This window comes from Salvia splendens, chromosome 17 (genome assembly GCF_004379255.2).
Source record: "Salvia splendens isolate huo1 chromosome 17, SspV2, whole genome shotgun sequence".
NCBI classification, from domain to species: domain Eukaryota; kingdom Viridiplantae; phylum Streptophyta; class Magnoliopsida; order Lamiales; family Lamiaceae; genus Salvia; species Salvia splendens.
Genome location: NC_056048.1, coordinates 15,738,076 through 15,810,164, shown reverse-complemented (window position 1 = coordinate 15,810,164; position 72,089 = coordinate 15,738,076). Strand labels below are relative to the sequence as shown.

The window sequence follows — 72,089 nt, the reverse complement described above, 5'->3', positions numbered from 1 at the left end:
GCCTACAATCTTCCGTTGCCTCCGCAAAATCTACCATCTCGGCTTGCCGGTTGGTATCACTTCCGACTCTGTCTTGGTGAGATAGCATGGTGTTGAAATCGCCACCGATGATCCAAGGTGTTCCCTCAAGAGGCCCGGCAATCTCTCTCATCTTGTCCCATAAGTGATGTCTTTCAGCCCTTGTACATTTGGCGTACACGGCTGAGATGGCCACCGGCCTAGCAAGGCGGTGGGATTTGAGGTACCCGTGGAGAATTTGTTCCGAGTCAACCTCAATATCAAAAGTGGACCCCTCTTCCGCAAACATCCAAATCTTCTCGTTCGTGTTCGAACCAATGAAGGACAGCCCCAAGGCCTTAGAGAAACGGTCCGGGTCCGGTTGTGTGAGCGGTTCCATTATTGCAAGAAATAAAACATTATGACAACCAATTAGTCTTTTCAGAACGTTTTGAGTGGGCGCATTCGCGATCCCCCTCACGTTCCAAAACATGAGATTGTACGACATTATTAACAAGAAGGGTGCGTACCCAAAGAGGTTGAAGGCCCTCCTTGATAGTCAGTACGGTGTTGCTCTTTGTTCGGAGCGACCTCCTCGGCGTCCTCGGCCGAACTGTTGCCTCCTAACTTCTCGGCCCCCACGTGCAATTCCATAAGGTCTTCGTCCGCATCCCCACAATTCTCAACATCAAATTCTCCGTTCTCCATGAGAGTATAATATTGGTTAGTGCTCATGTGGTTCTTTGCCGAGAAGAACCCACGCCCCCTTGTCAAAGCATGGCGCGCGCCTCCTCTCGGATTCCCTCGCCGAACTGGTGAGACCAAGCTCCTCGCATTGGGGGAGCCCCACTCCACGTCCATGTTCCCACGTGGTGTTGGTGGTTCGGTGGTGGGATGCAATGGATTCCCCCGGTTCGGTGGGGACTTCCCAATCTCGATCCCGGCAATGAGCCCGGCATTCTGAGTTCCGGAGCTCGGTCCGCTCCCCAAAGTAGAGTCACCCTTGGAGTTCGGTCCCTCCCAGGAAGTATCACCGGAGTCCTCCCCATTTGTTTTGTTATTGTTTGGTCGATCACCGGCCTTGCCTTGCTTCTTCCCCTGATGTTTCCATTCGTTGGAGCTGGAGGCATTCTTCCCCATATCTTGCTTCCCCTTCTCGGTCTGTCTCTCGGGTTGTGGCTGTTTTGGCGGGCCGTTGTGGTAGTTTCTCTTTGGCGGCCGTTCCTTCTTGCCCGTCGCATAGCACACCTCACTTGCATGGCCGACATGTTTGCATTCTCGGCAATATGATGGTATCTTGTCCCATCGGACTCGCTGCACCGTTTCTCGCCCACCAAGATCGAGGATTATCTCTTCGGTAGGTGGTTTTGTGATGTCTATCTCGACGCAAATTCGGGCAAATGAAAGCCGAGTCTTGTTTGCCGTGGCTCGATCAATTTGTATTGGATTGCCGAGAAGCTTGCCGATGGCGAATAAGGCGGATTGGTCGAAAAGATGAATGGGGAGGCCAATTAGGTTGCACCAAATTGCCGCAATGGGGGACTCGCAGTAAGCATCAAAGTCCGGGGACCATTTGAAGACCCTCATCGGGTGTCGGTCAATGAGCCAAACGGGCGTACCCCTTGGGCCTCCAAGGATTCGGGCATAGTCCGCCAAGTCCTCGCATTGAATGAGAATATGTTTAGCATTAATGTACTTCCAACTAAATCCACACCGAAGTTTAATATTATCGAGGGTCTTTTGGATTTGCAGTCCCGTGGGGATAGAGTGAGAGAACTTACCCACAATGGCGTGTCCCATGCTCTCAGCAAGCTTTTGAGTTTCCGCTCCGGAGAAGTAAATGGCCGGGATGCCGTCGGACACTGAAGCAAATCCAATGTTCTGGAGCTTATCCGGTTCAAAGGCTTGGGGGCCGGTAGGGTCAGTCGAGCCTTTGAGCATGTCCGCCATCGTTTTCGGCCGACCGGGGTGGCTTGCGGCGCCTTCACCCCGGCCTTGTAGAGTGTTACTCGCCGAGCCCGACGGGGTACCCCTAAGCAAGTCCACCATCGATTTCGGCCACGACGAGGTCCCCGGTGTAGCTTCTGCCCCCCCCAAGTTGATTAACTACATTCGGCCCTTGTGTTGCGGCATCCGTCGCGGACTTAGGTGTGTTTCCATTTCTCTTCGGATTGTTGAGTTCGGCTTCTCCATTCTCGGTGTGGATCTTCTCGGCACCTACGTTGCCGTTGTGTGCCCTTCTCGGCTTTTCCATTCTCGGCTTTTCGGCTTTTTCTTTCTCGGTGTGGATCTTCTCGACTTTTTCCTTCTCGGTGAGGATCTGTTCGGCATCATCCATAGGCGTATCGTTGGGTGTTGGTGTGTCTCTTATCACTGCAACCATCTCGGCACTAGGCGTGGCCTTGTTCGTCGTCTCGATAAAAGGCTTTTCTCGGTAGACGTTAGGGTTCGACTTCGGTCGCGGCTGGCCGAGCTCCGCACTGTAATGTTCCGAACTAGCCTCAAACGTAGCTTGGAGCTTGCTAGTTCGTCCTCGTTCGAGAGGGGGAAAGTCCTCAAGAGAGGGTCCATTCCCATCCCGAGGTGTGTGTGTGACACTTTGCATGCATCCCGAAGAGTTTAGGGGGAACTCCAGTGGTTTGTGACCGGCCGTAATGAGAGGTTGCGCAACCAATGTGTCTAGCATCTCCGCCGAGTCCAAGGCGGCTAAGTGGATGATTTCGGCCTTTGTTGGTTGCGTTGGGGCCTCCACGACAATCGTCTCACGTGAGCTCTTGGGACGGAAAGGAGTTAGCCCACTTTCGGAAGGAGGTTTTGGTCTCCAAGCCAATTCGGGAAAGTTGGGTTGCTGCAAAAAGGAGCTAGATTTTTGTTGTTTTGGGGGCTCAACGGATGCATTGGGGCCAGCATCACGTGGTGTTCCGAAGTGGCAAGGCGCCAAGGAACTTTCGGAAAGTGATTTTGTTGTTGTGCCCATTTCGGGCAAGTTGACTAGCGCGTCCACCAAGGCCTTTTGACCCATGCTAGAGCCATCTCTCTCCGAGCAGCCATCATGTGGGGGGTTGTGCTCTCCTCCGTCACCGGTCCCCGCGTTTGCGCCGGCCGCAAGGTCATCGGCCGGAGCGTTGTCAACAGTTCTGGCGCCGGCAAGTTCTTCATTAATCTTAGCTTCATCTTCACCGTTGGGATTAGGGGAGGGCTCCATCGACGTCGGAAAGATGGGGCCTTTGCATTTTGGACTTCCGACCGGCGAGCTCCCTTCGGTCCCGAAATCAATCTTCTTCCTAAGTTGCTTGTCCTCCGGCATCGGTGAGGGTACGAACCTTTTCCGACCAGTGCCTTTGGTGGGAGGGGCTGGTGTACTTTTCCGTGCCTTCACCTTCATTTTTAAAGTTTTCCTCGCCACTTTCTTGCAGGGAAAAATTATGGAGGGAGACTCCTCCGACGTGAAAGTCATTGGCTGGTCCGAGAGAGGGTCCTCGGCCGACCGGAGGACCATTAGCTGGTCCGAGATGGTGCGCGGTTCTTCGGACTCCGGGGGGGGGTCCGGCAGGAGCTCCGGCATGATCGAGAGAGTGAGTCGAGTCACCAGCCGCTCCGGAGCTTTGTTCGTGCCTTTGCCAAAGGAGTGGGTTGGTTGGTGAGAATCCGAGGTCGGGAGGGTGGTGGGTGGCTGGTGGAGCGGGGGCGTGAGGGGGACCGTCGACAGTGGTGAGCCGAGCGAGAATGGGGTGGGCGGCGATGTGGGAACTCAAAACGTGGTGGGGGATTCTAGAGAGAAGGGAGAGCGTCTCTCTCTAACTTACAATTCTCGATGACCTCTTACGTTCCCAATCGACCAACACACTTGATAGAACGTGGCCAAGAATCCATCCGGTCCAGGTGCACTATCCCCGGATATCTCAAAAACTGCTCTCTTCACCTCGTCCAGATCCAGGGCCTTATGAAGGTTCGCAAGGTCGTCTGAAGGCGGTATTTGATGGTTCAAGTCTAGGTCCGACTCCTCGAGCGCTGGAATGTCCGGAGCAAGAAGACCCTGGAAAAACTCAACTGCCGAATTGCGAATCTCAGTTTCATCCGTAATCTCCTGGCCATTTGTCCGAATGGAGTGGATTCGCAACCTGACCCTCTTCTGTTTCACCCAGCTTTGATAAAATCTGGAATTCCTGTCTCCCTCCGCAAGCCACCTTAAGGCCGCCTTTTGTCGCCAGAAATCCTCCTCCATTTTAAGTAAGAGGATGTATTCGGCAAAGTTCTTGTTTATCTAGGTCCTGTTCCGGGGCGTGGGGTCAGCTTCGACGTTGGCTTGGGCCTTTGCTATCTCTTCTTCCATCCTCTTGAGATTAGCATGTATATTCCCAAAGACTTCTTTGTTCCATGCCTTTAAGGTTTTTTTGCTTCGTATCAACTTGATTTGGAGATTTAGGAGCCCGGCCGCCCCGGTGGGTTGCTCCCAACTGTCTTGGACAATCTTCATAAAGCTTTCATGTCGGATCCACATGTTTTGGAAGCGGAATCCACTTCCCCCGGTGTTAGGTCTCGCCATCTTGCACCGTGCGAGGATCGGGCCATGATCCGATGATACTCTTGGCAGGTTGGTCACCCTCGAACAATTTTCTTTCTTTAGCAAACACAAGACAAGTGAAATTGTAATCTGATACAGCTGCACCGATGTAGGAAGAAACCCTCGAAGCCTCAAAAATCTTGGTCCATGCCTCGCTCACAAACATCATGCCCAGCCTTTCGAATAGCCCGTTTTTGGCCTATGTGTGCTCCGCTCCATCGTAGCCCGGGTCAAGGAGGCGGCAATCTTCAATAGTTTCCGCAAAATCAATCATCTCGCCCTGCCGATTAGTATCACTCCCAACCCGATCAACACGTGAGAGAATCGTGTTGAAGTCCCCTCCAATTAACCATGGCATTCCATCCACTAGGTTCGAAATGTCCCTCATTTTGTCCCATAGTGGGTATCGTTCCGATCTTGAACACTTTGCATAGACGGCCGAGACAAAGATGGGGCTAGCCATGCGGTGGGAAGTTAACTTTCCATGTAAAATCTGATCCTCGTCTTCTTCAATATCAAAATGAGCCCCTTCTTCGGTGAAGATCCAAACCTTGCCGTTTGTGTTAGCGCCTTTGAACTTTAGCCCGAGCGCCATAGAGTATCGGTCCGGATTGGGGGTTGTGAGTGGCTCCAATATTGCAAGAAACATAACATTGTGACATTTAATTAGTCTCTTTAAAACGTTTTGGGTTGACGCATTAGCGACTCCCCTAGAGTTCCAAAACATTAGATTGTAAGACATATTAACAAGTTAGGTTCGTACCCGGAAGGTATGAAAGCCCTCCTTGAAACAAGACAATCCGTCGATCTTCCTCCCTTGTGTGTTCTCCGACGTCAATTTTGAAAGGGGAATCCTCGGCATGTTCCAAATGTGGTTGGATATCCATCGCCGCCACATCCTCCTCGCCACACCCCTCAACATCGTACTCTCCATTGTCCATGAGAGTGTAGTATTTATTCGTACTCATGACATTTCTAGACATCTCGTCCCCATTCCTTCCGTTCTCAAATTAGAATGGCCGAAATCCCCCACTCGAGCCTCCTCGTGAACCCTCGCGGGACTTCAAGGGCATCCGTCGATGTGAGCCATCTCGATCCCATGTCCCGTCCCTAGGTCCATTATCCACCTTAGAAACTCAATACAGGCCACTTGCATGCTTGGTTGCCGATCTCTCCAATTGACCTCCTTTAGTGTTTTGCGGTTTATTATCCAATTCGCCCACTTCTCGATCTTCTCCCACTATGTCCGGACCCTCCCACACCGTGTCAAACCTTATCTCCCCATCCGGTTTATTCCTTAGCGCTGCCCCTTTCCCCTTGTATTTCTTTTGCCATTTCCACTCGCTGTTGTCATTGGATGTAGCATTTGTGTTTGCTTGCTTTTCGACCGATCCATTTGCTCCGTGGGTTGCCTTTTGAAGAGAACTGTATTGTTGTTGTAGTTCCTCTTGCTCGGCCTCTCGGTGTTGCCCACCGCATAGCACATGCTACTTGAATGCCCAACATGCTTACATTCCCGGCAATAGGCGGGTATCTTATCCCATCTGACTTGTTGCATCACTTCTCTCCCACAAATGTCTAAAATAATTTCCTCGGGGGGCGGCTTTGTGATGTCAATCTAGACACAAATTCGCGCGAAGGAGAGCCTTGTTTTGTTGGCGGTGGCTCGATCTACTTGAATCGGGGTGCCAAGGAGTTTGCCGATTGCAAAGAGGGCCGAATGGTCGAACAAATGGATTGGGAGCCGATGAGGTTGCACCAAATGGCTGCTATCGGTGACTCACAGTAGGCATCAAAGTCCGGGGACCATTTGAAGACTCTCATTGGGTGACGATCAATGAACCACACCGGGGTTCCCTTCGGGCCGCTTAATAGCCTTGCATAATCCGCCAAATACTCTTTTTTTTTTTTTTTTTTTTTTTTTTTTTTTTTTTTTTTCAAACACCTCTACGGTGGAGGGTTCGTGGGTCCCTCATCCCTATATTTCCAAAAGTGATAATTACAAGGCGTGGCCACACCCAAAAGTGGTGTGCCGTAACAAATTCAAGAGTAGTATGCGGTCCGATCCCACAAAGTTCGGACCTCATCATACTCCTTTCCAAAATACAATTAACCAAAAAGCTAGTCACTAGTGTCTCCCATCGTCTCATGATCAACTTTGATGCCCGTCCCCGTCTAGGTTTCGGATGTGCGACACTCCCATCTCGTCCAATCTAACCAAGTCCAACAGTTCTCTCGGTGCTGAGTTGTAGTGCATTCGTAGGCCACTGTCTTGGACTAGCCCCATTTTCGCAAGGAAGTCCGCCGCTTTGTTCCCCTCCCTGTGTATGAAGGTGGCTCGGAAATTGAGATGGCGTTTGAGAATGGTTAGTTGCGCCACCGCTTGCCGAGCTAGTGCCGGGCCCCATCCTGTCCCATTGACCAATTTGATTGCTTGCTCTGCATCTGACTCAATCCAGATTGGTAGGCCGAATTCCTTGGCTATATTTAGCCCGTGAATCATGGCCAACAGCTCCGCTTCTAAAGCCGAGTGGGCTTCAAGGGGTGTGCTGACGGCGGCGAGCATCTTACCCGAGTGGTCTCGAATAATCCCTCCAGCCCCTGTTCTGCCGTTCGCTTCATTGTAGGAGCCATCCGTGTTGAGCTTTATCCACGGCTGATCCGGGGGGTTCCATTTGATTGCCATGGCTAGGGGTAGCGCCCTGATTGCCGCCGCTTGTTGGGGAATATTGATTCCAAGTTTAACTCCCTTCCAATGTTTCGGCTTCAAGCTTCCATTAGACATAGCATTTCGAATGAACATGTGGACCTGCCATACCACGTTTTGTGGTTTAAACTGTGTGCCTTGGTGGCGGCTCCTGTTTCTCTCCGACCAGATAAACCAAAGGATGAGGTATGGAGTGGCTCGGCTAAGATGTTTCTTGTTCGGCTGTTGGCACCTTCGCGCCCACACTTCGATTCTCGTAGGGATTGTGTCATTGATATGGATGCGGGGGAACGGCCCTGTGAACCAGCCGTCGAACTCACTCCATACTCTGCGAGCTCCATATCCCTGGATGAAGAGGTGTTGGAGTGACTCAGTGTTCGGTCTGTGGGGGGCAGCATTGGCACTTAGAAGCTAGCTCAATCTCCCGCCACTGAAGTTTCGTGTCAACCGGCACCCGATTGGAGAGAAGCCTCCAGATAAAGATGGCTATTGAGTTGGTGAGGCCTACCTTCCAAACATCCCCCAAACCATGGATGATCGGGTTTCGTCCTCGAAGTGTGTCCCATGTCGAAGCCACCGTGAATTCCCCATGCTTAGAGAGGTTCCACCTCAGGATATCCTGTTCGTCATGGAGGATCGGTGTATTAATGATGCCATCGATAACATGCTGAGGAAGGCCGGCCTGATTGTGAAGGAGTTGAAGCTTGGGCACATCCCAACCACCATTTGTAATGAACTCCGAGACCCGGGTGGTTGGTCTTCCCCTATCATCAAGACTAAGTTCCCTCAGAGGGCTATCGCCAAGCCAAATGTCATCCCAGAAGTAGATGTCCCCTTGTCCCACAAGCCATCTTATGTGCGGTTGCGCGAGGGGCCATGCTCTTGAGAGCCTTCTCCACGTAGGGCTACTCCTGCTCGGCAATCTCAAGGTGAGCGGTGTGGAGTTGGAGCAATATTTTGCCATCATGTATCTTGCCCAAAGGGAGTTTTGCTCCCGAAAGCGCCACCAAAGTTTGATATTGAAGGCGCGGAGGACCTCCATAGTTTTTCGGATCCCAAGGCCTCCTTCATCAGTGGGCCGGCACATTTGTTCCCATCCAATCCAATGGGTCCGCTTCTTTTCATTCGTAGACCCCCAAAAGAATCGGGCCATTTGTTGATCAAGTTGCTTGAGGGTACCGGCCGTGGGCTCGACGGCTTGAAAGATGTGCAAGGGGATCGCTTCAAGAGTGCTCTTAATCAACGTAAGCCTTCCTCCAAAGGATAGGTGACGGTGTGCCCATCCTGAGATCCTTCTTGCAATCTTTTCCCGTAGAAATAGGAACATGTCCGTGCGTTTGGCACCACGATAGATAGGGACTCCGAGATAGAGAAAAGGAAAGGCCCCTCTAGAGAAGCCTCCTTCCGCCTGGATCGAGTTTGCCCAATGCTCATGGGCCTCGGCAATATAGAAATTACTCTTGGCGAGGCTGACTTGTTGGCCGGAGACTCTTTCATATTTTTCGAGACAGGCTCTTAGCCGGCGCATAGGATTTGCCGCCGCTTGAGTGAAGATGATAATGTCGTCCGCATAGGCTAGATGGCTGATCTCCATGCATCTCCGGGAGGCTTTGAACGTCATGTCCTTTTGGCCGAGGATGAGCTTATCTAATGCTCGGGACAGGTAGTCCGCAGCGATTACGAACAGAGCGGGGGAGATCGGGTCTCCTTGCCGAAGTCCTCGAGTTGATCTAAAGAAGCCCGAGGGTGCCCCGTTAACAAGGACCGAGAACCAGCAATACCCAATACACCTCTCCATAAGTGAAATCCATGAATCCGGGAAACCCATACGGCGTAAAACTTTGAAGAGGAATGGCCATTGGACCCTATCATAGGCTTTAGCCATGTCAATCTTTACTGCCACATTAGGCGCTGGGGAGCATCTAGCAAGCTCATGGAACATCTCTTGAGCCAGAAGTGCGTTGTCGTTAAGGAGCCGACCTTTGACAAATCCACTTTGGTTTGGGGAGATGACCTGTGGGAGGAAAGGAGAGAGTCGAGAGGTGAGTACCTTGGTAATGATCTTGTTTAGAACATTGCAGAGACTAATGGGTCGGTAGTCGGTCCATGACTCCGGCGATGCCTTCTTTGGGATAAGGACTATGCTTGTGGCCGTGATGCTCCTTGGCAGGAAGGCCCCTCTGAAGAACTGTCTGATTGCTTCCACTACCTCCGGCCCCACAATGGGCCAGCAGGCTTGAATGGAGGAATCTTGAATGGTAAGTTAGAGAGAGACGCTCTCCCTTCTCTCTAGAATCCCCCACCACGTTTTGAGTTCCCACATCGCCGCCTACCCCCATTCTCAGTCGGCTCACCACCGTCGACGGTCCCCCTCACGCCCCCGCTCCACCAGCCACCCACCACCCTCCCGACCTCGGATTCTCACCAACCAACCCACTCCATTGGCTAAGGCACGAACAAAGCTCCGGAGCGGCTGGTGACTCGACTCGCTCTCTCGATCATGCCGGAGCTCCCGCCGGATCCCCCCCCGGAGTCCGAAGAACCGCGCACCATCTCGGACCAGCTAATGGTCCTCCGGTCGGCCGAGGACCCTCTCTCGGACCAGCCAATGACTTTCACGTCGGAGGAGTCTTCCGCCATAATTTCTCCCTGCAAGAAAATGGCGAGGAAAACTTTGAAAATGAAGGTGAAGGCACGGAAAAGTACACCAGCCCCTCCCACCAAAGGCACTGGTCGGAAAAGGTTCGTACCCTCACCGATGCCGGAGGACAAGCAACTTAGGAAGAAGATTGATTTCGGGGCCGAAGGGAGCTCGCCGGTCGGAAGTCCAAAATGCAAAGGCCCCATCTTCCCGACGTCGATGGAGCCCTCCCCTAATCCCAACGGTGAAGATGAAGCTAAGATTAATGAAGAACTTGCCGGCGCCGGAACTGTTGGCAACGCTTCGGCCGATGACCTTGCGGCCGGCGCAAACGCGGGGACCGGTGACGGAGGAGAGCACAACCCCCCACATGATGGCTGCTTGGAGAGAGATGGCTCTAGCATGGGTCAAAAGGCCTTGGTGGACGCGCTAGTCAACTTGCCCGAAATGGGCACAACAACAAAATCACTTTCCGAAAGTTCCTTGACGCCTTGCCACTTCGGAACACCACGTGATGCTGGCCCCAATGCATCCGTTGAGCCCCCAAAACAACAAAAATCTAGCTCCTTTCTGCAGCAACCCAACCTTCCCGAATTGGCTTGGAGACCAAAACCTCCTTCCGAAAGTGCGCTAACTCCTTTCCGTTCCAAGAGCTCACGTGAGATGATTGTCGTGGAGGCCCCAACGCAACCAAAAAAGGCCGAAATCATCCACTTAGCCGCCTTGGACTCGGCGGAGATGCTAGACACATTGGTTGCGCAACCTCTCATTACGGCCGGTCACAAACCACCAGAGTTCCCCCTAAACTCTTCGGGATGCATGCAAAGTGTCACACACACACCTCGGGATGGGAATGGACCCTCTCTTGAGGACTTCCCCCCTCTCGAACGAGGACGAACTAGCAAGCTCCGAGCTACGTTTGAGGCTAGTTCGGAACATTACAGTGCGGAGCTCGGCCAGCCGCGACCGAAGTCGAACCCTAACGACTACCGGGAAAAGCCTTTTATCGAGACGATGAACAAGGCCACGCCTAGTACCGAGATGGTTGCAGTGACAAGAGACACACCAACATCCAACGATACGCCTATGGATGATGCCGAACAGATCCTCACCGAGAAGGAAAAAGTCGAGAAGATCCACACCGAGAAAGAAAAAGCCGAAAAGCCGAGAATGGAAAAGCCGAGAAGGGCACACAACGGCAACGTAGGTGCCGAGAAGATCCACACCGAGAACGGAGAAGCCGAACTCAACAATCCGAAGAGAAATGGAAATACACCTAAGTCCACGGCGGATGCCGCAACACGAGGGCCGAATGTAGTTAATCAACTTGGGGGGGTAGAAGCTACCCCGGGGTCCTCGCCGTGGCCGAAATCGATGGCGGACTTGCTTATGGGTACCCCGTCGGGCTCGGCGAGTAACACTCTACAAGGCCGGGGTGAAGGCGCCTCATGCCACCCCGGTCGGCCGAAAACGATGGCGGACATGCTTAAAGGCTCGACTGACCCTACCGGCCCTCAAGCCTTTGAGCCGGATAAGCTCCAGAACATTGGATTTGCTTCAGTGTCCGACGGCATCCCGGCCATCTACTTCTCCGGAGCGGAAACTCAAAAGCTTGCTGAGAGCATGGGACACGCCATTGTGGGTAAGTTCTCTCACTCTATCCCTACGGGACTGCAAATCCAAAAGACCCTCGATAATAATCCGCCAAATACTCGCATTGAATAAGAATGTGTTTGGCGTTAATGTATCTCCAAGTGAAACCACGATGAAATTTAATATTAGAAAGGGCCTTTTGGATTTGAGCAGCCGTTGATATAGAGTGGGAAAACTTACCTACAATGGCATGCCCAACGTTCTCGGCGAGCTTCCGTATCTCCATCACCGAGAAGTATATTGCCGGTACACCATTGGAAACCGATGCAAGCCCTATGTTTTGGATCTCGTCGGCCACAAAACGTGCGGACCATCCGGGTCGGGAGCCCCCTTGAGCATATCCGCCATTGAGTTCCATTTGTTGGTTTGCATCGGGACCGTTCCTCCTCCTTCGGCATTTGTATTTCCAATTGGGCTTGTTCCCGTTACGTCCCCTTTGTTTGCTAGATTCTCGTGCATGGGATTTGTTGAGCTTGTTTTGAAGAGGTCAGCCATTGAACTCGACTTGGGGGGTTGGCTCGGGATCTCCGCACATCCCCCACCCTCGGGGTCATCGGCCATGCCCATGGTGACATCTCCTTCCCCGGAACTTGCATTCGTGTTAGTAGGCGTGACTTGTTGCACATTGTCTCTTGGACGCGTCTTTGGTCCGGCCGCGATGCCACCTTTCCTTGACACGCCATTCTCAAAGTTGTACCGGATCTTGAGGATTCGGCCCTTCTCCAAGGGGGGCGGGAGAATTCCACATGGTAGGGGCTGAAAGCGGACGAAGGTGTTGGACTTCGTATTTGTACCTCGATTACCGGGTGGGAGGAGCTGGGTCGTTCGGCCGAGCGCCGTGTGTTCATCTCATGGCCACCGGCGAGAAGTGGTTCCGCGGCCAATGTGTCGAGCATGTCCGCCGAATCCAAGGAAGCAAGATGGAGTAGGTTGCTTGATTTTGGCTGCACATGCTCTCTAACGGCTAGTGTTGCATGTGACTTTTCAGCATGGCAAGGCTCCAAAGAGCTTTCAAAAAGTGCTCTCGTGTCAATTACCATTTCCGGAAGTTTGACTCTCTCTACACCCAAGACACTATTTGCTTTTGTAGCGCCAAGTACACTTGTTTTGTCATGGCTCGGCTGGTTGTATGCCATCTCGGTGCCGGTTGGCCCCTCTCCGGCGGTCTGGTCAGAGTTATGGCCGGAAAAAGGCACAATGTCGAGAGATGCTTCTTTTTCCGCGCGTGGGCTCACCATTTCTAGCTCCTTGTCATCTCCATCTTTTTCATGCTCCTCTAGATGAGTGGTGTCCCCCATGGCGTGGTTCGAGACCACCGGAAGGATGGAGCTTTTGCATTTGGGGCTCCCGATCGGGGTACCTTCCTCCTCTCCAAAATCGATTCTCTTCCTTAGTTGTTTGTCTTCGGGGAGTGGAGATGGGACAAATCTCTTCCGTCCATTCCCTTTGGTGGACGGAGCCAGGGTACTCCTCCGTGTCTTGAGTTTTGCTTTTGCAACCTTCATCGCCAATTTCTTGGAAGGTTGCTTCGGAGATGTGGGATCCTTTGAGCTAAACGTCATAAGCTTGTCCGAGAGGGTTCGCGCCTCCTCGGGGGGTGGTGTGTCGCTAAGCGGGTCGTCCGGCATGGCCGGGAAGCGCGCCGTGAACGATGGTCGAAGGGTTGTCACGGCCGGAGGGGTTGGGATGAACACCGGGAGGACCGTGGGGGGAGGGCCGACGGAGGGTGGCAAAGTGATTTCATTCTATTGTTTTTCCGAATTTTATTTTCATTTCCGTGATTTCGGTTTCAGATGCTAGGGTATGATAGTTTGAATTGCCCCACTCAATTTCGGAATTTTGGTGTGGTTCGATCATCTTTGCAAGTCTATTGACATCAAAATATTTGTTTAATCTTGGTTGTAGTTTGTTAAGCAAGGCTTCTGTGATGAATAAAATAGCTCCAATTTTATGTGTTATGTTACACAATAAAAAAAAGACTACCCCCAACCCGGAGAGATTCTCGAAGGCACTAGGGCTGGTATACAAAGGCTCGACCATTAATGGGAAGATATGGATTTTTGTGGAAGAAGGAGCTAGTTTTGAGATCGAGAGTGATGAGGAGCAGATCCTTCATGGGTTATTCACCTCTCCTCGCTTGGCTAGCCATATAGCTATCTCGGCTGTCTACGCAAAATGCACAAGAGCAGAAAGGTACCCCCTATGGGATAAAATGAGGGAACTTGCACATACTACCGGGGGGACTCCATGGTTAGTTGGTGGTGACTTTAATACCATTGTCTCACTGGGGGACAAAGTTGGGAGCAACACCAATAGGCAAGGCGAGATGATCGACTTTGCCGAAATCATTGAGGATTGCTGATTACTCAACCCGGGGTTTGATGGTGCGGAGTTCACGTGGGCCAAGAATGGGTTGTTTGAAAGGCTTGACAGAATCCTAGTGAGTGAACAGTGGCCACGGATGCTTGAAGCCACACGAGTGACTAACATCCCTTGGGTCTCCTCGGACCATGGCCCGATTCTTGTGAGGTCGTACATGAAGGAAAGAGCATTTCGGTGGATTTGCCGAACTCGTACATGAAAATTGCCGAACTCGTACATGAAAATTGGATCTTACCAACGGAGGCCGAGGGCCTCCTCAATCTCTAGATCAAGCTTGCAAGGATCAAAAAAGCCTTAAAACGGTGGAATAAAGAGGTTTTTGGTAACATCCATAGTAATCTCCGGGATTTGGAAGGAAAGGTTGCCGTGGCTCAAGATGATTTCGAAGCAAGGCCGTCGGCTGAAAACAGGACTAGGATCAACAAATGTATTGCGGAGTGAGTACATTCTCCCCCTCAAAATGGAGGAGGATTTCTGCAGTCAGAAAGCAACACTCCGATGGCTCGCGGAGGGAGACAAGAACACAAGGTTTTATCAGAGTTGGGTCAAGCATAAAAGAATACGGATGCGAATCCACAAAATCAGTGTGAATGGCCGCGAACTCACGGGTGAAGAAGAGATTAAACAATCGGCGGTTGAGTTCTTTAAAAATCTTCTCGCGCCCGAACCCGTCTCTCTCTTGGAACCGAACCTCAGCTTGATACAACAACTCCCAATCTCGGCCGAAATGGACGAACTCTCTACACCACCGGAAGTGGATGAAATTAAACGAGCGGTTTTTGATATCTCGGGGGACAGTTTTTTTTTTTTTTTTTTTTTTTTTTTTTTTTTTTTGTCCAAACACCGTCATGGTGGAGGGTTCGTGGGTCCCTCATCCCTATATTTCAACAAGGCAATTAAACAGAACTTGGCCACACCCGAAAGTGGTGTGCCACCAACATTACAAGAGTAGTATGCGGTCCGATCCAACATGGTTCGGACCCCATCATACTCCCTCAAACACCACGAGCAGTTACACAGAGCTACAGAGTAGGGAAACAGAGCAAGAAGCAAGTGAAAACAATTCTAGTCCCCGTCCCTTCCTAGGGTACGAACATGTGAAAGACCCATTTGATCCATGCGGACGAGGTCCGCAAGCTCTCTCGGCACCGAGTCTTGTTGCATTTGTTGGCCTCTATCTCTCCCTAGTCCCATTCTCGCAAGGAAATCCGCCGCCTTGTTTCCCTCCCGGTGAATGAAGGTGGCACGGAATTTAAGTTGACGCTTAAGAAGGATCAGATGCGCCATGGCTTCCCGGGCTAGCGCCGGTCCCCATCCTGCCCCATTAATCAATTTGATAGCTTGTTCGGCGTCTGATTCGATCCAAATAGGGAGGCCAAATTCCTTGGCGATGTTCAGCCCGTGGATCATTGCCAACAATTCCGCCTCCAGAGCCGATTGTGCTTCAAAAGGTATGCAAAAGGCCACAAGCATTTTACCCGAGAAATCGCGAATGACTCCTCCCCCTCCTGCTTTGTTGATCGCTTCATTGAAGGAACCATCCGTATTCACTTTAATCCAAGGGGGGTCCGGTGGCTCCCATTTGATCGCCATGGCGAGAGGCAACGCCCGAATGGCTTCCGCTTGTTGAGGGATGTTAATTCCAAGTTTAACTCCTCGCCAGTGCTTCGGCTTCAGGCACCCGTTTGCCATAGAATTCCGGATGTACATGTGGACCTGCCATATTACATTGTGGGGTTTAAATCTTGTATCTTGGTGTCGGCTCCTATTCCTCTCCGACCAGATGAACCATAGGATGAGGTAGGGCATGGCTCGGCTAAGGTGCTTCCTATTCGGCTGATTGCATCTTTGCATCCAAACTTCAATTCTCGTTGGGATTGTGTCATTGATTGAGAGGCGGGGGGATGTACCTTCAAACCATTCATCAAATTCTCTCCATACTCTACGGGCTCCGAATCCCTGAATGAAGAGGTGCTGGAGGGACTCAATGTTCGGTCGAATTGGGCAGCATTGGCACTTAGAGGCTAGCTCAATCTCCCGCCATTGAAGTTTTGTGTCAACCGGCACCCGATTGGAGAGTAGCCTCCAGATAAAGATGGCTATTGAGTTGGTGAGTCCCGCCTTCCAAACATCCCCCAAACCTTGGATGATCGGGTTTCGCCCTCGGAGTGTGTCCCATGTCGAAGCCACCGTGAATTCCCCATGCTTAGAGAGGTTCCACCTAAGGATATCCTGTTCGTCATGGAGGATCGGTGTATTAATGATGCCATCGATAACATGTTGAGGAAGGCCGGCCTGATTGTGAAGGAGTTGGAGCTTGGGCACATCCCAAACACCATTTGTAATGAACTCCGAAACCCGGGTGGTTGGTCTTCCCCTATCATCAAGGCTAATTTCCCTCAGAGGACTATTACCAAACCAAATGTCATCCCAGAAGTAGATGTCCCCTTGTCCCACTAGCCATCTCATGTGCGGTTGCGCGAGGGGCCAGGCTCTTGAGAGCCTTCTCCACGTAGGGCTACTCCTGCTCGGCAGTCTCAAGGTGAGCGGTGTGGAGTTGGTGCAATATTTTGCCATCATGTATCTTGCCCAAAGGGAGTTTTGCTCCCGAAAGCGCCACCAAAGTTTGATATTGAAGGCGCGGAGGACCTCCTTAGTTTTTCGGATCCCAAGGCCTCCTTCTTCAGTAGGGCGGCACATTTGTTCCCATCCAATCCAATGGGTCCGCTTCTTCTCATTCGTAGACCCCCAAAAGAATCGGGCCATTTGTTGATCAAGTTGCTTTAGGGTACCGGTCGTGGGCTCGACGGCTTGGAAGATGTGCAAGGGGATCGCTTCAAGAGTGCTCTTAATCAACGTGAGCCTTCCTCCAAAAGAGAGGTGACGGTGTGCCCATCCTGAAATCCTTCTTGCAATCTTTTCCCGTAGGAAGAGGAACATGTCCGTGCGCTTGACACCACGGTAGATAGGGACACCGAGGTAGAGAAAAGGGAAGGCCCCTCTAGAGAAGCCTCCTTCCGCCTGGATCAAGTTTGCCCAATGCTCATGGTTTTCGGCGATATAGAAATTACTCTTGGCAAGGCTGACTTGTTGGCCGGAGACTCTTTCATACTTCTCGAGACAAGCTCTTAGCCGGCGCATAGGACTTGTTGGCCGGAGACTCTTTCATACTTCTCGGGGGACAGTTCACCTGGCCCCGATGGATTCTCCGCCACTTTCTTTCAAGCATGCTGGGGAATTATGGGACAGGACGTGGTCGCAGCTGCCAGACAGTTCTTCCAAGGGGCCTACCTCCCCCGAAGTGTTACGGCAACAAGTATTGTTCTCATTCCCAAGAAACCATCGCCGAGCACATGGGTTGATTACCGCCCCATTAGCCTTTGCAACGTCTTCAACAAAAACATCACAAAGGTCCTCACGAAGAGGCTCACTCCTATCCTCCCACGGGTCATCGCCCCGAATCAAAGCTGGTTTGTGAAGGGTAGGCTTCTTAATGACAATGTCCTACTTGCTCAGATCCAACCGGACCAGGAAAATCGCAAGGCTGCATCAACTTTAGAGAGAGACGCTCCTCTTTCTCTCTAACAATCCCCCCACCCTAACTTCCGCGGCCTTTCAACCCTTCATTCTCACGATCCTCCGTGAGTTACACCACGCCGGCCACCACCCTACCACCCCTCCCATCTATTCGCTCCAAGATTTATTACTCTGCCGGCCGCCGAACCACCCGTCCACAATCTCACCGTGAGCCATTCTTTTCCGTGCCTTGTCTCCTCCATCTTCCATCCCTAAACTTGGCCCCATCTCACGCCCCGAAACTTCCACCTTGTTTGGGGAAGGTGCTCTCGGCTCGGCCATGACGGATCCTCCGCCGGACCCCGCATCAAGCTCCGAGGAGGCGAGGACCATCCCGGACCAGCTCATGGTTTTCCGGTCCATTGATACTACCTCTCCCAAACAATCAGCCAAGGGCTTGAAATTGAAGGCCGTAAAATCCCGGCTCAACCGGCACCCGATTGGAGAGTAGCCTCCAGATAAAGATGGCTATTGAGTTGGTGAGTCCCGCCTTCCAAACATCCCCCAAACCTTGGATGATCGGGTTTCGCCCTCGGAGTGTGTCCCATGTCGAAGCCACCGTGAATTCCCCATGCTTAGAGAGGTTCCACCTAAGGATATCCTGTTCGTCATGGAGGATCGGTGTATTAATGATGCCATCGATAACATGCTGAGGAAGGCCGGCCTGATTGTGAAGGAGTTGGAGCTTGGGCACATCCCAAACACCATTTGTAATGAACTCCGAAACCCGGGTGGTTGGTCTTCCCCTATCATCAAGGCTAATTTCCCTCAGAGGACTATTACCAAACCAAATGTCATCCCAGAAGTAGATGTCCCCTTGTCCCACTAGCCATCTCATGTGCGGTTGCGCGAGGGGCCAGGCTCTTGAGAGCCTTCTCCACGTAGGGCTACTCCTGCTCGGCAGTCTCAAGGTGAGCGGTGTGGAGTTGGTGCAATATTTTGCCATCATGTATCTTGCCCAAAGGGAGTTTTGCTCCCGAAAGCGCCACCAAAGTTTGATATTGAAGGCGCGGAGGACCTCCTTAGTTTTTCGGATCCCAAGGCCTCCTTCTTCAGTAGGGCGGCACATTTGTTCCCATCCAATCCAATGGGTCCGCTTCTTCTCATTCGTAGACCCCCAAAAGAATCGGGCCATTTGTTGATCAAGTTGCTTTAGGGTACCGGTCGTGGGCTCGACGGCTTGGAAGATGTGCAAGGGGATCGCTTCAAGAGTGCTCTTAATCAACGTGAGCCTTCCTCCAAAAGAGAGGTGACGGTGTGCCCATCCTGAAATCCTTCTTGCAATCTTTTCCCGTAGGAAGAGGAACATGTCCGTGCGCTTGACACCACGGTAGATAGGGACACCGAGGTAGAGAAAAGGGAAGGCCCCTCTAGAGAAGCCTCCTTCCGCCTGGATCAAGTTTGCCCAATGCTCATGGTTTTCGGCGATATAGAAATTACTCTTGGCAAGGCTGACTTGTTGGCCGGAGACTCTTTCATACTTCTCGAGACAAGCTCTTAGCCGGCGCATAGGACTTGTTGGCCGGAGACTCTTTCATACTTCTCGGGGGACAGTTCACCTGGCCCCGATGGATTCTCCGCCACTTTCTTTCAAGCATGCTGGGGAATTATGGGACAGGACGTGGTCGCAGCTGCCAGACAGTTCTTCCAAGGGGCCTACCTCCCCCGAAGTGTTACGGCAACAAGTATTGTTCTCATTCCCAAGAAACCATCGCCGAGCACATGGGTTGATTACCGCCCCATTAGCCTTTGCAACGTCTTCAACAAAAACATCACAAAGGTCCTCACGAAGAGGCTCACTCCTATCCTCCCACGGGTCATCGCCCCGAATCAAAGCTGGTTTGTGAAGGGTAGGCTTCTTAATGACAATGTCCTACTTGCTCAGATCCAACCGGACCAGGAAAATCGCAAGGCTGCATCAACTTTAGAGAGAGACGCTCCTCTTTCTCTCTAACAATCCCCCCACCCTAACTTCCGCGGCCTTTCAACCCTTCATTCTCACGATCCTCCGTGAGTTACACCACGCCGGCCACCACCCTACCACCCCTCCCATCTATTCGCTCCAAGATTTATTACTCTGCCGGCCGCCGAACCACCCGTCCACAATCTCACCGTGAGCCATTCTTTTCCGTGCCTTGTCTCCTCCATCTTCCATCCCTAAACTTGGCCCCATCTCACGCCCCGAAACTTCCACCTTGTTTGGGGAAGGTGCTCTCGGCTCGGCCATGACGGATCCTCCGCCGGACCCCGCATCAAGCTCCGAGGAGGCGAGGACCATCCCGGACCAGCTCATGGTTTTCCGGTCCATTGATACTACCTCTCCCAAACAATCAGCCAAGGGCTTGAAATTGAAGGCCGTAAAATCCCGGCTCAAAATCCGAAAGAGCACTTCGACTCCTTCCTCCAAGGGTAATGGGCGGAAGCGATTTGTCCCTTCACCACTCCCGGAGGACAAGCAGCGGCGTAAGAAGCTTGTGTTTGGTACTGAAGTTAGCTCCCCCTCCGGGTCACCAAAATGTAAGGTTGACATCTTTCCGGCGACCCCCCACATGGTCGAAGTGGGGATCTCTACCTCGAAGGAACCCGTGCTCACAAAGATTGACTAGGAAGACTCCTTGTTCGACAGAATCTCCACCGGCTATGAGCAGCTACGGCGGCGCCGGACCCCGTGTATGACCCCCGACGGTGACGAAGTGATTACCGGCGACGACATGGTCTTGCCCCCTCCCGTCCCAAGGTGCATGGTGGATAGTACAATTGAGGTACATTTGTCCTTGGGGGATGTGGAAGTCAAACTTCCTGAAATGGATACAACAACAAAACCACTTTCTGAAAGTAGTTTGGTGACTTTCCAAACCAAGCCATCACGTGAAGAATTAGCCGTTGCAGCCAAAAACCGACTCCATCTTGCACCTTGTGTCCCTTGAAAAGCCGGAGATGCTAGACTCAATGTCGGTGCAGCCCCTCCTCGCTGACACCCAGCAAGCGGATCTAACCGTGTATGCCGGGCCGTGCCTCCCACTTCCATGGGTGACCAGATCTTCCCCGGAACCCACCTTGGCGGCTAATGGCCTTTCTTTGGAGGATTTCCCCCCTCTTGAACGTGGCCGGACCCGAAAAATTTGAGATGTTTTTGAAAGTGGAAGGCCGCTCCCGAGTCCGCAACCAAAGTTGGACGCTCAGCCTCTCCGAGTCGTGGCGAGCACCTCGGCTCATAACAAGGCATCCTCGGCAGCCTATAACCAACCCTCGGATGTGGGTGTGAGGACGCCTAATGTTGACACGCCAATGACTGATCTGGCCGAGCCCCGTTGGCCCCAAGTAGGGGTCGGCTCTGGAAAAATCGACAATGCATGGGTGGCACGGAACAATACCCCATTGGAGAACTCCCGGCCCGAAGGAAATGTGAGGCCGTGAGACACACGAGCGCACCGAAGACTATGGCGGATACGGTTCGAGAGTCTCCAAACCCCGAATGGCCGAAAGTGTTTGAACCGGAGAATATACCAAATATTGGCTTTGCGACTACTTCAAATGGTATCCCGGCAATCTACTTCTCCGGAGCGGAAATCCAAAAGCTAGCCACGAGCCTTGGGCACACCATTGTTGGTAAGTTCTCCCACTCTATCCCCGCATCACATCAAATACAAAAGGCCTTAGATAATATCAAATTCACCCAAGCTTTTACATGGAAATATATTAATGCCAAGCATATTCTTGTTCAATTTGAGGATATGGCGGATTATGCCCGATTGCTTAGCGGACCAAAAGGCACTCCGGTGTGGTTTATTGATCGCCATCCTATGAGGGTTTTTAAATGGTCCCCGGATTTTGATGCGTTTTGTGAGTCCCCGATCGCGGCAATTTGGTGCAATCTCATTGGCCTCCCAATTCACCTATTCGATCAGGCCGCTCTTTTTGCCATTGGTAAACTTCTTGGGACCGCGATACAAGTGGACCGAGCTACGGCCAACAAGTCGAGACTCTCGTTTGCCCGTATTTGTATTGAGATTGACATCACGAGGCCACCCCCAAGGAAATTATTCTAGACATTTGTGGACGTGAGACGGTGCAACAAGTGAAATGGGATAAGATCCCCGCCTATTGCATGGAATGTAGAGGCATGTTGGCCATAAAAGTGAGCTTTGCTATGCGGCGGGAAGGGTTGAGCGACCCCCGAAGAGGAACAACAATAATGTTAAACCGAGACAACAACATCATGGGGCTCATGGACCGCAAGGGGGAACCGAACTACCAATTCACAAGGAATTGGAAACATGGGAAAGCTAAGGAAACGGAGGCACAACCAAGTAGAAGCCCGAATATAAGTGATACCATGGTCCGATATTGGACGGGTCCGGATATCATGGGTGATTGGCAAGAAGGGAGTAGTGTGTCGCTTGGCCCCCGAGCCGGAGACGGGGATCGAGGCTGCCGGGGGGGGTTTCAACCCTAGTAGGGGCTCGACATTCAGGTCCTATCCACGCGGAGGGGGTGGTGGGGGTATGCCGAGAGGACAAGTAGATGGACGCCCGGTAGGGAAGCCATCCGATACCGAGGGTGCGAAGAAGGGCCAACTATCTACGGCTAAGGATGATGGCGAACAAGGGTTCCAAAAAATCATGTCCGCCAACTGATTTTTCTCACTCATGGAAAATGAATGTTTTGAGGAGGACGAGTTCGTGATGGGCGAGGATGTGGACCATGAGATGCATCCCAACCTCGAAGCCATAGGCGCCAACTCCCCCCTCAAGGAGACCGACACAGGCGGAGATGAGAATACCCTACAAGTTATTGAATTTCGAGGGGGACTTCAAACCCACCGGGTAAGGACCTCTCCTGTTAATCATGTCAATTAATTTCTTGTTTTGGAACGTTAGGGGGATCGCTAATGCGCCAACCCAAAACGTCCTTAAAAGAATAATCAACACTTACCATATCAATTTTCTTGCGATTTTGGAGCCGCTCACTACTCCAAACCCGGAGAGGTTCTCGAGAGCTCTAGGACTGACATTCAAATGCTCGAATACCAATGGGAAGATCTGGATCTTTGTGGAGGAGGGTGCTAATTATGAGACCGAAGTGGATATGGATCAAATTCTCCATGGGAAGTTTTCGTGCCCTCGGTTCCCAAATCCTATTTTGATCTCGGCCGTTTATGCGAAGTGCACACGAGGGGAGAGACATGATCTCTGGGACCAAATGAGAGAGATAGCGCGCTCGGTGTTTAGAGTATTTAGATGACCACTCTAGCTGATAGGGAGACCCTCGTTGTACTCTAATAGGTCTTTGCGAGTCGTCACTTTTGGGCGGCTCGGTGTTTTGTTTGTTCGTTTCAATGGTCTTGGCAATGCATAGGTGTGGGTCTGCCTTAACCCTCCACCCTTGTGCTGTTTTAAAAAAAATGATCTCTGGGACCAAATGAGAGAGATAGCGCGCATTGATGATGGGACGCCTTGGATGATCGGGGGGGGGGGGGGGGTGGAAACTTCAACACCATCCTCTCCCACCGGGAAAGAGTTGGAAGTGACACAAACCGTCAAGCGGAAATGATCGATTTTGCCGAGGCCATTGAGGAGTGCAGACTCCTCGACCAGGCTATGATGGCTCGGACTTTACTTGGGCTAAGAATGGGCTGTTTGAAAGGTTAGATAGGGGGATGGTGAGTGAATCGTGGGCCCAAGTTTTTGATGCAGCAAGAGCGACCAATCTTCCCCGGGTCTCCTCTGACCATGGGCCGGTCCTCGCTGGATGTAAGGTGATGAACACCCCCACGGGGGGGAAGGCCTTCCGGTTCCAAAACATGTGGATCCGGCATGAGGGGTTCGCTGACTTTGTGCGAGAAAATTGGACGCTTCCCACCGAGGCGGAAGGACTACTCAATCTGCAAATCAAACTCTTGAGGCTTAAAAAGGCCCTCAAAGTGTGGAACAAGGAGGTGTTTGGGAACGTTCACATTAACCTCAGAAATCTTGTAGAAGGCATTGCCGTTGCCCAAGCCAATTTTGAAGAGGACCCTTCGCCAGGTAATAGAACAGAGATCAACAAGCCCATTGCTAACTACATCCTATCCCTTAAGATGGAGGAAGATTTCTGGCGACAGAAAGCAGCCCTGAAATGGCTCGTGGAAGGAGACAACAACACTAGGTTCTACCAAAGCTGGGTCAAGCAAAAGAGGACCATGTTGAGAATTCATAGGATTGAGGTGAATGGCCAAGAGATTTCGGACGAAACGGAGATTAGAAACTCGGCGGTCAACTTTTTCCAAGATCTTCTTGCGCCCGACTCTCCGGAACTAGCCGACCCGGACCTTGATCTCCTGCACCACCTGCCCCCTTCGGAGCAACTGGAGGATCTCCCCAAGGCCCCGGGTTCGGAAGAAATTAAACGGGCCGTCTTTGATATCTCGGGAAACAGATCGCCAGGGCCGGATGGCTTCACGGCCACATTCTTTCAAACGTGCTGGGATACCGTAGGGCTGGACGTGGAGGTGGCAATCAAACAATTCTTCCTCGGGGCGTACCTCCCCCGAACCATCACGGCCATGAGTATCGTACTCATCCCCAAAAAGCCAGCCCCTAACACATGGGGGGACTACCGGCCCATCAGCCTGTGTAACGTCCTTAACAAGGTGATCACAAAAATTCTTGTTAAAAGGTTAACGCCGTTTCTGCCGCAACTTCGGGCTTACCTTGGCCAAAGAATACGAGCAGGGCATATGGCTTGAGTCCGATGCCGAACAAGCCACTATGCTTGTCAATGGACCTTCATGGGGGCCGGCCCACACTCGCCGAATCATGGCACGATTGGCCATCATCAAGCAACAACAGACTGTCAGAACTACATTCCTTCATCGAGAAGGGAACAAGGCCGCGGACTTGCTAGCCAAAATGGGCTTGGAAAAACCCTCCTACCTTCGATTGACTCCCCAATCTGCCCCAAGAATACTAAAGGCCATTGTCCGTTTGGATGAGATGGGCACCCCCAACATCTGCATTAGAGATGATGACCAAGAGTAGAGCTCGGCTCGTGTGAGGCACCACCAACCCTGATCTTATCGGACGCTTGAGAGTTCGCAGGGGTCGAGCCTTCCTTAGCATGTCCCCCACCTACTCTCGTAGTGTAATTGCTCTAGTGTTTTTTGTAAATTATTTTGTGTACCTAGATATTGGTTGATAGGGCCTCTTGTAACCCCGATTGTAACTCTATTGTTTTGCAATATAGGGATGAGGGACCCACGAACCTTCCACCGTGATGATGTTTAGATTAAAAAAAACATCGTTTCTGCCGCAGGTTATTTCCCCGAACCAAAGCGGTTTTGTGAAAGGGAGACTCCTCAACGACAATGTGCTCCTCGCGCAAGAAATGTTCCATGAGTTAGCTAGATGCTCCCCAGCCCCAAATGTTGCGATTAAGATAGAGATGGGGTTCTTATTAGGATGGGGTTTCCGAATGCTTGGGTTTCGTTGGTTGAGAGATACATTAGTTCATGCTGGTTTTCAGTGCTAGTTAATGGTGCCCCGGCGGGCTTTTTGAAATCCTCACGGGGACTGCGACAGGGAGACCCCATCTCCCTGGCTCTGTTTGTGATTGCTGCGGACTACCTCTCGAGAGCCCTTGATAAAATTATATTGGGGCAGAAGGAAATGACCTTCAAGGCTACTCGTCGATGTATGGAGATCAGCCACCTCGCGTATGCCGACGATATCATCATTTTTACGCAAGCGGCTGCGAATCCTCTGAGGAGGCTAAGAGTCTGACTTGATAGCTGCGCGGAAGTGTCGGGGCAGAAAATTAATCTTGCCAAGAGCAATTTCTATATTGCCGAAAAACATGAAGGATGGGCGAATGCAATACAGAGGGAAGGAGGCTTTTCCCGAGGTACTTTCCCTTTCCTTTACTTGGGAGACCCTCTCTATCTTGGTGTAAAACGTACAGATATGTTTATGTTCTCGGGATGGGCCCACAGACACCTATCATTAGGGGGGCGCCTAACTCTCATTAAAAGCACCCTCGAGGCAGTACCGATCCATATCTTTCAGGCCATTGAACCAACGGCTGGTGCTCTTAAGCAATTTGATCAACAAATAGCTCGATTCTTTTGGGGCTCTACCGCCGAGAAGAAAATGGCACACTGGATCGGATGGGACCAGGTGTGCCGAGCTACTGATGAGAGAGGCCTTGGTGTTCGGAAGTTTAAGGAAGTGCTACGTGCCTTTAACCACAAATTGTGGTGGAGATTTCGAGAGCAAAATTCTCTGTGGGCCAAGTTTATGATGGCCAAATATTGTGATAAGGTTTCCCCCCTCGCCGCACGACCCTCGAGCAGGAATAGCACCGCATGGAAGAGACTTCTGAAGGTCCGGGCCCAGGCACAACCACACATCCGGTGGCTGGTGGGGCTCGGAAGGATCTACTTCTGGGATGACATCTGGTTTAATAATACGGCCATCAGGGATGCTTGTCTTGATGACAGGGGAGACCCCTTACTCTCTTGTAGCTGATTTTATCAAGGACGGGGCTTGGGATGAGGCGAGACTCCAGGTCCTACATGAGCAAGGCGGACTGCCACTTTGGACTATCTCAAAAATCCTTGCCATGCCGATTATCCCTAGGAGACCGGACATACCGAGATGGAAACTATCTCGCTCGGGAGACTTCTCACTAGCGACAACGTATGAGACTATCCGGAGCCGAGGGCCGATTATCCAGGGTCTAGCTGGTGTGTGGAAGGCGGGCCTAACCTCATCCATATCTGTTTTCACCTGGAGACTCCTCTCCAATCGTATCCCGGTGGATACCAAACTCCAATGGCGGAAATTGGAGTTGGCATCCAAATGCCAATGCTGCCCTCATAGGCCAGGCGTCGAGTCCTTACAACACCTATTCATCCAAGGCGAGGGAGCTACAAAATTTTGGAGGGAATTCGACTCTTGGTTCGCGAGTTCGTTCCCCCTCTCCGAATCAATGATACTATCCTAGAGAGGATCGGAGTATGGGCACGATGAGCCCAACAGCCGGGGAAGAGGCACCTGTCCCGAGCCATGCCATACCTTGTCCTATGGTTCCTCTAGGCGGAACAGAATAGGAGTCGACACCAGTCGGTGCAATTGAAGGCTTATAACATGGTTTGGCAGGTGCAGATGTTTGTCCAGAATAGTTTGGCCAATGGTAGAATGAAGCCAAAACACCGGAAGGGAGTACAGATGCGTATCGCTTTCCCGAGCCATGCGGGTATCAGGAGGTCTCGGCCACTCGTGATGCCGATTAAGTGGATTCCCCCGGATGAGCCTTGGGTCAAACTCAACACGAATGGGGCTTTCTTTGAAGAGACAAGTAAAGCGGGTGGAGGGAGGATTGTCCAAGACCATGCGGGTAAGGTACTTGCAGCCTTCGCCACCCCACTCGAAGCTCACTCGGCCTTTGAAGCGGAGCACTTGGTTATCCACCATGGCCTAGTTATTGCCTCGGAATTTAGACTCACAATTTGGGTTGAATCGGATGCAGCTCAAACCGTCAGGCTACTCAATGGGCCAGACTGGGGTCCGGCCCATCTTTGTCGGATTATGGCACTTCTGGCCAATCATAAGTGTAATTTCACCATCCGTGCCTCGTTCATCCACCGGGAGGGGAACAAACCAACGTACCTCGCAAAAATGGGCCTAAATGGAGTTGACTTCCAACGCATGAATGGCTGCTCTCTACCGAGACATCTTAAAGCCATGGCCCGGCTGGATGAGATGGGAGTTCCCAACCTCCGCATTCAAGAAGAAGACTAGGAACCGCCCCAACAGTCCTCTTTATATGATCCACCATAAATTGGTGTATGAAGCTAGAGATACAAGGAAGTGGAATGGCATGCCCCATTTTGTAGTGTTAGCTCAATTGTATTTTGAAGGGAGTATGGTGAGGTCCGGACCGTATGTGATCGGACCGCATACTTCTCCCTTGTTTCGTCTAGGCACACCACTCTTGGGTGTTGCCTTGCTTTGTAATTTGATCAGTTTGATATATAGGGATGAGGGACCCACGAACCCTCCACCGTGAAGGTGTTTGACAAAGAGTAGTGGTTCTGCTGATCGCGGTGCTTACTGGTTAAAGAAATTCTCCAGATACAAGCCTCTCCAAATTGAGATGTTCTGGGATGACCATCAACGCAATGCACAAGCCGTTCTTAGATTTGATCATGATTGGTTCGGATTCAAGAACGCAATGGAATTTGAGAAGTCCTTTGAAGCTAATGGTCGAAGCAAGAAAGGATGGGATGATCGAAGAACTTCTCCAGGTAATAATCTGTATGGCTGGTTTGCGCGGGAAGAAGATTATAATTCAGGAGGTCCTGTTGGAGACTATCTTCGAAAGAAAGGGGAACTGAAAACGATCGCTGACCTAGTGCAAGAAGCTACTAAGGATAGGGACCAAATTGTTGGCAATCTGGTCAATGAAATTGATTTAAAGAATGAAAATTTGGATCAGTTGCAAACCAAGTACAATGATAAGACATTGTCATTGAGTAGGATGCTTGAAGAAAAAGATGAGCTTCACCGATCCTTCTATGAAGAAACTAGAAAACTTCAACGCATTGCTCGTGAACACATAAAGAGGGTTTTGGATGAACAAGAAATGTTGAACATAGAATTGGAGAGTAAAAAGAAGAGGCTTGATTCCTGGAGCAAAGAGCTGAATAGCCGCGAGGCATTAACTGAGCGTGAGAGACAAAAACTTGAAGAAGAGAAGAAAAAGAATGACATGAGAAACAGTGCGCTTCAATTGCTTCTGAGGAGCAAAGGAAAACTGACGAGAATATGCTGAGGCTGGTTGAAGAACAAAAAAGAGAGAAGGAAGAGGCGCTGAAAAAATTTCTTGAGTTAGAAAGAAATTTAGATGAGAAACAAAAGCTTGAAATGGAAATTGAAGAACTTAAAGGGAAGTTAGAGGTAATGAAACACATGGGAGGTGATGATGATGCAGCTGTTCAGCAGAAGATAAATCAGATGAATGAGCTGCTGCACGAGAAGAAAGAGAATTTGGATGGTCTAGAAGATCTAAACCAGCAATTACTTGCGAAAGAGCGCCAAAGCAATGACGAGCTGCAAGAGGCTCGCAAGGAATTAATTGCGGGTTTAACTGATATGCTGAGCAGCAACCGTGTTAATATAGGGATAAAAAGAGTGGGTGAACTTGATGAGAAAGGCTTCAAAAATGCATGCAAGCAAAGATACCCACCGGAAGAAGCAGATATCAAGGCTGTCGAACTTTGCTCCTTGTTGCAAGAAAAGCTAAAAAATCCTGAATGGCACCCTTTCCGAGTTGTTGAAGATAGCAAGGGGAATGCTCAGCATGTGCTGAAAGAAGACGACGAATTGCTAGTAGAACTTCAAGAAGAATGGGGCGAAGAAATCTATAATGCAGTTGCTACAGCCTTGAAGGAAATCCAAGAATACAACCCGAGTGGGTGCTGTGGTTCCAGAGTTGTGGATCTTCAAAGAAAACAGGAAGGCGACCCTAAAGGAAGTCATTGCGTACATTCTGAATCAACTGAAGTCGCTCAAGCGGAAGAGATGATTTAAAAACCTCATCTGAAACTGGGAAATAAATTTAGATGTCACTTGCGGGTGTGCAGTAAAAATGGTTATTAGAATCTTAAATCTAACTGCATTGTTTCCTATGCTGAAAGACCATGAAGCTGTTTCAGTGTTGGCACTATTGGGCATTCATTGTCTAATCTCTTAACATCGCAGGTAGAATTATTAATACAATTCGTTTGAGGTTAAAAAAAATGTTTCATGAACTCTCGAGATGTTCCTCAGCCCCGAATGTGGCGGTCAAGATTGACATGGCTAAGGCCTACGACCGCGTTCAATGGTCTTTTCTTCTTAAGGTCCTACGCCGCATGGGCTTCTCGGAGTCCTGGATCGCTATGGTTGAAAGATGCATGGGATCCTGTTGGTTCTCGGTCCTCGTTAATGGGGCCCTTCGGGATTCTTCAAGTCGACGAGGGGATTAAGGCAAGGTGACCCCATCTCCCCAGCCCTGTTTATGATTGCTGCGGACAACCTTTCAAGATCGCTTGTTAAGCTCAACCTGGGGCAAAAAGAAATGACATATAGGGCTACCCGACGATGCATGGAGATCAGCCACCTGGCCTATGCCGACGATATCTTCATATTTACTCAAGCGGGCACGTCTCCCCTTCGTAGGCTCAGAGCATGCCTTGATGAATATGCGGAGATTTCGGGGCAGCAAATCAACCTTGCCAAGAGCAATTTCTACATTGCTGAAAGACATGAAGGATGTGCAACCTTAATCCAGGCTGAAGGAGGCTTCTCGCGAGGTAATTTCGCTTTCCTATACTTGGGGGTTCCCATCTACCGTGGAATCAAGCGCACAGATATGTTTATGTTTCTCCGGGAAAAGATCGCTGCAAGGATCTCAGGGTGGGCACACCGTCATCTCTCGTTTGGAGGAAGGCTTACCCTTATTAAAAGTACTCTTGAAGCGATGCCACTCCACATCTTCCAAGACATTGAACCAACAGCCGATGCCCTCAAACAACTGGATCAACAATTGGCTCGTTTCTTCTGGGGTGCAACGAATGAGAAGAGAAGGAAACACTGGATCGGATGGGACCAGATATGTCTCCCGACCGAGAAAGGGGGACTTGGCGTCCGCAAATCCACGGAGGTGCTCCGAGCCTTTAATATTAAACTGTGGTGGAGTTTTTGTGAATAAAGCTCCCTTTAGGCAAAGTACATGAAGGCCAAATACTGCACTAATGCCTCCCCCCTTCCGGCTAAACCCTCGGGAAGGAACAGCCCAACGTGGAAGAGGCTCTTGAAAGTGCGGGCTCAAGCACACCCACATATTAGATGGGTGGTGGGACAAGGTGAGATCTTCTTCTGAGACGACATTTGGCTGGGGGATGATGCCCTCAGGGAATTATGCATTGATGATAGGGGAGCCCCAGTTACCTTGGTCTCGGATTTCATTCGGGGAAGGGCATGGGACGAGGCCAAACTACAACTGCTCCACGACCAATCCGGTCTCCCGTACCAGGCAATCACACAAATACTTGATACCCCAATTGTTCCGGGGGGAGCCAGAGACGCCGAGGTGGAATCTCTCTCGGCTAGGCGATTTCTCGCTTGCCACGACATGGGAAACTATTCGATCTCAAAGGCCGATCATCCCTGGTCGACATGGGAAACTCACCAATTCTATTGCTATTTTCAATTGGAGGCTTTTGTCGAACAGGATCCCGGTCGACACTAAGCTCTAATGGAGAAGGATCGAGATGGCATCCAAATGCCAATGCTGCCCCCAAAGACCTAATATCGAATCTCTCCAACACCTTTTCATTCAAGGCCGAGGAGCAACCAGCATTTGGAGGGAGTTTGATGGATGGTTCGATTCCTCCCCACCCCTCCGAATTAATGATACAATCCCAGAAAGGCTAGCAGTGTGGTCGAAAAGAATCCATCAACATGATAAGAAAGGGAGTATGATGAGGTCCAGGCCCGGGCTTGTGGAACCGGACCGCATACTACTCCGAATTTGTCTATCTCGGTACATCACTTTTGGGTGTAGCCTTGCATTGTACAATATTTCTGATGAAATATAGGGATGAGGGACCCACGAACCCTCCACCGTAATGGTATTCAATAAAAAAAAAAAAAAAAAAAAAAAAAAATGATAAGAAACACATCTGTTGAGCCATGTCGTACCTCATCTTCTGGTTTATTTGGGTGGAGCGAAATCGAAGCCGTCATGAGCAGGTAACTTTCAAACCTTTTAATGTGGTCTGGCAAGTACAATTGCACATCCTATGACGATTTCTATGATGTTATATCAACCAAAATGATCGCTTCTTCTCCCTAACAATCCCTCCCATACCGCCTCACGTTTGTGTCATCTCCATCCATCTTCCATCACCTCCCCACGACCTCGTGCATCCGTCCTCCGCCGGCACCTCCTTTTCCACTCGAATCACACCCGCCCCACCCATCTCTCCGGCGTGTACGCCGTCATACCCGTTCCACCCACCTCCCCAACGCTCTTGCTGCTAGTGGGCCTCCCGCCACTAGCTCCGACCGATTTTCCACGCCATGGTGGGTCGCTAGCAAGAAAAACCCACCGGATCCCGAGTTACCGGTCACCCTCTCGGACCAACAAATGACGTTTAAGTCGGAGGAAGAGTCCTCTACAAGGCTTTCCTCCAAGAAATCAATGAGATAAACAATAAGATTGAAGGTGAAGGCGAGGAAAAGTACCCCAGCACCTCCCACGAAAGGCAACGGTCGGAAAAGGTTTGTACCTTCACCCATGCCGGAAGATAAACAACTTCGAAAAAAGATTAATTTTGGGGCCGAATGTAGCTCGCCGGTCGTTAGTCCAAAATGCAAAGGCCCCATCTTCTCGGCGACATCCCACCACGACACGGAAGAGGCGAAGTGCTCTGAAGGCGCATTACCACCACCCCAAGCCGAAGATAAGGCCCACAAGGTTTATAAACCCAATCCAAAAAAACACAAAATTCCGACCAGATCTCCGGTCAAGTGGCCAGTGGCGGGCCGGACGACGGCGAGGTACAAGGCAAGCTCCCCCACCACGGCTGACAACAAGTACTCGCGGCAGCCAATGCTTTTGGAGTCTTGGGAGAAGGAGCGGTCAACTTACCCGAAATGGTGTTAGGGACAAAACCACTTTTACAAAGTGCTTTGGTGCCTTACCGCAAGGAGGGCTCACGTGTTCCCCTAGCCGTTGAGGCCCTAATACATCCAAAAACGAGTGAAATCATCCACCTTGAAGCCTTGGACTCGGCGGAGAATCTCGACACACTAGCCGCTCAACCCCTACTTCCTGCCGGACCACCGGCGACCGAGCACATGCTCATCGAGATGTGCACCAACCAGAAGCCGTGGACCGAGCCAGCAAGGTCTTTGCCCCCAACAACCCCCATCGTCTCACTTGAGGAATTCCCCCCGCTTGAGAGAGGACGAACAAATTCGGGACTCCTTTGAGAGTGGAATGCCGAGCCGAGAGGGGGGCCTGGCCGGGACGAGGCCGAAGTGGGGTAGCTCGGTGCACCATGGAGCGAACCTAAAGGGAAGCCAACCTCTAGTCTTCAGAGAATCGATCGGCGAGGTGGCCATCCCGAGGGTTACGGAGTCGGGCCCAACTATCCTTCCCAAGCCGCTGCACACGGAGTGGTCGCACTGAAACCAACACAATTCAGGGAAGGGGACCAGCTCGGACCCGGCCGACACGAACAAGGCCACAGACGATTCGATGCCTTCGGGACATGGTGGTAAGCCGATAACGATGGCGGACATGCTAAAACTCACTCCTGATCCTAGCCGTCTGCAAGTCTTTGAGCCGGAAAAGATTCAAAATATTGGATTCGTGTCCCAATCAAACGGCATCCAGACCATCTACTTCTCCGGGGCGGAGAAACAAAAGTTGGCGGCAAGCATCGGCCACGCCATAGAGGGTAAGTTCTCTCATTCCATTCCACGGGGCGTCAAATTCAAAAGACTCTTGATAGCATTAAGTTTCGTTGTGGATATAATTGGAAGTATATTAACGCAAAACATATTCTCATCCAATGCGAGGACATTGCGGACTATGCCCGTCTCCTCGGTGGGCCAAAGGGAACCCCGTATGGCTCGTCGATCGTCACCCAATGAGAGTGTTTAAATGGTCCCCGGAGTTCGATGCATACTGTGAGTCCCCAATTGCGGCAATTTGGTGCAATCTAATCGGTCTCCCAATTCACTTGTTCGATCATTCGGCCCTATTCGCCATCGGCAAACTACTTGGCACCCCTATTCAAGTCGATCGAGCTACGACCAACAAGACAAGGCTATCCTTCGCTCGACTATGCGTGGAGATAGATATCACAAGGCCGCCTCCCGAGGAGATCATTCTAGACATTTGTGGCCGAGAGACGGTGCAGCAAGTATGATGGGATAAGCTCCCATCTTATTGTCAAGAATGCAAACATGTAGGCCATGCGAGCAACGTGTGTTACGCCACGGGCAAAAGGGAACGGCCGGCTTAGAGAAACTACAACACCGTCCCACCAAAACAGCCACATCCCGAGGACCAAGGGACACATGACACGAAGACAAACGACCCCAACCCCAATGAATGGAGACGTCAAGGGAAGAAAAAAGGAAAGGTGGGTGATCGCACAAGCAACAACTCATTTGGAGTAGATGCCGCCGACACGAGTTGGGAGGGGCCGGATATTATGGGTGACTCGCAAGAAGGGAGGGGAGTGCGCCCCGGAACACAAAATATGGGGCTTGAGCTCGGGGATGGGGAAAGAAGAAAATCATCACACCCAACCACCGAGCCACCATCCCCAACGTACGAAGATATGGATGCGAAGGGGGAAGGCCCCACAGTGCGATGATCACCTTCCTCGCATACACTGGGTAGTGCGAGAGGGGGTGCGCGCCACTTGACGATGCCCCCCTCACCATGTCGGCCATGGATTTCTTCTTGTTTGGGTTCCTCACGTTTGGCTCGGTGTCATCTCCCAAAGGGTTGTGTGTCCGGTTGTCTTTAGATTTAGCCCGAAGGTTTGTTTCGGTATGTGGTCCTTTGGTCGAATCCTTCTCGTTCATGGCTTCATCGGGAGGCCGGGGCGTTCCCATCTCCATCTCGGTCCTCGCCGGGTCCTTCGCATGCATGCCCGAGGCCGAGGGTGTGGTCAAGTCTCGGAGGGAGTTTTGGGTTGGCTTGGTCGTTGGCCAACCCGGCTTCGTTAGGGTTGCTCCGGATCCGAATGATGCTCGGATTTTCCGGGTCCTACCCTTTTCTAGAGGTGGAAAATCTTCCAAGGATGGGCCAATCTCAGTGCAAGGCATACATGTTTCGGTACCTTTGTCTTTCCCATTTTTAACAAGGTTGACTCTTGGCATATCGACCTTGGCCGGCGAGGATCCGGCGAGGAGGGGTTGCGCCGCCGTCGTATCAAGCACCTCCGCCATGGTCCAGTCAATGATTTGGAGGATCTCCATTCTTTTTGGCTCTACTTGCTGCATTGGTGGGGGTGAGCAAGGCTCCACATGTGACTCCCGTTTTTGGTAAGGGACAAAAGCGCTTTCCAAAAGGCAATTTGTTCCCATTTCGGGTAAGTTGAGTATCTCACTCCCCAATGTACTTTTTGTCACACATGCAACGTCCAAATCCTCATGAGATACGCCTAGGGGCCCATCTTCCTCACTTCCAACGGTCTTCTCACCCATGACAGGTTCAAGGTCGGACGGTGGTGCGGCGTCGGCGGCCGGAGCTTTTCCATATACCACCATCTCCATATGGGTGGGTTCCATCCTCGTCGGTAAGGTCCTTAGGGTGAGATTCCATAGCTTGTGCTTCTTTGTTATCCATGGAGTAAGGCGGGAAAAGTGTTACCTTGCATTTAGGGCTGTCAAGGGCGGAGGATGAGCCGGAGATCTCTAGCTCGGAGGTGCCCTCTCCAAAGTCGAGCTTCTTCATGAGTTGTTTGTCCTAGGGGAGGATACGAATCTTTTCCGGCCATGGCCTTTGGTGAGGGGTGCCGGCGTGCTCTTCCTAGCCGTTATCTTATTCTTCTTGCTTGGCATTTTCATTTCTTTGGCTGAGATCTTCGGTGTTTGGTCCTCACTAGAATGGAAGACCATGAGTTGGTCCGGGATAGATCTAGCCTCCTCGGGGTCCGGAGGTGCCGGGGCGGGGTTTGGAGGTGGGTCCGGAATGGCCGGTCAAGACGCTCACCTCGTGGCTGGGCGTGGGAGCTCAAGGTTGGTTCGGCGGCCAAGGTTGTGTGTTGGGGATGATAAAGTCGAGCAAGGATAACGACTCGTCGGGATTGGGAGGATTGGTGCGGTGGCCGAAGGGTTGTGTGCGACGGGTTGTGAGGGGTTAGAGGAGGGATGTGGAGGGCGGCGTGGAGTGGGTTGCGGCGGCTGGTCGTGTAGGTGTGGGGGCGGCGGGATGAATCAAGGTGGGGGGATTGCTAGAGAGAAGGAAGAGCGTCTCTCTCTAGAAGTCGGCGGTTAAAATAACTCCTCTCATGAATTTTTCATTTGTCCAACCACTCTTGCACTTGCCTTTGAATTTCCTTAGTCTCTTCGGGATTGGCTCTATAGGCTGGTCGGTTTGGTAGAACTGCCCCGGGAACAAGGTCAATTTGGTGTTCAATACCTCTTAATGGAGGTAATCCACTTGATTCTTCCACTGGAAAAATATCTTCGAATTCCTGTAAAAGAGAGACAAAAGTACTTGGCAAAGAAGTGGTTAATTCGTTAGTGGTAAACAAAGATTGTTTGTACACTAAGATGAAAACACTCTCTTTTTCAACTATTGCACTCTTTATTTCTTTTGCTCCCACATAAATTTTTTTTTTTTCATTCGGACTCTTTTCACTTGACTCTTTTTCAATGCCCTCACCTTTTTTTCTCTCATTCTTACTTTTCTCTCGACTCTTTTTCAATGCCCTCACTTTTTTTCTCTCAACCTCACGAGCTCTCCTTGCTTGTGACAATTTCTGTTGGTCCTCTTGAACTTGTTGAGGTGTCAATGAGATGAGCATAATAGACTTGTTGTGCTTGAAGGTGTAGTGGTTGTGAAATCCATCATAAATCACCCTACGATCAAACTGCCATGGCCTCCCCCAAAGAATGTGACTTGCATGCATTGGCACAACATCACAAAGAACATCATCTTTATAATTGCCAATTGAAAACGAAATTAGAACTCGCTTAGTCACTCGAATTTCTCCACATTCATTAAGCCATTGTAGCTTGTATGGATTAGGATGTTTTTCCGTTGTTAAGCTCAACTTTTCCACCATTTCAGAACTTGCAACATTTGTGTGGAAGATGTTCTCCCTTTGTTGATCATCGTTTCTGTTTTGCATGTTTAGAGCCCTTCGAACCACCAAAAGTTCTCCATGTTCTGGTCCAATCTCCTCCAATTGCTTATCCTCCATCATCGTCATCATCTTCACGTTCACTTTCAGATTCTATCTCTCCATTTGGCTTCAAAATCATCACCCTTTTGTTTGGACATTGAGATGCAATGTGTCCAACACCTTGACAACAAAAACATTTGATATCTCTATTTCGAGTAGAAGTAGAAGTAGAAATACCTTTACCCTTCTCAAATTCTATGGACTTGGATGTCGACGTTTCATTTTGGGGTTTAGAAGCTACCCCAAAATTGGATTTGGATGAAGTTCACTCTTTTGTCCTTGAAGAATGAGAACTTGTTGAAAAATTCTTTTTGATTGTTCCCTTCTTCTTCAATTGTCCCTCCACCTTCATGGCCATATGAACCATGTCCTCCAACTCCACATAGTGTTGAAGCTCCACAATGTTTGCAATCTCCCTATTCAGCCCACATAAGAATCGAGTCATGGTTGCTTCTCTATCTTCTTCAACATTTGCCCTAATCATAGCAATCTCCATCTCTTTGTAGTACTCATCAACAGATTTAGTACCTTGTTTCATAGATTGTAATTTTTGATACAATTCACGAAAATAATGAGAAGGTACAAATCTCTTACGCATAATGCCTTTCATTTCTTCCCAAGTCCAAATTGGTCTTCCTCCATATCGCCTTGTACTAGTTGTTAATTGATCCCACCAATCTATAGCATAGTCAGTGAATTCAATAGCAGCAAGCCTAACCTTTTTCTCCTCGGAATAGTTGTGACATTCAAAGATGAGATCCACCTTTCTCTCCCACTCCAAATAAGCTTCGGGGTCACTCCTTCCTTGGAATGTTGGGATCTTCAGTTTGATGCTTCTCAAAATCACCATCAACTTCATTTGTACGCCCTCTTCTACCGTTTCCATGCCTCTCATTTCGATGCCTATGTGAAGCATTATCCTCTCATCCACTCTCTTCTTCCTCGTTATTGTTTGCATTTGCTTGAAGTTCCAGCCTCTCCAAGCGCTCTGAAACACTTTCCAGAACACGTCCAAGCCTTCTAAAATGTTTTTTTTTAATCAAACACCTTCACGGTGGAGGGTTCGTGGGTTCCTCATCCCTATATATCAATAAAAAGCCATTACTTGATTACAAGAGGACCAATCTTTCTAAAGCTAGAGTGACAAAAACAATTTACACCACACCCTATTACAAAAACACCACAAGAGTAAATAGGGGTCAATCCGGGGATGGACCGACACCCACATACTCTACGGCGTCCGGTACAAAGCAAGATCGGTGACCACTTTCCGTGCCTCGTGCTACTCTCGTTCATCATCTCTCACCCGAAGATTGGGGACTCCCATTTCGTCCATCCGGATGATGGCTCTAATACTTCTTGGAACATTTTGTGGGGACATTTGTTGGAAATTATCTTGTTCCACTCCCATTTTGGCGAGCAAATCAGCCGCTTTGTTGCACTCCCTATGAATGAAGGTGGCCCGGAAAATATGTCCACGTTTGAAGCCATGCAAAAGGGCCATGACGCGGCGAACTTGTGACGGGCCCCAAGTCGTGCCATTGAGCAACTTAATAGCTTGTTCCGCATCTGATTCAATCCATATGGGTAGGTTGAACGCCTTCGCTACCTCCAACCCATAGTGTATGGCCATGAGCTCGGCCTCAAGAGCCGATTGAACGACGAGGGGGGTTGCAAATGCTGCAAGTAATTTCCCATTGTGGTCCCGAACAAGACCCCCTCCGCCACCCTTGTTTGTTGCCTCAAAGAACGCCCCATTCGTGATAAGCTTGATCCATGTGCGTTCCGGGGGGTGCCACTTAACCGGCATAACTAACGGTCTCGGCCCCCTTGTCTCGGGGTGATTCGGAGGGCTCATTCCGAGTTTCACTCCCTTCCAATGCTTCGGCTTGATGTGACCATTGGTCATGTTGTTGTGGATGAACATGTGAACCTGCCAAACAACGTTGTACGGTTTGAACTGAATTTGCTCATGTCGACTCCTATTCCTCTCCGCCCAAAGGAACCACAGAATGAGGTAAGGAATGACTCGACTAAGGTGTCTCCTATCATGCTGTTGGGTCCTAGCCGACCACACTTGCAACCTGTCCGGGATGGTGTCATTCACCCTAAGAGATGGGGCCGAGCCTTCGAACGAACCGTCGAACTCCCTCCAGACACATGCTGCTCCCCACCCTCGGATGAAGAGATGTTGAAGGGACTCGGTGTTAGGCCTCCGTGGGCAGCATTGGCACTTCGACGCAAGCCAGCATTGGCACTTCGACGCAAGCTCAATCTTCCTCCATTGGAGCTTGGAGTCAACCGGTATCCTGTTTGACAATAATCGCCAATTGAAGATTGCAATAGATTTTGTAAGGCCAGCCCTCCAAATGTCGTCGAGGCCTTGGATTCTCGGCCTTTGCGTACGAATAGTCTCCCAGGTCGTAGTGAGCGAGAACTCCCCGAGCCGAGAAAGCTTCCATCGAGGGACGTCCGGTTCTCCCGCGACGATTAGGGTATGGAGGATTTGTGTGATAACCTCTTGTGGCATTCCAGCCTGGTTGTGAAGTTGACATAACTTAGCCTCATCCCAAATTCCACCCCCAATGTAGTCCGAGACCTTGGCCGATGAGGCGCCCCTATCGTCAAGGCAGATCTCGCGAAGGGGAGATTCACCAAGCCAAATGTCATCCCAAAAGTAGGCATCGCCCTGACCGATCACCCATCTAATGTGCGGATTTGCTTGATTTCTCACTTTCATTAGCCGCTTCCATGTCGGGCTACTTCTCCCCGAAGGGGAGGTCGCAAAGGGGGAAGTTTTTATGACAATACTTGGCCTTCATGTATCTAGCCCAAAGTGAATTTTGCTCCCGGAACCTCCACCAAAGTTTGATACTGAAGGCCCGGAGGACTTCTTTGGTTTTACGAATGCCGAGACCCCCTTCAGGGGTGGGGAGGCAGATCTGATCCCACCCAATCCAATGTGTCTTTTTTCTCTCTGTTGACGATCCCCAGAAGAATCGGGCCATCTGCTAATCCAATTGCTTAAGGGCCCCGGATGTTGGTTCAATGGCCTGGAAAATGTGCAGCGGCACCGCTTCAAGTGTGCTTTGGAGAAGTGTAAGCCTACCTCCAAAGGAGAGGTGTCCATGAGCCCACCCCGAGATTCGTGCAGCAATCTTTTCCCGAAGGATTATAAACATATCTGTACGTTTGACACCACGATAAATAGGAACTCCAAGGTACAAAAATGGGAAAGTACCTCTTGCGAAGCCTCCTTCATTTTGTATAATGTTGGCGCACCCTTCATGTTGTTCGGCAATGTAGAAGTTGCTTTTTGCCAAGTTAATCTGCTGCCCGGAAACCCCAGCATATGTCTCCAAGCAAGTCCGCAGCCGCCTAAGAGGTCCCTCCGCTGCTTGTGTGAATATCACAATGTCATCGGCGTAGGCGAGGTGGCTTATTTCCATGCAGTGGCGAGTAGCTCTAAAAGTCATCTCTTTCTTTCCCAAAATGAGCTTGTCTAATTTTCTCGAGAGGTACTCAGCTGCAATTACGAAAAGTGTCGGAGATATTGGATCTCCCTGTCTGAGGCCGCGGGTGGACTTAAAGAACCCGGAGGGGGCGCCATTGACCAGCACCGCGAACCAACACGAGCCCACACATCTCTCAATCAAAGAGACCCACGGGGCCGGGAAACCCATCCGGTGTAGCACTTTCAAAAGGAAGGGCCATTGTACTCGGTCGTAGGCCTTAGCCATATCGATTTTTACCGTGACATTAGGGGCCGGCGCACATCTCGAGAGCTCATGGAACATCTCCTGTGCCAAAAGGACATTATCATTGAGGAGCCGTCCCTTCACAAATCCACTCTGGTTTGGTGAGATAACCATAGGGATGAGCGAAGTCATTCTCTTCGACATTATCTTTGTGATAATCTTATTGATGACGTTGCACAGGCTAATGGGGCGGTAGTCGCTCCACGACTCCGGCACAAGCTTTTTTGGGATGAGGACAATGTTTGTGGCCGTGACGCTACGTCGGAGGTAGGCACCCCCGAAGAATTGGCCAATAGCCGCCACCACGTCCGGCCCAACCGTCGCCCAACAGGCCTGGTAAAACAAGGCCATGAAACCATCCGGCCCTGGGGCACTATCCCCGGAGATGTCAAAAACAGCCTTTTTAACTTCCTCTGCGGATGGGGGGTCGGGAAGAGCAGCCACTTCATCCAAGGGTGGGAGTTGATGGATCAAATCAAGGTCTGGCACGGACAAAGTGAGGGGCCCCGGGGCCAGGAGATCTTGGAAGAACTCCACCGCCGAACTTCTAATCTCCATTTCGTCCGAGATCTCCCGACCGCCCACATTGATCTTGTGGATGCACATGCGGATCCTTTTTTGTTTGACCCAACTTTGGTAGAATTTAGTATTCTTGTCGCCCTCCCCTAGCCATCTTAGGGTAGCCTTTTGTCGCCAGAAGTCCTCCTCCATTTTAAGGAGTTGAATGTACTCGGCAATGCATCTATTGATTTCTGTCCTGTTCTCCGGGGTTGACCTTTCTTTGAAATCGCTTTGGGCCAGTGCGATTTTCACCTCCATATCCCTGAGGTTGTTATAGATGTTCCCAAAGGTCTCCTTGTTCCACACCTTTAGGATTCTCTTTAGTCGAGCAAGTTTGATTTGGAAATTGAGGAGGCCTTCGGACTCCGTCGGTTGGCTCCAATCTCCCCGAACAAGGTCCTCAAATCCCTCGTGCCTAACCCACATGTTTTGGAACCTGAATGGCCTACCCCCGCTGTTGTTGCTTGTCACTTTGCATCTTACCAATACAGGCCCGTGGTCCGAGGCAATCCGGGGCAGGTTCGTCACCCGAGTAGATTCCAAAGTTTGTGCCCATCGTTCATTCACAAGGATTCTATCCAATCTTTTAAAAAGGCCATTCTTGGCCCACGTGAACTCCGACCCATCATATCCCGGGTCTAGTATCCTGCAGTCCTCAATGGCCTCCTCAAAGTCCACCATTTCAGCTTGGCGGTTTGTGTCACTCCCTACTCTGTCTCGCGGATGGAGAATGGTATTGAAGTCCCCTCCAATCATCCAGGGTGTACCCTCCAAAAGTATAGAGCACTCCCTCAATTCATCCCATAAATGAAGTCGTTCGGTCCTCGTGCATTTTGCGTAAATCGCTGAGACACACAAGTAGCTAGCAAGGCGAGGAGATCCAAAGCGGCCGGATAGGGCCTGATCCGTATCTCTCTCGGCCGCGAAGCTGGCCCCTTCCTCAACAAACACCCAGATCTTCCCATTTCTATTCGAGCCTTGGAAAGCCAGCCCCAAAGCCTTTGAGAACTTCTCCGGGTTAGGGCTTGTGAGCGGCTCCTTTATTGCAAGAAAGTGAATATTATGAGTCTTAATTAATCTTTTAAGAACATTTTGGGTAGGCTCGTTAGCAACTCCCCTAACGTTCCAAAACATAAAGTTGACAGACATGATTAATGGGGAAGTATCTTACTCGGTGACCATGAGAGGTCCCCCTGAAATTCCACCATTCGTAGTCGGTCCTCTCCTAGGCATTCCTCCTCATGCATGAGCATGGGATCTTCCCCATCGGCAAAAGGGATGGTTCGGGGAATCCCCTCTTTATCTCCCTCCCCCTCCAGTTCATCATCATCTTCTAAGAAGTCTTCATTCTCCATGAGAGAATAGTATTGATTGGAGCTTAGGACGTTTCGGGCTGCTTGAGACCCTCGGCCCCTTGCCGCTCCCCGTGCGCCCCCTCTCCAACAAGTGAACGCTCCTCGTCGTGAGGGTGTGTACCCGTTCGTGGCTCCATGGAATTCACCACCACGATGGGTAGAGCTAGCAAGCACTCCGACGGTTTTAACGAAGGTTTCTCGGCCATAGGAACTCTCACCACCTTCATGGACGCGTACAACCGGAGCCAGGTCAAAGTTTCCATGCACTTCGCCCATGATGTCCGGAACCGACCACTCCCTCGGCTCGGAGCCATTAGCCGAGGATCCGGCCGTTGGCTGCCCCTTCGACCCTTTGTTTTTCTTTTGATGTTTCCACTCGTTAGTGCTAGCCATTTCCTTTGGTTGTTCCGTTTTGTCCCTTCCCCCTTGACTCTCATGGTGTGGCTGTCTCGGTGTTACATTATTGTAGTTCCTCTTCAGGGGACGCTCACCATTGCCCGCTGCGTAACACACCTCACTTTTGTGTCCTACATGCCTACATTCCATGCAATATGCCGGGATCTTGTCCCATTTCACTTTTAGCACCGTCTCACGTCCACAAATATCTAGGATGAACTCCTCGGGAGGTGGCTTCGTGATGTCAATCTCAATGAAAATGCGAGCAAACGAAAGTCTCGACTTGTTGGCCGTAGCACGATCCACTTGTATCGGGGTTCCAAGCAATTTACCGATTGCAAAGAGGGCGGCGTGATCAAAAAGGTGGATTGGGAGGCCAATGATGTTGCACCAAACTGCCGCGATCGGGGACTCACAATACGCATCAAAATCCGGGGACCACTTGAAAACCCTCATGGGATGCCGATCAATAAACCACACCGGCGTCCCTTTCGGACCACTAAGAAATCGGGCATAATCCGCCATATCCTCGAATTGAACAAATATATGCTTAGCATTAATATATTTCCATGTAAAATGTTGTTGCATGGCTTGCAACGTAGGATCAATTTGATTTTCATCAGTAGAATCCATCGTCACAGTTCACTCGTGTATCACACAAAAATAAACCTCACAAAACAATCGTGTATATCACTCGTTGGCTTTTACCTCCCCTCAAATAATCTCACCACTCAAGCCTTTTGCAAAGATAACACAAGTAAAAATCAAATCAAGAACAAACAAGAACTAATAACGACCAACCAAACTTCAGCCCTTGAATGAAAGATGAAAGGAAATGGTCAAGAAAATATGAGGTGAAATATGTATTTCGTATTTTTTTCTTTTTTTCGGTTTTTTTTTCGGTTTTTTTTCAGTTTTTTTTTCAAGGATATGAAAGATAAATAATGTAAGATAAAGCTAAGGATAGATCAATACCAGTTGGCTCGTGATACCAAATGATATAGATTGGGATACGACGGACCCGTTGGATATATTGATCCAAAAACCCCACGTATAAGGTTTGGCAGCGGACTCCCTTGGTTGATAATCTGGTTTGATCCACTTCCAGAGCTTTGAAAACCTCAACCCATTGGCTATATGATCAGCCAAGAACCTCGGTATGATTGAACGCCACAAGAACTTGCTCAAAGTATCTTGATAAGTTCCAAACAAGTGAAAAACTCTACAAAGAGAATTTCAACTCACAAGACAAAGTCTATTTTCGTATTTTGATCAATGGTCTCTCCAAATGACATGCTTACAAGCCTATTTATAGGCTAGAATGGACTCTTGAAAGTCTCACATCATTAGTACAACTTAAGACACTTAAAAAGACTCATAATAAAAGAAAAGTAACTCCTAAACCTTTGGTGTAACTCTAGGATATCTAAAGTCACTTATTTAACATAAAATGTAACTAAAATAGACCCTTCATTTTAGCTGCTCCAACTTGGACGAAAATGCATCATGTATCATCAATTTGGGCCTCCAAAATGTGATATGTAGTGACTCCAAACTTCAAGCCTTGGGCTGCCTACAAACTTGAATAATATTCACCACTTGGCCCAATGTAGAATGGTCTTGTAATTGGGCTTTTATTTCAACAACTAAAAGCAACATGGACTCCTTTATCTTCTTAGCTCTAGCTCTTGTAATTGGCCCACTTGGAATGATCAATGGATCCATCTTCTTATCCTTGTAGATCAGCTTGGGTGTGTCTCCATCAGAGGTGGCCTTCTCATGTCGCCAAACGAACAAGTCTCGGACGTCGTGATGGTTCCCTATAATCCCCCCATCGAGGATTTCCCACCTCTCGAGCGTGGGAGAACCCGGAAGATTCGGGACACCTTCGAAGCCGGCCAGCCAAGTATCGGGGCGGCTCGGACATGGCCTCGGGCAAATGCCGAAGACCTTGGGGCCATTAAGACCGACACGTTGGTGCGGACGACGAAAGGAGTCAATACCCCGAGCGCCGAGGGTGACATGCGCCGAGGCCAACAAGGAAGAGCCGAGAGCGAGACTTCGCCCAAAGAAGGAAGTGCATGGAGCATCCATCAAGCCGGCATTGACCCCGCCGTGCGACAACCCGTCTAGCCAATCTCTATGGCAGACATGGTCCGAGAAACGCCACGAACCGATGGCCCACAAGCTTTTGACCCGGAGACCATCCAAAATATCAGTTTTGCAACAACCTCCAATGGTGTCCCGGCTATCTTCTTCTCGGGCGCGGATATTCAAAAATTGGCTACAAGCCTTGGACACGCCATCGTCGGTAAGTTCTCTCATTCTATCCCGGCCTCACATCAAATTCAAAAGGCGATCGAAAATATTAAATTGTGCTGAGGTTTTACTTGGAAGTATCTTAATGCTAAACATATTCTTATTCAATGTGAGGACATCGCCGACTATGCAAAGATTCTTGGTAGCCCGAAAGGAACGCCTATTTGGTTTGTTGATCGTCATCCCGTGAGAGTCTTCAAGTGGTCTCCGGACTTTGACGCCTACTGTGAATCTCCGATTGCGGCAATATGGTGCAACTTAATTGGGCTTCCTATACACCTTTTTGATCAACGACGCTCTACGCCATTGGTAAACTATTGGGCACTCCGATCCAAATCGGCCGGGCCACGGCAAACAAATCTAGGCTGTCCTTTGCCCGCATCTGCGTCGAGATAGACATATCGAAGCCACCCATCGAGGAGATCATCTTAGACATTGGTGGCCGTGAGACGGTGCAACAAGTTAAATGGGACAAGATCCCATTCTATTGCCGGGAGTGCAAACACGTTGGAGACAAAAGTGACGTGTGTTACGCGGTAGGCAAGACGGAAAGGCCGATCAAGAAAAACTACAACACCATTCCTCCCAAGCAACCGCAATTCGAGAACGGAAAACAAGGGGGCCCAAGATATCTCATAACCCTTGTTGAATGGAAGGGAATGGAGAGCTCAAAGAAGAGGAAAAAATTCGGGGGAGCAACACAACAAAAGCTCGAGGGTAAGCGAGGCCGTGGAAGCCGAATGGATGGGGCCGGACATTCTAGGCAACCTCCACGAACCTTTCGACCCGGAAGATGGTGATCAACTTGAGAAAGGAGGAAAACAAGGTAGGACACCCTCCAAGCAACGAACGGGATTCCTCCCTTTCCACTATCCCCGGAGGGATGTTTCTCCTAGTGCGGCTGGCAAGGGTACGCATGGGCGTAGTGGGTCGGCTGGCCCGGTAATTCAAGGGTCGGGGGGCTCGGCCCGACCGTCCTCGATGGAGAATCGTGAGGCTCGTGGGAGGGGAAGTCACATGAGCACGAATCAATATTATTCACACATGAATAATGAAGCCTATGATGGAGATGAGTTCGATGATATCGAGAGCATTGAGGTCGAGCGGCAGCCGAACACCGACGCCGAAGGCTCCACCATGCTGATCACGGAGGGCGAGTCAAGCCACGCCCCGCAAGACCGTCAATGCACCAAAATTCAAGGGGGGCCTTCACACCCGCCGGGTACGAACCTCCATTGTTAATTATGTCATTTAATCTCATGTTTTGGAACGTTAGGGGGAATGCGCCCACCCAAAACGTTTTAAAAAGATTAATTAAGACTCATAATGTCAATTTTCTTGCAATAATGGAGCTGCTCACGGCGCCAAACCCGGAGAAGTTCTCCAAGACCTTAGGGCTGGTTTTCCAAGGCTCAAATCTAAATGGGAAGATATGGGTATTTGTTGAAGAGGGCGATACGGAGCAGGTCCTTCACGGTCATGTTGAGTTCCCTCGCCTCGCGGGTCACATATGTATTTCGGCAGTCTATGCAAAGTGCACAACGGGTGAGAGGGTACTTTTGTGGGACAAAATGAGGGAAATTTCAATGGCTACCAAAGATACACTTTGGATGATTGGGGGAGACTTCAACACCATTCTCTCGACGTGTGATAGGGTGGGAAGTAACACTAACCGACAAGCCGATATGGTGTATTTTGCAGAAGCTATTGAAGACTGCAGAGTTCTGGACCCGGGCTTTGATGGCTCGGACTTCACATGGGCCAAGAACGGCCTTTTTGAGAGGCTAGATAGAATTCTTGTGAATGAACCATGGGCACAGTTCTTTGAAGCGACTAGGGTGACTAATTTTCCACGGGTGTCTTCGGATCACGACCCAGTTCTGGCCCGGTGTAGAACCCCACGCACCCACTCCGGGGGTAGCCCGTTCCGCTTCCAAAACATGTGGATTAGGCATGATAGTTTTGCGGACCTAGTTCGGGGAGACTGGAGCCAACCGACGTGGGCCGAGGGATTACTCAATCTACAGATCAAACTTGCACGAATAAAGAAAACCCTTGAGGAGTGGAATAAGGTAGTTTTCGGGAACATCCACGACAACCTTAAGGACTTGGAGGAAAAAATCGTGGCTGCCCAAGCGGACTTTGAGGAGAGGCCTTCCCCAGAGAATAGGTCCGAAGTCAACAGATGGAGGAGGATTTTTGGCGACAAAAGGCGACACTAAGATGGCTAGTGGAAGGCGACAAGAATACCAAATTCTACTAGAGTTGGGTCAAACAAAAGAGATTACGGATGCGCATTCACAAGATCAATGTAGGGGGGAGAGAAATTTCGGATGACTTGGAAATTAGGAACTCGGCGGTGGAGTTCTTCCAAAACCTCCTAGCCCCGGGCCCACTCACGCTCTTGGAGCCGGACATGAGCTTGATACAACACCTCCCACCATCCCCCAAGGCGGACGCTCTCCCGGACCCTATAAACGCGGAGGAAGTGAAAAGAGCCGTATTTGACATCTCCGGAGATAGCGCCCCAGGTCCGGATGGCTTCACAGCCACCTTTTATCAACCATGCTGGGATACGATTGGCGTGGATGTAGTTGTCGCAATCCAGCAATTTTTTTTGGGGGAGCCTTCCTCCCTCGAAGCATCACGGCCACGAGCATCGTACTCATCCCGAAGAAGCTCGCTCCGGACTCGTGGAGCGACTATCGCCCCATCAGCCTGTGCAATGTCTCTAACAAGATCATTACCAAAATCCTCACGAGACGGCTAACTCCCCTTTTCCCTCAGGTTATCTCTCCAAATCAGAGCGGGTTTGTGAAAGGGAGGCTGCTAAACGATAGCGTACTCTTGGAGCAAGAGATGTTCCACGAACTACCGAGAAGTGCTCCGGCCCCCAATGATGCGGTCAAGATTGACATGGCTAAAGCCTACGACAGAGTTCAGTGGCCCCTTCTAATCAAGGTTTTGGACCGAATGGGCTTCCCGACCCGGTGGACATCCATGATTGAAAGGTGCGTGGGCTCATGCTGGTTCTCGGTCCTAATCAATGGGATCCCATCTGGGTTTTTCAAGTCATCCCGTGGCCTTAGACAAGGCGACCCAATTTCTCCCGCCTTGTTTGTGATTGCCACGGATTATCTATCAAGGGCTTTGGACAGACTCATTTTGGGGAAGAAAGAGATGACTTTTAAGGCCACACGAGGATGCATGGAGATAAGCCACCTTGCCTATGCCGATGATATCGTGATTTTCACACAAGCGGCGGAGGCACCTCTAAGATTGCTCAGAGCTTGTCTAGATGAGTACGCGGGAATCTCCGGACAGCAGATCAATCTAGCAAAGAGCAATTTCTACATCACCGAGAAACATGATAGGTGCGCCGACCTAATACAGTCCGTAGGTGGATTCTCTCGAGGTACCTTCCCTTTCCTTTACCTTGGGGTTCCTATTTATCGAGGTGTTAAGCGTACAGATATGTTCATGTTCTTGCGGGAAAAGATTGCCGCTAGAGTCACGGGCTGGACACACCGGCATCTCTCTTTTGGAGGAAGGCTTACCCTCATTAAGAGTATGCTCGAAGCGGTGCCACTCCATATTTTCCAAGCCATCGAGCCAACCTCCGGGGCTCTTAAGCAATTGGATCGGGTCGACAAGTGAGAGGAAAAGAACACACTGGATAGGCTGGGCTCAGATTTGCCTTCCGACTTCCGAAGGGGGGCTCGGTGTTCGGAAATCCAAAGAAGTACTCCGAGCCTTCAACGTCAAGTTATGGTGGCGATTCCGAGAGCAAAGCTCGCTTTGGGCAAAATATATGAAGATGAAGTATTGCAAAAAGACCTCCCCCCTCGCGGCCAACCCCTCCGGGTACAACAACCCAATTTGGAAAAGACACATGCGCGCGAGACATCAGACGATCCCTCATATTAGGTGGGTGGTGGGCAAAGGAGAAATCTACTTTTGGGATGACATTTGGGTGGGCAACTCTGCCCTAAGGACCCTAAGTTTGGATGATAGGGGCGCCCACACTTCCTTGGTCGAGGATTTTCTCATGGAGGGGGCTTGGAATGAAGCTAAGCTCCAACAACTCCACGACCAGGTAGGACTCCCACAGCAGGTAATATCTCAGATCCTTGATACTCCGGTCATTGCAGGGGAGCCGGATACTCCGAGGTGGGCCCTTTCTAGACTCGGTGAATTTTTGTTAGCAACAACATGGGACACCATTCGTACACATGGACCGAGGATACAGGGGCTCGAGGACATCTGGAGGGCCGGCCTAACCAACTCAATTGCAATCTTTAACTGGCGCCTTTTGTCGAATCGTATTCCGGTCGATACCAAGCTCCAATGGAGGATGATTGATTTGGCCTCAAAATGTCAATGCTGCCCTAGGGACCCGAACATCGAATCCCTTCAGCACCTCTTCATCCAAGGCCGGGGAGCAACAAGCCTGTGGCGAGAGTTCAACGGGTGGTTCGAGGGATCGGCACCTCCCCTTCGGATAAACGACACAATACCGGATAGACTAGAGGTCTGGTCGCAACGGTTGCAACAAGAAGATAGAAAACACCTCTGCCGAGTCATGCCGTACCTCATTTTGTGGTTCATTTGGACGGAGCGAAATAGAAGCCGGCATGAGCATGTCCAATTCAAACCGTACAACGTGGTGTGGAAAGTCCAAATGCACATCCACAACAACATAGCCAATGGGACCATTAAGTTGAAGCATTGGAAAGGGGTGCGTTTGGGAATGAGTATACCGAGACTGCCCGCATCAAGGGGGCTGAGACTCCTAGTGATGCCGGTTAAGTGGCACCCCCCCAAGAGGCCGTGGGTTAAAGTCAACACGGATGGGGTACACGGAAGCATTGGATAAAGCGGGAGGGGGAGGTGTGGTACGTGACTGGACCGGGAAGTTGCTCGTGGCCTTTACAACCCCCCTCGACGCACACTCAGCATTGGAGGCTGAACTGATAGCCGCTCACCACGGACTCGAGCTTGCGAGGGATTGTGAGCTGCCGATATGGATCGAGACAGACGCCGAGCAAGTCACCAAATTCATCAATGGTAAGATGTGGGGGCCGGCACATGTCCGCCGGGTCATGGCGCGGCTCACCCTCTTCAAGCGCCAGCACGCCATCCTTGTATTCCTCCAACTATAACATGTAACATCTTTCGTCTTGCAATATAGGGATGAGGGACCCACCCTCCACCGTGAAGGTGTTTGATAACAAAAAAAAAAGTACGTTTCGTTCATTGAACTTGAAGGTTCCTTTCGTTTCTTCGAAAGTTTTGATGTTGTATTGAGTTCTCATTTGCGATTATTAAACTGTGTAGATGTGATTGTGTGCAGATTGTTTTCCATGATACCACGACAGATATAAGAACCATCTTTCTTAATAACGCAATTGTTATTAAAAGAAATCAAATATCCATCAAAAACTAATTTAGAAACTAAAATTAAATTTCTTCTAAAAGAAGGTATCAACAAAACATTCTTCAAAATAAAAAATCTATCACTACTAAAATAAAAATAAATGTATCTCACTGCTATGGCCGCCACTTTTGTAGCGTCACCCAGCTGGACCTCGATCTCACGATCACATAGCCGTCTTGGCACCTGCATTAAGTCAGGATCAAAACAAATATGATCAGTGGCACCAGTGTCAATAACCCAAGTGCAAGTAGACTTCGAAGCCAAACATGACTCGACTACTAAAGCTTGGTGCATACCTGTAGCCTTGCCCTTTTTAGGACAATCTGGCTTCCAATGCCCCTTCTCTCCGCACTTGAAACACTTCCCCGTGGGCTTCTTGTTTGCCCTCTTCTTCTTCTTTCCCTTAGCATCTTGGCCGGTCCTGAGTTCGGTGCCTGCCTTTTTCCCGCGCTAGGCTTGATGCCAGAGGAACGAGGCGCTGAAGTCATCATGGCCGCCTTAGCCTGGACCATAAGGTCCTCTGCCGACTGAAGTTCAGTCAACGGCTGTCACGATCGCCCTCACTAAGGATAGTAAAGACGGGGAAATCGTGACTAGGGAAGGGACTAAGGAGCAGGGAAGAAGAAGGGGAAAGCAATGAAAGACAACATCTTAAACAAAGCTTCAAAAGAAAAGTTTTAATCAATTAAACAATTAAGCAGCTGGTTAATATCTCAAGGTAATTAATGTCAAAAAGTAGTGTAAAGCAAAACCAAAGACTTTTACAAGAACGATTCGAAACACAGTAGCGGAAAAATAAGTATCAAAGGAGAGTCATAGGATGACGCCCATGTATGAAGACACGACGCATCCGGGAATTCCTAAAGCTCACTCAACATCCATCGCAACATCACGCTCAACCTGCACATAGGGAAAACATATGCAGGGCTGAGTACTTGTTGTACTCAATGGGCTCATGCCGAAAATATTTTATAACAGTTATGTCATCCAAACCAGTGAACTCGAGTTTTACACGTAGTTAAGAAATATCATCGAGAACACAAAAACATTTTCATAGTCTGGCCAAGGCAAAACAATCTCCCCACTATCTCAACAACCAATCATTCACATCCTCTTACCATAGTGCGACGAAAGTGTGGCCACACTATTCGCCCACGAGACCGGCCGAGTAGCAAGGACGGCTCACGATCCCCTCTGTGTACACGGCCTGATAGGGTTTGTGGCCCTACTCAGACCCGAATTCGTTTATCATAGCCCTATAGCCTAATGGAGCGAACTCACAAACTAGACATCAAGCACAATCTCAACCTAGCCCTATAGCCTAACGGAGCAAGCTCAAACGAACTAGGCATCAGGCAACAATCTCAACATCAAAACAATCACGGCATGACATAATACTTTAAACCACCCTTATAGCTCCACAATCATACTTAGGAAAAATAAAAGAGTTTAGTTAAAGAAAGCCCACCTCGCTTGGTTAGACAACACAATACGCAACTCAAAAGCAACCCTCGTTCCTTATGCTCACGTATGCACAACAACCCTTGTCAACACCACAACACAATCAGCCTTCCATCACTACAATTTAACATGCATGCCCTATCGTTCCTTTCATCGTTCTCTTAAATTACCCATCCCAAACATTCATCAACATAAGGAAAACATGCCATAATATTTCTCAACGTGTCACACATAATCACGTCATAGGATACATTCCATAATCATACATGCATCATATAATTCACCCAAACTTGGCAGCAAGTGATATTTGAACATGACAACAAATCTGGCATAACTGCGCGGTTGGTTTGTAAAAATCACCAAAAATCCATACGACCTCATATGAAACTAAGATTTGTTCACAACATAGAAGACACATTCAAGTTCGTCCAGTTAAAATTCCACACCAAAAGCACGTCATTTGGTCAGTCAAAACAATAATGTAAATCTCTGGTCGGAACACTAAAACTCTGGTAGCACTGTGCAGTTCCATTGAAAAATTTACCAAAAATTCATCCGATATCCAATGAGACTAAAATTTTCACACAACACAGAAGACACTTCTGGGCGAGAATACAAGTTTCTAGCAGAATTGCGCAGTCGGCTTCAAAACTTTATTAAAAATTCATCTTTTGTCAAGAGGGGCTGAAATTTACACACAACACAGAAAACACCTTGAAGTTTACTCAGTTAAAAATTCACACCAAAATAAGATCGTTTGCTCAGTCAAATACCACTGTCCGGACACCACAGTTTTCAGGTTTCACAATTTCGAAGAGGTACGTGCTCTTCCCACTCCCCGAAGACAAGCAACTAAGGAAGAGAATCGACTTTGGGGAGGAAGATTGTGCCCCGGTTGTGAGCCCTAAATGCAAAAACTCGATCCTTCCGGCGCTTGTAAGTCCCAACATGGCGAACGCATTGCAAGAGGGGGAGAATGTGCAAGGAGGAGTTGAAGAGGAGATAGAAATGGAAAGGCCACATGTGGTCCGCGACAGAACTTCCGACCTGGTGCTTTTCTCCGGCCAAGATTCCGGCCAAGTCGCCGGAGAGGAGACGGCCGACCACGACATGGAGCCTTCTCAACCAAGCCATGACAAATCCATTGTACTTGGTGCTGCAAAAGTACAAGGAGCCTTGGGGGAGGAGATGGTCAACTTGCCCGATAAGGGTATGGGAACAAAAATGCTTTTGGAAAGTAGGTTGGCCCCTTGCCAAAATGGAGAGTCACATGATGAACTAGCCGTTAGTGAGTACTTGCAGCCTAACCCTACCAACCTTCTCCATGTTGCCTCCTTGGATGCGGCGGACATGCTAGACACCTTGGCGGCGCAGCCACTTCTCAACGCCGGCACGGCGGTGTCCGGCCGGCCGGCGGCCGAGCCAAACCATGCACCTCTTTTTGGTATGAACTCCCACTTGCTATCATCCTCAACCGCTTTCAAGGCCTACCAAATGGAGTTCCCACCCTTGGAGAAAGGTCGGACTCTAAAGCTACGTGATTCCTTTGAGCGTGGCCGACCGAAAGGTGCCGAGATGGTGCCGAGCCCGTGCTCGAGTCAACACGATCCCCCTTACACGCATTTCAAGCCGGGTGCGGGAGAAGGCCCCATGGCCTCGGCCAGCGTGCCTGAGGCCCCAAAAATTGAGGCGAGCCCGTCATCATCTCCTAATTCCGGGGTAATGGCTGATCCCCTTAAGGTAACTCCATCAGCCACAATGAATGGGCCACAATTTAGTAGAGAAGAGGGAGCCGGGGTCGGATCGAACGGCAACTTGCCGGCCAATGGTGCCGAGACGGGCTCGGTAACCACAAATGCATGGCGATCAATGGCGGACCTGATCAAGGGAGCCCCCGATCCGAATGGACCGCAAGTGTTCGTGGCCGACAAGATCCAAACCATTGGATTAGCATCAGTCTCAAATGGGATACCATCAATCTACTTCTCGGGGCTGGAAATCCGGAAGCTTGCCGAAAACGTAGGGCATGCCATTGTAGGTAAATTCTCACACTCTATCCCGACAGCCGGACAAATTCAAAAGGCTCTCAATAACATGAAATTTCATTGTGGCTTTACTTGGAAATACATTAATGCCAAGCACATTCTTATTCAATGCGAGGACTTGGTGGATTACGCAAGGCTCCTCGGTGGCCCGAAGGGGACGCCGGTGTGGCTCATCGATCGGCACCCAATGAGGGTGTTCAAATGGTCCCCAGATTTTGACGCCTATTGTGAGTCCCCGATTGCAGCAATATGGTGTAACCTAATTGGCCTTCCGATCCACCTATTCGATCAATCAGCCCTCTTCGCGATTGGCAAGCTCCTAGGGACGCCAATACAAGTTGACCGAGCCACTGCGAACAAGACAAGGCTCTCCTTTGCGCGCATTTGCGTCGAGATTGATATCACGAAACCACCCCCCGAAGAAAACATACTTGATATTTGTGGAAGAGAGACGGTCCAACAAGTGCGGTGGGATAAAATTCCAGCCTATTGTCGGGAGTGTAAGCACGTCGGTCACTCGAGCAATGTTTGCTATGCTGTGGGAAAGACTGAGAGGCCACCGAAAAGAAACTACAACAATGCAGCCCCCCAAAAAGCAAATCAAGATGGAAACGGTCCCACGGAAAAGCAAGCCAATTTGGAGGCCAAGCAAAATAATAACAATGAGTGGAGACGGCAAAGGAGAAACAAAGGAAAGGGATCATCCCCGAAAGCTAGGCAGAGTGGGGAGGAGTCGGTTTGGGAGGGTCCGGACATTGTGGGCAACCTTCAAGAAGATGATGGGCTTGGGAAAGGTCAACTTAACACAAGGCCGGTCCAAGGTGAGGAAGCCGCCACTAAATACTCAATGGGGCCGAGTCGAACAAAATCGAACGATGAGGAAGCAACGGGTGTGCCGTGGGAACTTGGAGTCACAAGCCGTCGGATGGCTTCGAGCTCCCGAGGTGGGCCAAGAGGGGGCTCGAGAGGGAGAGGGCGACATTCCACATCAAACCATGGAAGGAGTGGAGATGAGTGGACGGGCAATATCATGAGCACAAACAAGTACTACTCGCTCATGGCTAACGGGGAATTTAACGTCGAAGCATGTGGCGAGATGGATAAGGTGGAAATGGAATTCCAAACCTTTGGTGCACAATCTAAGGATGCCTCGCAACAAGTTGATGCCAACAATCACACGATGGATGACGACCATCAGATTGTCATATTCCAAGGAGGGCCTTCAAACCTTCCGGGTACGACCCTATCTTGTTAATCATGTCTTACAACTTCATGTTTTGGAACGCTAGGGGAATCGCTAATGCGCCGACCCAAAACGTCCTCAAAAGACTAATCAAGTGTTATAATGTCATGTTTCTTGCAATAATGGAGCCACTCACTAATCCCGACCCGGATCGGTATTCCAAGGTGCTGGGACTAAATTTCAAAGGTGCAAATACGTCTGGTAAGATATGGGTATTCGCCGAGGAGGGTGCCAACTTCATCGTTGAGGAGGATTCGGACCAAGTCCTACACGGAAGGCTTACTTCGTACCGCATGGCGAATCATATCTCCATTTCGGCCATCTACGCTAAATGTAGTAGGTTGGAGCGACACCCTCTGTGGGATAAAATGAGGGAGATATAATTCAGGACGGAAGGAACCCCGTGGCTGATTGGAGGGGATTTTAATACGATCCTTGCACACGAAGACAGGGTTGGAAGTAAAACCAACCGGCAAGCAGAGATGATTGATTTTGCCGAAGCAATTGAAGATTGCCGGCTTCTGGACCCGGGATTCGATGGTGCGGAATTCACTTGGGCTAAAAATGGCTTGTTTGAGAGGTTGGACAGGCTGCTTGTTAATGAGGCATGGTCTAATGCGTTTGAGGCAACAAGGGTAACTAATCTCCCAAGGGTTTCCTTGGATCATGGCCCGATTCTTGCAAGGTGTAAGATGCCGAGGCCCCCCTCCGGGGGCAGCGCCTTTCGCTTCCAGAACATGTGGGTCCGGCATGGAGGCTTCCTGCAGCTTGTGCAAAATATTTGGGCTCAACCAACAGAGGCGAGTGGGCTATTGAACCTCCAAACTAAGCTTGCTAGGAGCAAAAAGGCCCTCAAGGCGTGGAACAAGGAGGTTTTTGGCAACATTCACGCCAATCTCAAAGGAATGGAGGAAGGAATCGCGCAGGCTCAAGCCGACTTTGAGGCTGATCCAACGCCACACAATAGATCCGAGATCAACAAAAGCATTGTCGAGTACATCCTCCTTCTCCGGATGGAGGAGGACTTCTGGAGGCAAAAGGCGGCTCTACGGTGGCTAGCAGATGGAGATAAGAATACCAGATTCTACCAAAGCTGGGTGAAGCAGAAGAGAGTTAGACTCCGAATTCACTCTATCAATGTGAATGGCCGGGAGTTTGCAGATGAAACTGAGATACGGCACTCGGTGGTCGAATTCTTTCGGAGCCTTCTCGCCCCGGACACCCTGGACCTTGGGGACCCGGACCTTGATCTTATCCAACAACTCCCCCCCTCAACGGATCTTGAGGAGCTACACTACCCACCGAACTCCGAGGAGGTGAAGAAAGCGGTTTTTGACATCTCCGGGGACAGCGCTCCAGGCCCGGATGGCTTCTCGGCTGTCTTCTACCAAACATGTTGGGGAATTCTTGGAACGGATGTGGTGGAAGCCATAAAACAGGTCTTTCTTGGGGCCTACCTCCCTCGGAGCGTCACGGCCACAAACATTGTCCTTATCCCGAAGAAGGCCTCGCCCGAGACATGGGCCGATTTTCGCCCCATAAGCCTATGCAACGTCCTCAACAAGATTATTACAAAAGTTCTAACCGCACGCCTTGCGCCTTTTTTGCCACAGGTTATCTCCCCGAACCAGAGTGGATTCGTGAAGGGGCGGCTCCTACATGACAACGCCCTCCTCGCCCAAGAGATGTTCCACGAATTAGCAAGGTGCTCCCCTGCACCGAATGTGGCCATTAAGATCGACATGGCCAAGGCGTATGATAGAGTGCAATGGAGCTTCTTGATCAAGGTGCTTCGGCGCATGGGCTTCTCGGATGGGTGGATCGCCCTGATTGAAAGGTGCATTGGCTCCTGTTGGTTCTCGGTCCTTATTAACGGTGTCCCAGCTGAATTCTTCAAATCTACTCAGGGGCTCAGACAAGGAGACCCCATATCCCCGGCGCTGTTTGTGATTGCCGCAGAGTATCTCTCCAGGGCCCTCGATAAGCTCATCCTTGGAAAAAAAGAGATGACCTTCAAAGCGGCCAGGAGGTGCATGGAAATCAGCCACTTAGCATATGCCGATGACATTATAATCTTCACTCAAGCAGCTGCAACCCCATTGCGTCGGCTTAGAGAGTGCCTTGACGGATATGAGGGAGTCTCCGGGCAGCAGATCAATCTTGCAAAAAGCAATTTCAATATTGCTGAAGCGCACGAGCAATGGGCACATGAAATCCAAAACGAAGGAGGCTTTGCTCGGGGGTCCTTCCCATTCCTCTATTTGGGGGTCCCTATATACCGTGGAGCCAAGAAAACCAAAATGTTCATGTTTGTCCGAGAGAAGATCGCTAGAAGGATTTCCGGATGGGCACATCGTCATCTATCTTTTGGAGGAAGGCTAACTCTCATTAAGAGCACTCTTGAGGCAGTTCCTATCCACATCTTCCAAGCCATTGAGCCCACGGCCGGAACCCTTAAGCTACTTGATCAGCAATTGGCTCGCTTCTTTTGGGGCTCGACGACTGAGAAAAAACGGACACATTGGATCAGCTGGGACCAAATGTGCCTCCCCACCAAGGAGGGAGGGCTCGGGATCCGAAAGTTCACAGAAGTTCTAAGAGCATTCAACATTAAACTCTGGTGGCGGTTCAGACAACAGAACTCTTTATGGGCCCGGTACATGATGAGAAAGTATTGCGCCAATTCATCGCCACTTTCGCTAAGGATCACGGGAAGGAATAGCCCGACGTGGAGGAGGCTGGCCAAAGCTTGGGCCCACGCTCAACCGCACATTCGCTGGATTGTTGGTCAAGGTAAGATCTACTTCTGGGATGATATATGGCTTGGCAACGACCCTCTTAGGGGGCTATGTTTCGACGAGAGGGGCAGCCCTACAACGACTGTCTCGGAGTTTATCACGGATGGTGAGTGGGACGCTCCAAAACTCCAAGTTCTCCATGACCAGGCGGGCCTTCCCCAACAAATCATTGATCAAATTCGCAAAACCCCGATACTTCCCGGGGAGCCGGACATCCCACGATGGACGCTGACAAGGCGAGGAGATTTCTCGCTAGCCTCGACTTGGGAGACGGTCCGGTCGCCTCAACCCATCATCTAAGGGCTCGAGGAGCTTTGGACGGCTGGCCTCACAACTACCATCGCTATCTTCAATTGGAGGCTCATATCCAACTGCATCCCTATTGACGCAAAGCTGCAATGGCGCAAGATTGAACTCGCATCCAAATGCCAATGCTGCCCACACAGGCCTAGTACCGAGTCTCTCCAACACCTCTTCATTCAAGGAGTAGGTGCAACGAGAGTGTGGAGGGAATTCGACGGGTGGTTCGAAGGCTCGGCCCCCACTCTCGTGGTCAATGACACGATCCCAACAAGAATTGAGGTATGGGCGAGAAGATTGCAGTAGCCGGGAAGGAAGCACCTCAGCCGAGCCATGCCGTACCTTATCTTCTGGTTCCTCTGGGCAGAGAGAAATAGGAGCCGCCATCATGATGTTCAATTCAAACCGAGCAATGTGATTTGGCAAATCCTCACTTTCGTCTGGAACAGCATGGCTAATGGCAGGCTCAAGCCAAAGCATTGGAGAGGGGTTAGGCTCGGAGTTAGTATCCCAAGCCATGCCGAACCGCAACGGCCACCGCGACTCGCTATGATGGTTAAGTGGGAACCACCGGATCAGGCCTGGATCAAACTTAATACGGACGGGTCCTTTAAAGAAGCAACAGGAAAAGCCGGGGGAGGCGGCCTCATTCGAGACCACTTGGGGAAGGTGCTAGTCGCCTATGCGCTCCCTCTCGAAGCACACTCACCACTCGAAGCCGAACTACTCGCCATGCACCACGGCTTGAAGTTGGCCTCGGAGCTTGAGAAACCAGTTTGGCTCGAATCGGACGCCGAGCAAGCTCTCAATCTCATTAAAGGGCCAAGTTGGGGGCCTGCTCATACTCGCCAAGCCATGGCCCACATGACCTTACACAAGCGCCAACTCACTCTCCGAACAACCTTCATCCACCGTGAAGGCAATAAGGCGGCTGACTTACTTGCGAAGATTGGTGTCGATCTGAGCCACAGTCGAGTTTTGGAGGCCCAAGACTTACCGAGAGCCGTCCAAGATGTCATTCGAATGGAACAAATGGGGATCCCGAACTTCCGGGTCCGTGCCGAGGAAGATGCTTAGGAGGACACCATAGAGTAGGCGGGTGTCGAGCCATTTGTGACACGACCCCTACTTACTCTTGTGGTGCTTTGGCCTTTTGATTGTTCTTGCTTTGGTTGTAATAGTTAGTTGTAATAGCCGCATGTAACCCTAAGCCTCAAGCTAGGCTAATTGTAACCGAGAAATATTTTGCTATATAGGGATGAGGGACCCACGAACCCTCCACCGTTAAGGTGTTTGAAAAAAAAAAAAAAAACATTCAAGTTCGTCCAGTTAAAATTCCACACCAAAAGCACGTCATTTGGTCAGTCAAAACAATAATGTAAATCTCTGGTCGGAACACAAAAACTCTGGTAGCACTGTGCAGTTCCATTGAAAAATTTACCAAAAATTCATCCGATATCCAATGAGACTAAAATTTTCACACAACACAGAAGACACTTCTGGGCGAGAATACAAGTTTCTAGCTGAATTGCGCAGTCGGCTTCAAAACTTTATTAAAAATTCATCTTTTGTCAAGAGGGGCTGAAATTTACACACAACACAGAAAACACCTTGAAGTTTACTCAGTTAAAAATTCACACCAAAATAAGATCGTTTGGTCATTCAAATACACGTCGGAATCCACTGTCCGAACACCACAGTTTTCAGGTTTCACAATTTCGAAATTAGGGTTTCTTCCTCATTCATCCAAACACAAATTTTCATGCTCCCCACACACAAACATGCTTCAAAAGGTTTTCACAATCATGTTCTCATATAATCACACATCATTCATCAATGAATCATTCAAACTTCACAAATATTCATTGAAAATCGCATATTCACAAATCTTCTCATACAAAACACAAATTCCCACCGATTAATTATGCGATCTATGATTCCTACACTCACTATATGCATGAGGGAATCAAGAACAAGGATTCAATGGAAAAGATGAGAAAGAGAATTCAAATATACCTTTCTTTTTCAAAAACAATCGGTAGGAAAGATAATTGATGCAATTCTTCGATGAATCTTGAATTTCCAACTCCAAATTGATGCAAGAACAAAGGATTGGTGAAGAATTGGTGGAGAATGAGAGGAAGAGAGGAAAAAACGTGTGGGAGAGAGTAGAGGAAGAGAAAAAGGCGTTGAAATAATGGGGCTAGGGTTTGGGTTTCTCCCTTTTTTATATTCTAGGATTAATTCCCCACTTAAATAAACAAAAATAAAAAAATAAAACAAATTGTGGAGTGAAAATAGGGAAAAGGGACGTATACTAGGGGAGTATTTTAAAAAATATATTTAAATCCTCAATTAAATAGGAATAGGATTTAAATTGGTAATTTCTTGTAGGAAAAGACTCCCACAAAATAGGTAACAAATAAATTAATCCCACAAGTAATTGAAAGGCATAAGGGCGAAAATTATGTAGAATAGCATAGGGATAATTTGGACACAAAAGTGACGTGTGTTGCGCGGTAGGCAAGACGGAAAGGCCGATCAAGAAAAACTACAACACCATTCCTCCCAAGCAACCGCAATTCGAGAACGAAAAACAAGGGGCACAAGATATCTCAAAACCCTTGTTGAATGGAAGGGAATGGAGAGCTCAAAGAAGAGGAAAAAATTCGGGGGAGCAACACAACAATAGCTCGAGGGTAAGCGAGGCCGTGGAAGCCGAACGGATGGGGCCGGACATTCTAGGCAACCTCCATGAACCTTTCGACCCGGAGGAGGGTGATCAACTTGAGAAAGGAGGAAAACAAAGCTGGACACCCTCCAAGCAACGGACGAGATTCCTCCCTTTCCACTATCCCCGGAGGGATGTTTCTCCTAGTGTGGCTGGCAAGGGTACGCATGGGCGTAGTGGGTCAGCTGGCCCGGTAATTCAAGGTTCGGGGGGCTCGGCCCGACCGTCCGCGATGATATCAAGAGCATTGAGGTCGAGCGGCAGCCGAACATCGACGCCGAAGGCTCCACCATGCTAATCACGTAGGGCGAGTCAAGCCACGCCCCGTAAGACCTTTTTTTTTTATTAGGAAATTGCAAATAAACTCCTATACTATAGATAGGAGGAAATTACAACTGATCTCAAGAGGGCTCGAACTCGGCACCTCATACAATAATGTGTAAGCTTCTTCTCGCTAGGACAAAGGCTCTGGACAAGCCCCGCAAGACCTTCAATGCACCAAAATTCAAGGGGGGCCTTCACACCCCGCCGGGTAAGAACCTTCATTGTTAATTATGTTATTTAATCTCATGTTTTGGAACGTTAGGGGGATCGCGAATGCGCCCACCCAAAATGTTTTAAAAAGATTAATTAAGACTCATAATGTCAATTTTCTTGCAATAATGGAGCCGCTCACGGCGCCAAACCCGGAGAAGTTCTCCAAGACCTTGGGAAGATATGGGTATTTGTTGAAGAGGGCGCAAGCTTTAGTGCCGAGTGCGACACGGAGTAGGTCCTTCACGATCGTGTTGAGTCCCCTCGCCTCGCGGGTCACATATGTATTTGGCAGTCTATGCAAAGTGCACAAGGGGTGAGAGGGTACTTTTGTGGGACAAAATGAGGGAAATTTCAATGGCTACCATAGATACTCCTTGGATGATTGGGGGAGACTTCAACACCATTCTCTCGACATGTGATAGGGTGGGAAGTAACACTAACCGACAAGCCGATATGGTGGATTTTGAGGAAGCTATTGAAGACTGCAGAGTTCTGGACCCGGGCTTTGATGGCTCGGACTTCACATGGGCCAAGAATGGCCTTTTTGAGAGGCTAAATAGAATTCTCGTGAATGAACCATGGGCACAGTTCTTTGAAGCGACTAGGGTGACTAATTTGCCACGGCTGTCTTCGGATAACGACCATGTTCTGGCCCGGTGTAGAACCCCACGCACCCAATTCGGGGGTAGCCCGTTCCGCTTCCAAAACATGTGGATTAGGCATGATAGTTTCGCGGACCTGGTTCGGGGAGACTGGAGCCAACCAACAGGGGCCGAGGGATTACTTAATTTACAGATCAAACTTGCACGAATAAAGAAAACCCTTAAGGAGTGGAATAAGGTAGTTTTCGGGAACATCCACGACAACCTTAAGGACTTGGAGGAAAAAATCGTGGCTGCCCAAGCGGACTTTGAGGAGAGGCCTTCCCCAGAGAATAGGTCCGAAGTCAACAGATGCATCGCCTTGTATATCCGACTTCTCAAGATGGAGGAGGATTTTTGGCGACAAAAGGTGACCCTAAGATGGCTAGCGGAAGGCGACAAGAATACCAAATTCTAACAGAGTTGGGTCAAACAAAAGAGATTACGGATGCGCATTCACAAGATCAATGTAGGGGGGAGAGAAATTTCGGATGACTTGGAAATTAGGAACTCGGCGGTGGAATTCTTCCAAAACCTCCTAGCCCCGGGCCCTCTCACGCTCTTGGAGCCGGACATGAGCTTGATACAACTCCTCCCACCATCCCCCGAGGTGGACGCTCTCCCGGACCCTCCAAACGCGGAGGAAGTGAAAAGAGCCGTATTTGACATCTCCGGAGATAGCACCCCAGGTCCGGATGGCTTCACAGCCACCTTTTATCAATCATGCTGGGATACGATTGGCGTGGATGTAGTTGCCGCAATCCAGCAATTTTTTGGGGGAGCCTACCTCCCTTGAAGCGTCACGGCCACGAGCATCGTAAACACCCTCATGGTGGAAGGTTCGTGGGTCCCTCATCCCTATATTTCGGTCAAAAGGTTACAAAACAAGGCCACACCCAAAAGTGGTGTGCCTACACCAATCAAGAGTAGTATGCGGTCCGATTCCTAGTTTCTCGGACCTCACCCTACTCATTACAAAAGTGTTCAAAAGGCTACTACAAAACAAAAACTTTCGCCTCATACAACACAATCCTCAAAAAGCGGCTATTCTTCCTCCCGAACCCGAACATTAGGGATTCCCATCTCGTCCATTCTGATCATGGCAGTAAGTAATCTTGGGGCTGTGTGTCTCGTCAAGCGGCTAAAGTTCTCCAACGACAACCCCATTTTGGCTAGGAGATCCGCCGGCATATTACCCTCTCGGTGGATGAAAGTGGCCCGGAAAGTGATTTGTCTCTTGGTGATCGTAAGACTCGTGGAGCGACTATCGCCCCATCAGCATGTGCAATGTCTCTAACAAGATCATTACCAAAATCCTCACGAGACGGCTAACTCCCCTTCTCCCTCAGGTTATCTCTCCAAATCAGAGCGGGTTTGTGAAAGGGAGGCTTCTAAACGATGGCGTACTCTTGGCGTAAGAGATGTTCCACGAACTACCGAGAAGCACTCCGGCCCCCAATGTTGCGGTCAAGATTGACATGGCTAAAGCCCACGACAGAGTTCAGTGGCCCCTTCTAATCAAGGTTTTGTACCGAATGGGCTTCCTGGCCCGGTGGACATCCTTGATTGAAAGGTGCGTGGGCTCATGCTGGTTCTCGGTCCTAATCAATGGGATCCTATTTGGGTTTTTCAAGTCATCCCGTGGCCTTAGACAAGGCGACCCAATTTCTCCCGCCTTGTTTGTGATTGCCGCGGATTATCTATAAAGGTCTTTGGACATACTCATTTTGGAAAAAAAAAAGACTCATTTTGGGGAATAAAAAGAGATGACTTTTAAGGCCACACGAGGATGTATGGGGATAAGCCACCTTGCCTATGCCGATGATATCGTGATTTTCACACAAGCGGCGGAGGCACCTCTAAGACTGCTCAGAGCTTGTCTAGATGAGTACGCGGGAATCTCCGGACAGCAGATCAATCTAGCAAAGAGCAATTTCTACATCGCCGAGAACCATGATAGGTGCGCCGACCTAATACAGTCCGAAGGTGGATTCTCTAGAGGCACCTTCCCTTTCCTTTACCTTGGGGTTCCTATTTATCGAGGTGTTAAGCGTAGAGACATGTTCATGTTCCTGCGGGAAAAGATTGCCGCTAGAGTCACGGGCTGGGCACACCGGCATCTCTCTTTTGGAGGAAGGCTTACCCTCATTAAGAGTAGGCTCGAAGCGGTGCAACTCCATATTTTCCAAGCCATCGAGCCAACCTCCGGGGCTCTTAAGCAATTGGATCAGCAAATGGCTCGGTTCTTCTGGGGGTCGACAAGTGAGAGGAAAAGAACACACTGGATAAGCTGGGATCAGATTTGCCTTCCGACTTCCGACTTCCGAAGGGGGGCTCGGTGTTCGGAAATCCAAAGAAGTACTCCGAGCCTTCAACGTCAAGTTATGGTGGCGATTCCGAGAGCAAAGCTCGCTTTGGGCAAAATATATGAAGATGAAGTATTGCAAAAAGACCTCCCCCCTCGTGGCCAACCCCTTCGGCCACAACAGCCCAATTTGGAAAAGACTCATGCGCGCGAGACATCAGACGAACCCTCATATTAGGTGGGTGGTGGGCAAATGAGAAATCTACTTTTGGGATGACATTTGGGTGGGCAACTCCACCTTTTTTTTATTTAAATACCATCTCGGTGGAGGGTTCGCTGGTCCCTCATCCCTATATTCCAAGACGTTCAAAATACAATACGCGGCCACACCCGAGAGTGATGTGCCGAAAGGGAACCAACAAGGGAGTATTGCACGGTCCGGTACCAAAGGTTCCGGACCTCACCCTACTCCCGTCAGAATTACATTTAGGCCAGAAAAAACAGAAAACACTACAGAGGGGAACAATTAACTCGCGGGGAAATGGCGCCACAGCCCTATCCCGGTACCAAACCTACTCATGATTGTTATCTCTAACCCGAATATTGGGGAATCCCATTTCATCCAATCGCACTATTGCTTTAAGCATTCTTGGGGCGTTGTGAATGGTGATACGGGTCCAGGATTCTTGTTCAAGGCCCATCTTAGCAAGCAAATCTACCGCTTTGTTGCCCTCCCGGTGGATGAAAGTGGCGAGGACGGTGTGATGCCTCTTGAACATGAAAAGGCGTGACATGGCTCGCCGAACCTGAGCCGGGCCCCATGCAGTAACATTGAAGAGGGCGATAGCTTGTTCCGCGTCGGATTCAATCCAAATGGGTTGGTTGAATTCCTTAGCCATCTCCAGTCCATGGTGGAGGGCCATGAGCTCGGCCTCCAAAGCCGAATGAGCCTCTAAAGGGGTTGCGAAGGCTGCAAGCATTTTCCCGGAATGGTCCCGCACAATGCCCCCCCCCCTCCCGCTCTATCCTGTGTTACCATGTATGCTCCATCTGTGTTAACTTTTATCCACGTCTCTTCCGGAGGATGCCATTTAACCGGCATGACACGTGGTCTCGGGTTCCTAATGCCGGCCTGATTCGGTATATTCATTGACAATCTCACCCCGAGCCAATGCTTCGGCTTGATGCTCCCATTGGCCATGTTATTATGGATAAACATTTGAACTTGCCACACCACATTGTACGGCTTGAATTGGATTTGCCCACACTTCTAATCGGCTTGGTGCCTCCAACCTTCTTGTTGGGTCCTTATCGCCCACACTTCTAATCTCTCCGGGATCGTGTCATTAATTCGGAGGGAAGGGGCCGAGCCCCCAAACCACTTGTCAAATTCTGTCGACACGCTACATGCTCCTCGGCCCTGGATGAATAAATGTTGGGGGGATTCAATATTAGGGCTCCCGGGGCAGCATTGGCATTTTGAGGCCAGCTCGATCTTTCTCCACTGAAGTTTTGTATCGACCGGGATGCGATTCGACAGAAGACGCCAGTTAAAGATTGCCATAGAATTAGATACGCCAGCTCTCCAAATATCTTCAAGACCCTGTATCCTTGGCCCAAGTGTACGTATGGTATCCCATGTTGTTGCTATTGAGAAGTCCCCGCGTCCGGAGAGAGTCCACCTCGGGACGTCCGGCTCCCCAGTAACGATCGGAGTGTCAAGGATTCGGTGGATTACCGATTGTGGAAGACCGGCTTGTTCATGTAGCTGCTGAAGTTTAGCCTCATTCCAAGTGTCTTCCGTGATGAAGTCCGCGACCAAAGTGGTGTTGGTGCCTCTATCGTCGAGGCTGAGTTCCCTTAGTGTGACATCTCCCGCCCATAAGTCATCCCAAAAATAGATATCTACTTTTCCAATCACCCATCTGATGTAAGGGTTTGCCTGGCTCCTCGCCCGCAACAGCCTCTTCCATGTCGCACTGTGTTGCCCAGACGGGTTGGCCGCATGGGGGGAGGTTCTCTTGCAATACTTCATCTTCATATACCTTGCCCAGAGCGAGCTTTGCTCCCTGAATCTCCACCATAGTTTGATGTTGAAGGCGCGGAGAACTTCCTTGGATTTTCGAATGTCGAGCCCCCCTTCAGAGGTTGGGAGACAAATCTGATCCCAGCCAATCCAGTGTGTCTTTTTCTTCTCAGTTGTCGACCCCCAAAAGAAACGAGCCATCTGTTGGTCTAGTTGTTTAAGCGCCCCGGAAGTTGGCTCAATGGCTTGGAAGATATGGAGCGGGACTGCTTCAAGGGTGCTTTTGATAAGGGTAAGCCTTCCTCCAAAGGATAAGTGGCGGTGAGCCCAGCCTGAGACTCTCGCGGCAATCTTTTCCCATAAGAACATGAACATATCTGTCCGCTTAACACCACGATAGATGGGGACTCCAAGGTATAGGAAGGGGAAGGTACCTTGTGAGAAGCCGCCCTCGGTCTGGATTAGATCCGCATTCCTCTCATGTTTTTCTGCAATGTAGAAGTTGCTTTTTGCAAGATTGATTAGCTGTCCGGAAACACCCGCATATTCGTCGAGGCAAGCTCTCAGTTGCCTAAGGGGCACCTCTGCCGCTTGTGTGAAAATAACAATGTCATCGGCGTAGGCCAAGTGGCTAATCTCCATGCAACCTCGGCTGGCTTTGAAGGTCATCTCTTTTCTGCCTAGGATGAGTCTATCCAATTCCCTCGAGAGATATTCCGCGGCAATCACAAATAAGGCCGGTGAGATTGGGTCGCCTTGTCTAAGGCCACGAGAAGACTTAAAAAAACCGGACGGGACTCCATTAATCAACACCGAAAACCAACACGATCCCACGCACCTCTCAATCATGGATATCCACCCGGCCGGGAAACCCATTCGGTCCAGCACCTTGATCAAGAGGGGCCACTGTACACGGTCATAAGCTTTAGCCATATCAATCTTGACCGCCACATTGGGGGCCGGATTACTTCTTTTTTTTTTTTCAAACACCTTAACGGTGGAGGGTTCGTGGGTCCCTCATCCTTATATAGCAAAATATTTCTCGGTTACAATTAGCCTAGCACGAGGCTTAGGGTTACATGCGGCTATTACAACTAACTATTACAACCAAAGCAAGAACAATCAAAAGGCCAAAGCACCACAAGAGTAAGTAGGGGTCGTGTCACAAATGGCTCGACACCCGCCTACTCTACGGTGTCCTCCTAAGCATCTTCCTCGGCACGAACCCGGAAGTTCGGGATCCCCATTTGTTCCATTCGAATGACATCTTGGACGGCTCTCGGTAAGTCTTGGGCCTCCAAAACTCGACTGTGGCTCAGATCGACACCAATCTTCGCAAGTAAGTCAGCCGCCTTATTGCCTTCTCGGTGGATGAAGGTTGTTCGGAGAGTGAATTGGCGCTTGTGTAAGGTCATGTGGGCCATGGCTTGGCGAGTATGAGCAGGCCCCCAACTTGGCCCTTTAATGAGATTGAGAGCTTGCTCGGCGTCCGATTCGAGCCAAATTGGTTTCTCAAGCTCCGAGGCCAGCTTCTTTTTTTTTTTTTTTTTTTTTTTTTTTTTTTAACACCCTCATGGTGGAGGGTTCGTGGGTCCCTCATCCCTAGATTTCAGTCAAGATGTTACAGGATAAGGCCACACCCAAAAGTGGTGTGCCTACACAAATCAAGAGTAGTATGCGGTCCGATTCCAATTGTCTCGGACCTCATCCTACTCCTTACAAAAGTGATCAACAAGATTACTACAAACCAAAAACTTTCGCCTCATACAACAATACCATCAAAAAGCGGCTATTCTTCCTCCCGAACCCGAACATTAGGGATTCCCATCTCGTCCATTCTGATCATAGCAATGAGTAATTTCGGGGCTGTGTGTGTCGTTAAGCGGCTAAGGTTCTCCAACGACAACCCCATTTTGGCTAGGTAGTCCGCCGGCTTATTACCCTCTCGGTGGATGAAAGTGGCCCGGAAAGTGACTTGTTTCTTGGTGATCGTAAGGCGCGCCATGGCTCGGCAAGAGTGAGCCGGCCCCCATTTCGAGCCTTTTAGGAGATTGATTGCCTGTTTCGCATCTGATTCGATCCAGATAGGTCGCTCGAACTCCTTAGCGAATTCCAATCCAAGTTGTAGGGCCATGAGTTCGGCTTCAAGGGCCGAGTGAGCCTCGAGGGGAGTTGCAAAGGCCACAAGCAATTTGCCCTCAGCATCCCGTACCAGCCCGCCTCCCCCGGCCTTACCTGTTTCCACATTGAAAGCCCCATCCGTATTAACTTTGATCCACGGTCTGTCCGGTGGGTTCCACTTGATCGCCATGGCTAGCGGCCTCTCCCTTCTTGCGTCGGATCGGTTAGGGATTTCAAAAGTGACCCGAACACCGTGCCAATGTTTCGGACTTAGGCGCCCGTTTATCATGCTATTCCGGATATAAGTTTGGACCTGCCACACTACATTGTATGGTTTGAATTGTACCTGCTGGTGACGGCTTCTATTTCTCTCGGACCACAGGAACCAGAGGATGAGATAGGGAATGGTATAGCACAAATGCCTTTTGTTTTGTTGTTGTGTCCGCCGAGACCACACCACAAGCCTCTCCGGGATCGTATCATTGATCCGGAGGGACGGGGAAGCACCCTCGAACCAGCCATCGAACTCCCTCTACACACTAACCGCCCCACTTCCTTGGATGAAAAGATGTTGAAGTGACTCCGTGTTCGGGCGATGTGGACAGCATTGGCATTTGGACGCCATCTCAATTCTCCGCCATTGGAGCTTTGAGTCAACTGGGATTCGGTTCGATAAGAGGCGCCAGTTGAAGATGGCAATAGAGTTAGCGAGGCCGGCCTTCCAAATATTGTCAAGGCCTTGGACGATCGGTCTATGCGACCGGATGGTTTCCCACGTTGTGGATAGGGAGAAGTCTCCCAATCGCGAGAGAGACCATCTCGGAACATCTTCCACCCCATCATGATCGGAGTGGCAAGGATATGATTAATAACATACTGGGATAGCCCGGCTTGGTCATGGAGCAACTGCAGTCTAGAAACGTCCCAAGCCCCTTCCCTAATGAACTCTGCCACAAGTGCTTTGGAGTCCCCCCTATCATCGATGCAAAGGTCCCGGAGGGGGGAATCCTTGATCCAGACATCATCCCAGAAATACACTTTCCCTTGCCCCACCATCCAACGGATATGTGGTTGCGCTTGGGGCCGGGCTTTTAGGAGCCTTTTCCAAATTTGACTATTTCTCCCAGAGGGTCTAGCTGTAATGGGCGAAGCATTATAGCAATACTTAGCCATCAAGTACTTGGCCCATAGAGAGTTTTGCTCGCGGAATCGCCACCATAGTTTGATATTAAACGCGCGTAACACTTCTTTTGATTTCCGGACGCCAAGGCCGCCTTCGGCGAAGGGGAGGCAAATCTGATCCCAGCTGATCCAATGGGTCTTCCTTTTATCATTCGACGCCCCCCAAAAGAATCGGGCAAGTTGCTGGTCCAAGTGCTTAAGCGCCTCGCCCGTAGGTTCAATTGCTTGGAAGATATGAAGGGGAACCGCCTCTAGGGTGCTTTTGATAAGGGTGAGCCTCCCACCGAAGGAGAGGTGTCGATGTGCCCAACCCGAGATCCTTCTAGCAATTTTCTCCCGGAGGAACATGAACATATCCGACCGTTTGCATCCCCGATAGATTGGAACGCCCAAGTAAAGGAAGGGGAAGGTACCTCGGGTGAAGCCTCCTTCTGCATGAATTAAGTTCGCCCAACGTCCATGCTCCTCGGCGATGTAATAGCTGCTCTTGGAGAGGTTGATCATCTGCCCTGAGACCCCCGCATACTCGTCGAGACAACTTCTGAGTTTCCGTAGGGACCCCGCGGCTGCTTGGGTGAAAATGATTATATCATCCGCATAGGCAAGGTGGCTTATCTCCATGCATCGGCGGGAGGCTTTATAGACCATGTCTTTATGGCCAAGGATAGCTTTGTCAAGGGCCCTAGATAGGTATTCCGCAGCAATAACGAAGAGGGCCGGGGAGATGGGATCTCCCTGCCTTAGGCCCCTGGTGGACTTGAAGAAGCCCGCCGGAGCACCATTAATTAAAACTGAGAACCAGCATGATCCAATGCACCTATCAATCAAGGAGACCCACGTTTCCGAGAAGCACATGCATCGAAGAATCTTAAGGAGGAAAGGCCATTGTACACGATCATATGCTTTGGCCATGTCAATCTTGATCGCAACATTGGGAGACGGGGTACACCGTGGCAATTCATGAAACATTTCCTGTGCAAGAAGGACATTGTCATTTAAGAGCCGGCCTTTAACAAAGCCACTTTGGTTCGGGGAGATGACCTCCGGGAGGAGCGGAGAGAGTCGCTTCATTAGGATCTTAGTGATGATTTTGTTAATCACATTGCAAAGGCTAATGGGCCTGTAGTCTCCCCATGCCTCCGGTAATTCCTTTTTGGGAATGAGGACAATACTAGTGGCAGTAATACTCCTCGGGAGGAAAGCCCCCTGGAAGAATTGTCTAATCGCCTCAACCACATCTGGCCCTACACACCCCCAGCAAGCTTGGTAAAAGGACGCCGTGAATCCATCGGGCCCTGGCGTGCTGTTTCCAGAGATATCAAAGACGGCTAGCTTAACCTCATCTGCGTCGGGTGGAGTGGTCAAGCCTTCCATACATGCCGAGGGAGGGAGAGGTCGGATAATCCCAAGATCGGGTTCCGCTAGCTCCATTGGATCGGGCGCTAGGAGGTTCCGATAAAATTAAACCGCCGAGTTCTTGATCTCATTTTCTTCAGTAAGCTCTCGGCCCTGGGCAATAACTTTATGGATCCGCATTCGGATTCTTTTCTGTTTTACCCAACTTTGGTAGAACCTTGTGTTTTTGTCTCCCTCCGCAAGCCATCGGAGGGCCTCCGTGTGGGAATTCATACCCGGCAAGCATGAAGGGCCTCCGTGGGATGCACTCTTTTGGTCACTCTTGGGAGCATGCTTGTGTTCACCCTTGGAGCGCCGGGGCTGATCCGTTGCCCCTTCGCCTCCCTCAATCATGAGAGTATCCGCAAGGTCAGCACTCTCAAACTCTTCTCCCATGAATTCTTCGCTAGCCATTAGCGAGTAGTATTGGTTGGTGCTAAGAAGGCTTCGGTCTCTTTGGGCATCTCGGCCCGAAGTCACGTGATGTCGCCCCGAGCCTCGCATCCCTCCTCGTCTCGACGTGAAATCACTCCTCTTCTCCACAAAATTTCTTTTCGGGTCTAGGGGAAAGCAATCGTCCCTCGAGCCATGTCTGGTATGCGCGGAACTCGGATGAGAGTGGTCCGAGCCATCACTCCCCATCGCGGCCATCGAGGTAGGGCCCGCGCCATGAGCGTGAGTCCCTCAAAAGTTGCCCATAATGTCCGGCCCTCGCCACTCGTGATCATCCACACTATCCACATTTGGTTTGGCCACCACCACGCTAAGATCTCCAATGGTGTCTCCTTGTTGGTTCCCATCCTTGTTGCCACTGTTATGATTCATTTGTCCTTGCTTTCCTTTCGTAGCTTGCTGTCCGTGTTGCGATTGTTTGGATGCTCCCACATTATAATTCCGTTTCGGCGGTCGCACCCCTTTCCCGGCGGCATAGCACACCTCGCCCGTATGGCCTACATGCTTACATTCATGGCAATAAGATGGGATTTTATCCCACTTC

The 72,089-nt window shown here is 50.0% G+C and overlaps 2 protein-coding genes and 1 pseudogene across 2 annotated transcripts; all 3 read left to right on the top strand.

The window, feature by feature from the left end:
• Positions 1–26,645: 26,645 nt before the first annotated feature.
• On the top strand, positions 26,646–27,299 carry LOC121774373. Its single transcript, XM_042171261.1, has one exon. It carries the CDS (start codon positions 26,646–26,648, stop codon positions 27,297–27,299), a length of 654 nt encoding a protein of 217 aa, XP_042027195.1.
• Positions 27,300–27,423: 124 nt separating this feature from the next.
• LOC121774372 lies at positions 27,424–29,085 on the top strand (annotated as a pseudogene).
• A 19,602-nt stretch (positions 29,086–48,687) lies between these two features.
• Positions 48,688–49,746, top strand: LOC121774370. The gene has a single exon (XM_042171260.1). The coding sequence runs from the start codon at positions 48,688–48,690 to the stop codon at positions 49,744–49,746; it is 1,059 nt and encodes a 352-aa protein (XP_042027194.1).
• The last annotated feature ends 22,343 nt before the right edge of the window (positions 49,747–72,089 follow it).

What these genes read in the sequence shown, in the direction of transcription:
- LOC121774373 (XM_042171261.1), top strand. Translation starts at nt 26,646, where the DNA reads ATGGTTTGGCAGGTGCAGATGTTTGTCCAGAATAGTTTGGCCAATGGT.
- LOC121774370 (XM_042171260.1), top strand. Translation starts at nt 48,688, where the DNA reads ATGAAGTATTGCAAAAAGACCTCCCCCCTCGCGGCCAACCCCTCCGGG.